This window comes from Panicum hallii, chromosome 8, assembly GCF_002211085.1.
Source record: "Panicum hallii strain FIL2 chromosome 8, PHallii_v3.1, whole genome shotgun sequence".
In the NCBI taxonomy this organism is placed as follows: Eukaryota; Viridiplantae; Streptophyta; class Magnoliopsida; order Poales; family Poaceae; genus Panicum; species Panicum hallii.
The window spans coordinates 9,878,685-9,950,773 of NC_038049.1; the positions used below are offsets into that span (position 1 = coordinate 9,878,685).

At 45.1% G+C, this 72,089-nt stretch overlaps 1 protein-coding gene across 1 annotated transcript; it reads right to left on the minus strand.

Moving 5' to 3' along the window:
• Positions 1-2,889: 2,889 nt before the first annotated feature.
• LOC112903607 (mitotic apparatus protein p62-like) lies at positions 2,890-38,844 on the minus strand. The gene is made up of 2 exons (XM_025972851.1): positions 38,742-38,844; positions 2,890-3,314 (listed from the first exon to the last, which is right to left on the minus strand). Exons 1-2 carry the CDS (start codon positions 38,842-38,844, stop codon positions 2,890-2,892), a joined length of 528 nt encoding a protein of 175 aa, XP_025828636.1.
• Between the last annotated feature and the right edge of the window lie 33,245 nt (positions 38,845-72,089).

The window sequence follows — 72,089 nt, forward strand, 5'->3', positions numbered from 1 at the left end:
CTTTATGCGAAGGAGTGGGCTAGCAACACCGGTCGGCTATGGCTGATGATCATCCACTTCGAGTATGGCCGAGTCGATGGATGAAGGGTCAAATGAGAGCAACTCCGAGAGGTTTAGAGCCTGAAAGAAGATAGAAAATTAGTACGACATAGGGAAAGGAAGATGCAAACGGCTCGGAGATATAACGCACCTTATCTGGAGAAGGATTGGTAGCGGATGAGGTGACGATCGGCTCCTGCAGATGCACCCTTTCTGGAGAAGGATTGATAGTCGATCAGGTAACGATCGGCTCCTACAGATGCACCCTTTTTGGAGAAGGATTGATAGCCGATGAGGTGACAATCGGCTCCCGCAGTTCCTGAAGGTTGACCAGAGTATCGATTGTTGTTGCAAGATTCTCTGATGTTTTCAGGATCGCATCCTAGAAGTTGACCAAGAGGTTGACTGCTGTCACAGGATTCTCTGGAGTCTCTAGGGTTGGGTCTTCTTGGCGCGCTTGCTCTTCCCCGCTGGAAATATCCACGATATCAGCCTGCAAGCAAGGAAAGAGCAATTGAGTCGAAGTATACATGTCCAGAGGACCAATTATAAAGGGACAATCCAAACCTGGTTGACGTTTGGAGCTTCTTGATCCTTAGAAGATGGTCCGACTTCCTTCTGAATCCTCCTAGCAGTCATCTTCTTCGCCTTCATCTGGGCTCGTGGGGCAGCAATGTCGGAGACTTGTTTTCGCTTGGAAGCCAATTTTGTAGAATCAGGCTGGATCCGCATTATGACCTTTGACGGGGGAGGTGCGTTCTTGCCAAAGAGGGCTATGGGAGCAACCGGTAAGAACTTGAAAGTAGAGCCATCATCATTCTTGGGCTCCGGACAAACGGAGATAGAGAAGGAGTTAAGCGGAGTTATGAAGAAGTACTAAACTGATGGTAATACCTCTTCCTCAGGGGCTTCGTACTCAGCGTTAATCTGCTGCAGCATTGGCCCCAAGGTTTTCCGAAAGACATGAGTCTTCCACATTGACCACCAGTTCTCGAAGCTGATGGCCGAAGAAGTGAATGATAAGTCGATAGGGATTGGGATGTGAAGATTAGCAAACAGGCTATAGCATCTCTGGCTGATGAGAATGTCAGGCATATCAGCTCTACTTATTGTTAGGTAGTGAAGGAAGAAGTGGGGAGGAACTTGCCCAAGACCAAATTGCCGGGCTGCTACGACCGGCTGGTAAAACTCATAACCTGGCTTGATGATTCTGTTGGAGGTGCTCATGACAACTGGAAGGAAGCAAGGGTGAATTATGATAGAGTATAAATTCCGAGTGCTATCATCATTGGCAAAGTCAGCCAATCTGAAGACGATTGGGTTCTCAAAGATTTCGGAGTCTGCATAAGGGAGGAAGATTGGGTTGTCCAGGCCTCGGTAGAATATCCTAAACCAGCTTGAGGCGTCTGTGGGATTCAATTTGCTACCAGGAAGACTGTACAAAGCTTGGCCGAAGCTGGTACACCTGATTAGTCTCCCACTCCGATCTAGAAAAGAGTTATTGGCCAGAATAGGGAAGTTTGGTATGTGGTTCTGAAAATATAGGTGAGCCCATAACTGGATGAATTACCAGGGACCACCGGTTCTGAGTTTCTTTTGGGTAAGCAGGCTCGAAGATATCAGGTGAAGATATCTATAGACCTCCCCAAGGAATAATTTACCAAGGCCAACAGTATTACATCTGGCCAGTTCATATGCTAGGGAGAGGTAGTTTTTGGTTGGGGCAAGGGAAGGACCACAAAATAGGAAGTGTTCCAACTAGAGATTCAGAAAGGCTGTATGTTCTTTCTTAGTTACAGGGCCTTTGGTTTTGACGTGCTGGTTCAGGTAGGCACCCTAGTTTGTGCATTCTATTTTGGAGGACAATATAAAGGGGACCTTAGGCAGTTTGAAAGCAGAGGGGCTGGATGATGCAATATCGAAGCCAGTAAGCATCATAACATCCATGAGGGTGGGAGTCATCAGCCCATGCCCAAATAAAAAGCAATTCAAGGCATCAGACAAAAAATAGCCGATGGTCTTCAGAAGGTTTTCATTCTTCTCAAGAGGGGACAATGACAGAGACAGAGCATCAGGTATTCCTATGGTTTCCCATGTGGATTGGTTGCTTTTTGCTACTCTGTTATACCAGGACACCCAGCCCTTAGGAGGATTTGGCCAGGCACGTAGGCTGTCGGCCCAAGAATCTAAATCTATATCTTGGCTTACAAATGGGATCCTGTTAGCCTCACAAGAAATCAAATCTACTGGAATCTCATAAGAACGAGGCCCAAGGCAAAAGGAATTGAGGGAAGAAGGATGCGGCAAAAGAATGTCTGAAACCTGAAAGATCGATAAGAGCCAAATAACAGGAAGGGATCATTTAATGCTTCAAGGGTTCGAATAATTACTTCATTAAATTAGCAAAAGGTCGGAGTTTTACCTTCAGACCAAGGACGCCCGCATCAGCATTCGAGGGTTTCACCATCTCAAACTCCAATGGTGATCGAAGATTTGGAAACTAGATCTAGGGTTTGCTTCACGAGTTTCGGGTTCGCGCTCTAAGGTTTTGGTCTGGGTTTTGCGATTGGATTTATGAGCAAGGGTTTTGGAGGCAACTTGGATTCGCGGAATCTGTGGAGATCTGTTTCGGGAAGGTTCCAGATTTAAGAAGATGGTATTACGTTAGGGATCAACTCAGATCCGGATCGGCACTTTAAGGTAAAGGACAGATGCGTTGCCATAGGCTCCCAGTAAATCAGCTTTTGACAGTTGCTGACTAAAACAAAAGTATTTGATTCATAAGGGAAAATTATTACAAAAGGGGAGCTAATTGCTCCTAGAGCGGATCTATCGGCTTGATCCTACGATCTACCACAAGTAGGTGCCTAAGACTTTGCAGCGCTTGATCGGAGGGGCCGCGCTGGCGTCGCTGTAGTCGTCGCTGCCGCCATCATCTCCGCCGTTGTTGCTGCTATAGCCGCTGCTGTCTTCATCATCATCATCATCATCGTCCTCCGACGACCCACCAAGCAGGAAGCCTCCTGCCACTGAGTCCTCCTCGGTTGATGGGGTATGGACTTCTTCCTCCTCCGAGGAGAAGTCCCCCTCCCAGGACATGTCATCCTCGTCGTCTTCATCCAGCTCCCCGCCGAGCGGGAGCTGGAGATCTTCACCGTCGGTCAGGGATTCATCATCCTCTGACCAAACCTGGAAATCCCACTCCTCTACATCCCACTCCTGTATATCCCAATGCAGAGGAGCGCAGGCCTCGTAGGCGGCAATGGGATCATACTCTGGAGTCGCCTCTCGAGTGGACTCAGACTCAATGGAAATGACGGAGGAAGCAGAGGATGAGGAAGCCAATATGGAAGAAAGAGAGGTGTACTGCGGTAGCTAATGGCTGAAGGAAGGGGATGAGTGAAAAGAAATCTACCAGGGGCAGGCTTATAAAGGCAGGAGCGGAATATGAATTGGCACCGTGACGGTTTCCAAGGAGTTAGACGCAGGGTAGTCACATCCTGTGGAAGTGGAAGCGGCACGTGTGTACAGATTTTGGAAGTCGAAGAGGCGAGGCGATGGAAAGAAAAAAATGGTTTCAGAATAATTATTGCCGAAACCAGGGGGCATGTGTTATCGCTATAATTTAGCTGGGCCAGAAGGTGGGCTGCGAGCAAGATGGGCTCACAGGATAATTCTAATGGGCTTGCGAATCAGCCCCTACGCGGGCGTTTTAAGACTAGGATTGGCCATGTATCTAGATAGGTGTGCGTGTTTAAATTAGTTTAGATAGAGATATTCAAGATTCGTATCGTAGTTCGTTAGGGTTAGTTAAGAGAGGCAAGTCTCTGGACTATAAATATGTACCCTGGACTACGAATAAAACAACAACCATTCGCAAACAAGTCTCGGTGCATCGCCACCCCTATTCTAGGGTTTCTCTCGGGTAAGTGCCGTGCAGCCATGATCACGCTTCGCATGATCGGGGCAGCATCATTCCTGCCTATTTATCTTTATGTTTCTCGTACTGAAGCGTTGTTGATGGCGAGTAACACTAGTTATCTTAACGCTTATAAGGATGCATCGGCTTTTGATACTATATTCATGCGTTGCTTGTCACCCGTAAGCGTTTAGCTGTCCTCGTGACCGATCTTGGATGTAAGGGCAGCACCTTGCTCTGCTTCAATTAGTAGATCCAATCTATTATGGTTAGTCTTTGTTCATCAAAGATTTAGCTTAATATCTGCATGATTAGGCCCTTCAAACGAGTTAAATGATCCGGCAGTAGGTTTGATGCTTTGTATTAACATAAAGAGGGATTGTTCCAAGAATCGGCTTTCTATTAGTTTTTAGGCCTCTGTTTAGGTTGCTATTCCGTTATCTTTCATATTTGTTAGGCTTAGCTAGATGTTTCGGTTATGCGGTGAAAGCTTTAACCGTCATAGATTGAATTAGCTTATTGATTACAGAGCAAGTTCTCATTATTATCGGATATATGCACCTTGTTTAAATACTTAGATCGGATCTGATACTAGAAGACAATCGGCTCTTTACAGCCGATATCGGGGATCACCCGATGAGCCGATCACGGCTCGGACTAATGTTTGAACGTGTCTGTGCATGCAGGAAACTAACTGAAATTACTTCTACACCTTACTGATCAGGTACAAGGTCAGGTGGCACGCCTAGCAACCTAGACGCCAGGTCGTGTGCCGGATTCTGGGCCGTTGACTGAGGGACCGAGGCCCACCAGCAGTCCCGGGAGCCTCCCGGCTCCTCATGTTGCCTGTCATTGCTCGCCGGTGGGTTTTGACCAACAACAGCGGCGTCTTGCCCCCAAGCTTGGAACCTGGCGGAGCTGCCGAAAGCACACAGAGTACCTTGTCATGCCCAGCCCCCGAGCGTAGAAACTAGACGAGCGTGGATAGTTGTTGTGGCAAAACTGCTTGAATTAATCCAACTTAAGTGCGCTAACCATCACCATAGAGGCAATCCAGGCTAACACACACTTAAAATGGAGTAAAATGACAATCTATTGGGTAACATCCCGATGCAACCACTGGACTTTTGATCGAAACAATGCATACATATAACCCACATGAAGGTGAGCCCAGAGATTACAACAATCCATAATTTTTCACATCACAAAGTTCAACATGAATTATTATTACAAACCAAGTTCGAATTCATTCATAAACAAGAACTTTTAGAGTTTAGTAGTGCAGTGGAAAATAAACCATAGTTCTAACAACGGTACAAGATATCATGATGAAGCCCGTACATGACATCATTCAGCGTTATCATCGTTGGCCGGGGATGCATCCCATTCCATCGATCAACTAGAAGGAAGAGTACACAGCCAAGTCAAACTAGCAACCATGTCCTCAAAGGTCTCACCTGAAAATAAAGCCACAAGCAAGGCTGAGCATACTAATACTCAGGCCCTATTTGGTTCCGATTATTTTGGATTTTGAAGGTTCAATTTTAGAAAATCCAAAAGTCGGATGACTTCTAGAATCGAGAATCGAGACTCCCAGCTGATTATGGATTCTCGATTCTCGATTCTAGGAGTCATCCGACTTTTGGATTTTCTAAAATCGAGCCTTCAAAATCCAAAATAATTGGAACCAAACATGACCTCAGCAAGGCTTACCCGACTAGTAGTATATACTTAGCTGACTCCTAGACATGCAAGGCTTTTGGCTGAGGGTTGTTTTTGCCAAAAAAGCATCTAAGAGTGAGTCCTTGCTTTTAAGTTTTTAGCATCAAGTTCTAGTTGTTTAACCATTCTAGGTAAGCAACTATCCAAATCACGCATGGTTGAAATAATTAGTTGAGCATCCAACCAGATTGATCATCATCATTGTTCCTCTTCTTACTCTATGTGGTAAAAGGGTTAAGCAATCTCAATGGCCGTGAGAAACGGACAATTCGAATTGAATTTCTTAACCTTGCAAGGGAAACCTAAACACACATCATGTGGTTATTCACAGAGTCACACGTGCAACTTTTCCCCTTTATTCCCGTTTCATGGAATAGGGCCACCGTCCTCGAGTACAGAGGTCGACGAACCACGGTACGGCGCTGGGCCGTGGCTGCTCTTGCACTCACCATGGGCCCATGGGAACAGCGTCAAGATGGTGGGAGTTACGTTCCAGTCCCGGTTCAATCAGGTACTTAAGCTTACCGATTACCATATTCTCGGCATGTGGTTAGTATGTTCAAAAACTTAACCAACACTACCACACACCGCGACCTTAGCATTTTTGCTAAACAGACGGGGCCTCAATCATCAACAGGAATATCGTAACATAGCCCCATCCATCGACCTTATGATTCCAACATAAGTAAAGCAAGCAACACTTATACCTCACAAGTGACAGGAAATCACTCGAACTTTACCGGAGTCCTATTAGCATGGCAATCTAGCGACCGACATAGGCTAGTGTTCATATCATAGATACTAGGATCATGCAACTAGGGTTTCAATCAACTCCTACAAACTTAATGCACAATAGCATATATAAATAAAAGTTGTATAAGTTTAAAAGTAGGGTTATGCTCCGGGGTTTGCCTTCGGGAGCAAAGCTAGCCTTGGGCTCTTCTGAACTTTGGTTCAGATCTTCAGCAACTATTGTTAGATTAACATAAGCTTCGCGCTGCACACTCTCGGACTCCGGCACCAGCTTGTAGGTTCCGTCAGCGAGAGTCGTCAATTCTATATGAATGCATATGCATGAGTTGTTTTAACGGTACCAGATAAATAACTATTTTACTATAAAGTTGTAATTCAACACAACTCAAGTTAAGTTGTAAAGCACTTCATTTTCTTTTTCTTGGACAGTCATTTATCGAGTAGTATCTAGATTAACTAACTTCATTAAGTAAGTGAGGGGTTTTGTCATTTCATACAGAGCATAGAAAATAAGTCAAGATACATCTACATTAATCAAGATTTATTTCTACAGGTAGTTCCACAAAGTTTCTGTGTCTCAAGCTCTTCCAACAAGATAATCTAGCCAAAGATAGTCTCTGGTTAAAACTTCTTATTTTTCTAAGCACCAGAACTAGTTACTTTGATTAATGTAGTTTTTATGCATTTATATGAGCAAGATAGAAAAAAGTAAAATGTTCCAAACTTTATCCATAGCATTTATGCATCAAGATTACTCTACTGTAAAAGTTTTAACCCTAAAATATCAGTAGAACAGCATAAGCAAATAACTCTAGCAAAATAGCACATCAAACAAGGTCCAATAAAAACTACTCGTAGAGACTTGTTCTGGCCTTGAGATTTTTATACAAGTCTTAACAAGCATAGACTAGCTTACAGTCCAAAAAATTATCTACAGTACTGTCCTCAATCAATAGATACATTTATGGGATATTTAAAACAAGATTAATTTTAGATCAAGTTATAGTTTGTAACTGGTCATCCTTGTGTGCAACAGTTGTAGGATTCATTAAGAGGGTCACAACAAATTTTACTTTGCAATTTTCTGATTTTTCTATGATTTTAGATTGATTTTACACTTGACAGCCTCTTGAAAAAAAAAGTACTCAAGTTCTTACCGGTAGATCCTAGGATCTAGCAGAAAGGACCCTAAAAAGAACTTGGCAATTGCAATGTACTCCCTAGGCGGGGCTGGATGTTTCTCAGCTGAAATCCGGTGAGAAAACTAGTCAGCGGTGAGGGGAAAGGGGTGGTGGAGCACGAGGAGATGAGAGAAACCTGTAGGTGGGCTCGGTTGGGGCTGGGGTGGCTAGAGTTGGGCTGTCGGCGGTGAGCAGGAGATCCAGCGAGGTGCCGGCAGTGGGCAGTGGTGGTCCGACAAGGGAGGGCAGCGTGGGGAAGTCGGGGAGTACCAGCAGTTTGAGGGCAACCCGTTTAGAGCCTCGGTTTGGGCGAAGGAGCAGAAAGTTTGGCTCGACGGCGAGGTCGAGTAGCAGTGCTAATGGCGCAGTTGTGGTGGTACTCGGACTCGTTGAGCCCGGGCCCAGTGCAGCCCTTTTATAGGCGCACAAAGGGATGAGGGGCAGGGCGCAGCACAACGGAGGGAGGCGCGGCCGGGACAAGGCCGCGGCAAGGGCGTGGTGTTGCCGGGGCATCGTGGCTCGGCCGTCGGGAATCAACGACCGCGTGACGCGTGCGTCGGGCATGGGTGCATTCGAGGAAGGGGAGGGCGATTTGGCCGCGGGCCGGTTGGGGCCTGTCGGAGTGCTATCCTTTGGCGCGGCTCGTCGGCAGGCATCTTGGGCCAGGTGGCCGGCGGCCGCTGCCCCTAGATGGGATAGAACAGGGGAGGGCAAAAAAGAAGGGCCGGGATTCAATTTAAATTTTTCCTAAAATGTCAAACAAAAGCTTGAGAAACTTTGAACATAAAAGTTGTAGAGAATTTGAAAATCTACGACTTTCATTTGGGATCAAAGTTTATTTGAGCTTTAGTTCAGAAGTTATTTTAAATTCAAGTCTACTAGGATTTGAATTCCTATTCATCTCATGTGTTTAAAATTTGAATTTGCAAATGGTGTTTGAAGTACACTTTGTAAGGCACTAAAATATGAGTGTGTTTTTATGCTGCATTTTTTGTGAAAGGTGGAGCATGAAAAGGTTATAAACACAAAAGGAAAGAAAAAAATCTCACATACACACATACATACACATCCATACATATGCCTATGCACACACATAATTAGATGCATTGTTTCAATGATTCTGAGTTATTATGCATGATGCTATATTTATGTTTTCTTGCTTAGGATTTTAAATACCTATGGTGTTACAGCTATCAATCTTTATCCGTGGGTGATTGCCAACGAAGCCGTATCGCTCGTCGATGGAGCCACGGTGGTTTGTTGATGAGACCCGACTAGTCGGAGTGAGTCCCGCTCCCAACTAGTTTTGTAGTCGAAGTAGTCACCGGCGAGTCGCCAAGTGCCCTCGCGAAGGCGAAGTAGTCATCAAGTTGGACATGATCCGATGCGTCTGCCTCTGTGAATGGGATTTCTTCAATGAAAACCATAAATACCTCGCTATCCGGCAAGAAGTTTTTGGCAATCCACCCCTCTTCTTCATCGGAGGAAGCAAGGGGCCTGCCTTCCTTGAATGGTTCTATGCCCAAAAGGTTGTCGGGGTTGATGGCACAGAAAAGTGGCTGAGGTTGGGTAGCTTGGAGGAATTCGTGCCCTTCCGATGCCCGAGCCTGCACGACCAAGTTGAAAGTGCAGAAAGGTGGGGTAAGTTGGGTAGCTTCAGGCTGCTTCTGGTCGGAAAATTGATTTCCGCTGAGAACGTTGGTGAGGTCGTACGGGAGCAAGACCCCTTTAGTAAACTATATGTAATACTAGTCGAAAACTAGTAAACAGAGTGTTACTGGAAGTTTGGGAGCAAGGTCCCTTCAATAACATAGAAACCTAGTAGGGAATTAGTAATCTGAGCGTTACTGGAAGTATTTGATAGATAATCACATAGGTGCTTTATTTGGCTAATTAACAGGTTACACTATGTGACACCCTAGGTGTCAAAATAGTAAAATATTAGGAAAGGATGTGAAATGTATATATTGAAATGTGTGAAATTGAGTGCATGTGTGGAAATAAGGACCTAGGTGTAATTTTTCAAAAATATGAGTCCTTTTATGCAAAATATTGAATTACAAATGTAACTTCCAATTTTGACTAGAGGTCAAAGTGTAAGAGTGTTATTCATCATTACATTGCATAAAACTTGCAATTAAGTCCAAAGTTATATGAAATTTACCCTAATAAGGACAAAAACTTTGGAAAGTTTGAAATTAGCCCAAGGTTTTAAAATAAAATTCTATCCTTTGAATTTCTGGTTTTGAGCCCTAAATAAAAGTTGTAGGGTTTGAAAAGTGCTACAGCTTTCATTTTGACCATTTTTTCATTTGAGCTTTAGAACCGTGGAGAATTTTGGTTTACAGTAAGGTCCCTGGAGTTTTTAAAGTTCACAACTTAGTCCTTGGCACCCCCCCCCTTCTTCCTCCTCTGTTCCTCCTCTGCCGCATAGCAGCGCCGCCGCAGGTCGCCGTGCCGCGCCGCCCGAGGCTACCTCCTGCTCCAGCGCCGCTCCACGCGTCGCCCCCGAGCTCGCCCACCGCCTCACCTCCCTCCTGCTGGCCCTCCCCGAGCACGCCACGACGCTCTGCCGTCCGCCCGAGCTGCCCCCTCTCTGTCGCCGTAGACAACCGCCGCTCACCGCCGCTACAGCCTCGCCGACGCCATCTCCTGCTTTTGGCAGCACCCACGCGTCGTCTCCAAGCCAGCCGCCGCTCTAGCTCCTCCCCTCTGGCCTTCTTTCACGCACTCCACGTCGCCCCGCCTCTGCCCGAGTTCCGCCCGGCCGCCACGCCCGTCGTCGGCCGCCAATAGCAGCTACTGCTCGCCGTGCCTCTTCTTAGTTCCACGGCAGGACCAGGAACTCGTTTCGACTACTTATATCGGCTCGCATGGCCGTCGTTTGTTTTCTCGACTTCTTCTCCACTGGACCACCGCCGCGCTCGCCGTCTGCCATCGTCCACCGCGCTGTCGCCAGCTCGCCCCAGCCTCTTCCGATCTATATGACAACCCCTCCAGTAGCTTCACCGTGATCCCATGAAGCTCACCAGCCCCTTCATCGCCGCCCTTGAGCACTGCATTCCCCTCGCCGATGAGCTCCTCCCCTCACCGCCGTCCCGGGTTGCCGTGGGAACCCACCCTTCCGGCCATCCTAGCTCTCGCCGAGGTGATCAATCGAACTGCCTTACTTCCCTGGAGCTTTTCCCCCGCCTCCGGTCCACCACCGGTGAGCCGCTACGTTGGAACACCACCGCCGTAGTTGAGCTCTATTGCTGCCGCCTTGGTTCACCGCCGTTCCACCCCCTCCGGTCAACCCCGACCATCACATCACCCCCAGCTAAGCCGGCGCAAGCCCCCTGGTCCTCCCAGGCCAGTTCCCCCTCGCCGCCGGCGACCACCATCACTGGAATTTGGCTGGCAATTCTCGACTTCCTACCCCGATGAGCCAAGGACCCAATTGCTTTGATCTAAATCTTTCTAAGGGTCTGGCTGCAAGATTCCAGTCCCTCCCCTCAATTCAAAATCAGTGATTTTTAGAAATTTGTAGAAATTCGTAGGAAAATTAGAAAAATGTCAAACCAGTTTTGTTTGAATCCTTGAAGTAAATTCTACAACTTTTGTTACTAAAGTTTAATGTGAAACCAAATAGTTTTTGAGCTATTTTAAAGTTTAGCAAAAGGGTATCTTATGTATAACTTTTGCATGCTAGCTCTATTGCTTGTGATTTTTGGTGTGCAGCCTATTTAGCGTATAAGTGAGCTTGTGTGCAAATTTCACTTACAGTACTAAATCTTAGCTTGAACTAATTTAAACTTATGCAAATCAAGCTTAAAATGGTTTAAATTTATTCAAGCCCATTACTAAGGTTTTCATGCTTAGATCTTTTTACCATGGGATGTTCTCTAATTGAATAGTTCATAGTAAATCTTTCAAGAATTTATAGCACTATTTTGTTTAAGGTTTGAATTTAAACTTGAAATTTGAACTTAATTCAAATACTTTAGTTTCTATTTTCAGAAAATTATGAAAAATTCATAAGTAAGCTTATCTGCTAGAAGTAAGCTTACCCACAAAAATTCAAGGCCATAGCCTTTGTGGATTTCAAAATAAAAATCAAACTTGTTAACCTAATTCAATTGATTATGATAATTGAATTAAGATACCAATAGTAGAGTTGAATTCAAATTTCTTGTCTTTTAAAGTTGTGTTTATCCATTGTTAGATTGCAACTTTATTGTGAAGTAAAATTCTTAACTCAAGAACCACCTAATTCAAATCATTGCATATCATGTAGAGTCAACGACACTCGACGACGGGGACTACAACCTAATGCCGGAACACAAGCAAAGGTTTTTTGAAGACCAAGTGAACATCACCGAGGAATTAACTGAAGCCTCGAACCAAGGTTCGCAAGTTTTTGACATCCCTGACCCCAACCCCACCAGCGAAGGCAAGCCCCGGACATAAACCGCTATTTTATTACACTGCAAATTATATATACATATATATCCACTTGTGCATTTAAGTTTCCAGGAATTGTATTGAAAACCTTAGTTGCATATTCCTAGGAACCTATGTATTGAATACTAGAACCTGAGTCCGACTAGTTGCTAAGCTAATAGGACCGGTAGAAGTCGAGTGATTTCGTGTCACTCGTAAGTTCATAGGAGTTGCAACGTTTATATTCCTGTAACCACTATAAGGATGACGGACGGGGTTGTGATCATGATTCATGACCTTGGCAGGAACCCAGATGTGTGTTGATGAAAATTTCATAAGGTCACAGTGTGTGGTAGCGGTGGTTAATCGTTTGAAAGTACTAGCCACATGCTGTGAAATATGGTAAGCGGTAAGCCTAGTAACCAATCGGCCCGAGGAGTGGACATACCCCCCACCACTCGTAATTTGGTTTTTCGCACATGCACCGACGTGCGGGAGTATGTTCTGCAGCGGATGTGAGTACGTCCTACAGTGACGCACACTGTAGGAGTACGTTTCGCACCGCGGACAGGAGTACGGTCATGTAGTTGCGCTACAGGCATACATCTTGCACAATGGTGTGCGTATGGTCCTACAGTCGCTTGTGGTGGCACTGATCCACGAGTCAGAATGAAAGGCAAATGGTTGCTTCGGAATAATCATTGGATATTCCAAGCGTGTGAGTTAGGTTTGCCCTTGCAAGGTTTTGAAATTCGATTCAGAATCGTCCGTTTCTCGCGGAGATTGAGACTGCTTGATCCCTTTGCCACATAGAGTAAAAACAGCAACCGGATGATGATCAAAGATGATGTTTGCTTTACAAGTTCTACCATGCTTGAGTAGCGATAGTTGCTTATTTAGAATGGATAATCAACTAGAACCTGAAAACTAAAAGTTGAAATTAAGGACCTACTCTTTGTTGCTTTTCAGCTGAAATTATACCCAGAAACATTACAAACCTTATAGTCTAGCTACATGGCTAAGTATACCATGAAACGGGTAAGTCTTGCTGAGTATTAGAATACTCAGTCTTGCGATTGACTTTTGTTTTAGGTAATCCCCCTGAGGACTCTGCTCTGCCTGTACCATGGCCCTATGCACTTCTCGATGGTTGGACCGTGGAGTGGGATCCGTCCCCGGCCAACATGTGGCAGAACCAACCTGAATTATACCGGCTCAAGTACGCGAGTCCACTCTAGAGGGCTCCGACGTGCTTCAAACGGTATAACCCCTTGGCCTGTCGGGTAACGTCCCGATAAACCACCGAAAGCAGGATCAAACAAGGTACCCCGCACGAAGGCGAGTCCAGAGATATAAAGGCCATCATATTTTACATCACAGGCAGTTATAATACATGAGTGTTTAAAAGTAACATAATCTTCCCAACCGGGGAATTATTACAAACTGACATAAGTCTTAGAACAAACAGCGATATTAAAGTACGGTATGATACACGTCGCCAGTATAGATGTCATGTTTGCCCTTGCATGACATCACTCGGAGGGGTCCAGGTTGGCCGGGGACGGGTCCCACTCCATGGACCAACCATCAGGCAGAGGGTAAGGCCACGGTATAGGCAGGGCTTGATCAGCAGAAGCATTACCTGAACAAAAGTTATGAAGCAAGGCTGAGTATTCTAATACCCAGCAAGGCTTACCCGGTGATGGTATACATAGCCATATATCTAGACTCATGAAATCTGGTACAGGTTAAAGGATAAGTTTTTGGCGGAAAAGCAACTAAGAGTGGGTCCTTATCTTTCTCTTTTAGCTTTAAAGATTCTAGTTGGGTATTCATTCTATGTGAGCACCTAAATCTAAGCAAGCATGGTATAAACTTTGATCATTCATTTCTTTTAAATATCATACTATGATTGCTCTTATTACTCAATGTGACAAAGGAATTAAGCAGTCTCAATCATCGTGAGAGGCGGATGATTTGAATCGAATTTAACCTTGCAAGGTAAACCTAACACACACGCTTGGAACACCACAGGGTTGTTCCGAAGCAACCGTTTGCCTTTCATTCCGACTCATGGATCAGATCCACCACAAGCGACTGTAGGTCATACGCACTTCCAAAGTGCAGGACGTACGTCTGTAGCGCGACTACAAAACCCGTACTCCTGGTTGCCCAGCAACACGTATGCCTACACGTCGAACATAAGTAACCAAAAGAAGCAAGACGAGTGGTGGGAGGTATGTCCACTACTCGGGCCGATTGGCTACTAGGCTTACCGCTTACCATATTTCGCGGCATGTGGTTAGTACTTTCAAACGCTTAACCCCGATCACCACACGCTGCGACCTTATCAGTAATTTTAACAACACAGACGGGGTATCACCTCAACCATGATACCTCACAAAACTCCCGTCCGTCATCCTTATAGTGATAACAGAATTGTAAACATTACAACTCCGATGTCGCGCGAGTGACAGGAAATCACCCGACTTCTACCGGCCCTATTAGCATAGCAGCTGGCCGGACTCAAATACTAGTATTCAATACATCGGTTCCTAGGAAAATGCAACTAGGGTTTCAAGCAATTCCTAAGAACTTAATGCAGAGATAGATATAATAGTATAGCTGGTAAAGTAAATAAAGTAGGGTTTATGTCCGGGGCTTGCCTTCTTGAGCAGGGTTGAGAGTAGAAGGATCGAGGTTTTCTGAACTTTGGTTCGGATCTTCAGTTAGATTCTCAACGGTGTCTCCGGGATTTCCAGGAATTTCCTCGGCTTGATCCGCGATCAGCTCGTAGTCACCGTCAGCGAGGGTAATCGGTTCTACATGATATGCAAGGCAATTATCATTAAGAAATGTGCATTCCTTTATTTGAGTCACATCAAAGATTATGCTTTCAAAGATTAACACTTCGAGAAAGGCCAAAACAATAAAATTTTAGCCTAAATTTATAATTGATGCTTAACTTAACCACATTAATGAATTAATTCAAGATAAGCATCAAAGCATATATTAGAGTTAAATTTAAATTTGAATTTAAACTTTTAAGTAAAGAAGGTTATAAAATTTGGAACACTTAAAAAGAAATAGATCACCTCTTAATTTATAACTAAAGGATCTAATTAGTTAAAGCTTAAAAGATATGTTTAGCTAATATTAGTTTAAAATAATTTAAAAGGATTTAAATTGTAGTATAAACTTGGTTTTGAATGTTTTGCATCATTTTAGATATCAGATATAGAAATTACATATCACAATTACAAACAATCAATACAACATATAAGAATCAAAGATATTACATTTCCTTGTTTCAAATTTAAATTAGATTCAAAAATATTTGATTTCATATCAAATCCTTTTAACAAAAGTTGTAGGGTTCATAATCTAGTTTCCAACAAAACAAGTTTTGCTAATTTTGGAATTTCCTATGATTTTTTATGTATTTTACAAGACAGCATATGCATCTCACATGAAATAACAGGCATTTAGGGGGGGGGGGGTCTTGGTAATTTTGCACTGGAACCCTTGGAACAACAGAACTAATTGCAAAAAGAGCCTTGCCCGTCCATGACAACGGCCGGCCGATCGGTCGTCGGCGTTCTCGCCGGCGGCCAGCATCCCGGCGAGGGGGAACGAGCTAGACATGGTCCACAGAACTCATGGAAGGCGCGGGAAGGAACATGCTCGGAAAAGTGGCTGTGGAATTTGGCCGTCGACACGTGGGTGCGGCGGCCGGGACAGAGCTCCGGCGTTCCCGGCAACCGGCCGTCGAATGCAGGCAGAAGAGATGCGCACGAGCACCAGCAGACCATGGGGAAGTGATTCATGTACCTGGACGGGTCGGAGGCCAAGCGAGAGAAGCTGTCGACGACAAGCTCAAATTCGGGCGGCGCCGGTGAGCACGGCTCGGGGCGGAGGCGAACCTGGCGGAGAGGAGTTGGGAGCCGAGCTGGGTTGGGTTGGGGTGCTGGAGAAGGGGGTGGAGGAGCGACTGGCCAAATGAATTGGAACAGAATGAAGTGAGCACTACGAATTTTGGCAAAAGGTGCACGGCAGCGAGCTCGGTTTCTGGTGGCCGTGGGGAAGAGCACAGAGCAAACTAATCGAAGGAAGAGGAGGGAGTGTGGTTCGGTCTGTAGCAGCACTAGCTCACAGAAGAGAGGGAGATGCTGGGAGGAAGAAAGGACCACGGCTGGGCTCTGGATTGCGGCGGCAAGGTGGCGGTCGGCGAGCTCTCGGGGCAACCGTGGCACTCGCAGGAGGGGACACCGGGGAGGGGCTACGACGGCGGCCAGAGGTAGGACGACACGTGGGGAGGGGTAGCTAGGGTTGAACGGCGGCGAGGCAGAGCAAGGACCAGGGGGGGTGCTCTGTCGCCGGCGTCAGAGGGGAAGCGGGGAAGAGCAGAGGGGGTGCAGAGCAAGAAGAAAGGGAAAAGAGATCAGGGACTGATTTGCAAAATCTGAAAAGTTCAGGGTTCTGCTTGTAAACTAAAAATTCCCATTGATCCAGGGGTTTTCTGAGAAAAAGTCCAACATAAAAGTTGTAGAGTTTTTCAAGCTCTACATTTTTGCTTTAAGACTCAAATTCAAAAACTCAAAGTTTACAACCTTATAAGTTGAATTTTAGACGAGATAAAATTTAAATTACTCCCGTCCTTACCAAACGGAAACTTGACTGAATTTTTGATAAATTTGCAATTATTCATGATAGGTCATGATGATAAGTAATTTTACAAATAAGTCCTTAAGTAAACATAAAAATTACTTTTACTTCTCAACTTTTTACACAAAAGACCCTGTAACCTGTATTTTTACACATAGGCCCTTGTCTTTACTTAAGAGCTTATTTCACCTTATGACCATACCCAAAGCACACACCTTGCACAAAAAGGCTTGTAATGCATGAAAATTTTAAATACACCCTTAACATCTATGTCTATTATATCCAGGGTTTAATTTTTATGAATCTTATTACCTGGATGTCACAACCTTCCCCCCTAAAAAGAATCTCGTCCCGAGATTCGGAAGTAGAAGATAATTATCGATTAGATTTGGGGAGTAGTTGAAAGGAAGGTCGGAAAATTCTGTTGAAGATAAGATTCCATCTCCCAAGTTGCTTCTTCTTCAGTATGATGATCCCATAAGATCTTATACATTTTAACTGTCTTCCTTCTGGTGACTCTTTCTTTGGTATCTAAGATTTTGATAGGTTGTTCAACATAAGATAGATCGGGTTCGATCTCGATGGCTGGGATTTCAATGATTTCCGAGGGTATCTTAATACACTTTTTAAGCTGAGAGACATGGAAAATATCATGAATAGCACTCATTTGAGGTGGAAGGAGAAGTTTGTAAGCCACTGGGCCATAAATTTCAAGAATTTTGAAAGGTCCGATATAACGGGGTGCTAGCTTCCCTTTTACACCGAAACGCTGAACGCCTTTGGTAGGAGATACTCGGAGATATACAAAATCTCCTATTTGGAACTGTAAGGGTTTCCTTCTCCGATCCGCATAACTCTTTTGTCTAGATTGGGCTGTTTTAAGATTGGCTTGAATAATTCTGACTCTATCCTCGGCTTCCACGACTAAATCTGGTCCAAAAATCTTGCGCTCACCGGTCTCAGACCAACTCAAGGGAGTTCGACATCTGCGACCATATAAGGCTTCAAAAGGTGACATTTGAAGACTGGTCTGGTAACTGTTGTTGTAAGAGAATTCGGCCAAGGCAAGATATTTGTCCCAACTTGTCCCATAGTGAATGATACAAGCTCGGAGCATATCTTCGAGAATTTGATTGACCCGTTCAGTTTGTCCATCCGTCTGAGGATGATATGCAGAGCTTCGAATCAGTTTGGTGCCGAGAGCGGATTGTAATTGCTCCCAGAAACGTGCAACAAATGGTGCCCCACGATCAGAGATGATGGTCTTAGGAATACCATGCAGTCGAACAATTTGATCAAGATAGACTTCAGCATACTTTTTAGCGGAATAAGTAGTATGCACGGGAATAAAGTGAGCCACTTTTGTGAGTCTATCAATAATTACCCATATGGAATCATGCTTTTGGGAAGTATTGGGAAGACCAACAATGAAATCCATACTAATGTCTTCCCATTTCCACGATGGAATGGGTAATGGTTGGAGTACACCAGAGGCTTTAAGGTGACTAGCCTTGACTCTCTGACATCTATCACACTCAGATACATATTTAGCAATTTCTCTTTTCATCCTAGTCCACCAAAAATGTTGTCGTAAGTCTTGATACATTTTGGTGCTACTGGGATGAATAGAGAATTTGGACAAATGAGCTTCATCAAGAATTTGCCTGCGAAGCTGATGATCTTTTGGTACAACAAGGCGTTTGTTGAACCATAAGACTCCCTGAGGGTCCATATGAAAACACTTGTATTTAGCTTTTCCTTGGGATAGTTCTGATTTAATGATTTTGATACCCTTATTATGTAGTTGTGACATGATAATTTTATCCCGAAGGGTATTCTCCAAGGCTAATAGATTTAGACTGCCTTGAGGAACGATCTCTAGATTGAGTTTCTTCATCTGATTGCAGAGAGTATCATTGATAGCGGTTATGGATGCACAGTGGCAATGTGTTTTGCGGCTAAGTGCATCCGCAACCACATTAGCTTTACCAGGATGGTAGTATACCTCAAGGTCATAGTCTTTGATCAACTCTAGCCATCGCCTTTGCCTCATGTTCAAATCTGCTTGGGTAAAGATGTATTTGAGGCTCTTATGATCAGTGTAAATGTTGCACTTAGCACCCATGAGATGGTGCCTCCAAATCTTAAGAGCATGGGCAACGGCTGCTAATTCCAGGTCATGAGTTGGATAATTTTGCTCATGATTCCGAAGTGCTCGGGATGCATAAGCAATGACTCGGTCGTTTTGCATTAGAACACAACCGAGACCAGTCCCGGAAGCATCACAATAAACATCAAAAGGTTGGGTATTATCCGGTTGAGCTAGTACGGGAGCAGTTGTTAGAAGCTTCCTTAAAGTATGGAATGCCTCATCACACTTATCATCCCACTGATATTTAACTCCTTTCTTAAGAAGTTCAGTCATGGGCTTAGCTATCTTAGAGAAATCCGGAATAAATCGGCGATAATACCCTGCCAACCTAAGGAAACTTCGGATTTGATGGACTGAAGTTGGGGGTTTCCAATCCAAAACCTCTTGGACTTTAGTTGGATCAACTGATATGCCTTCGCTAGAGATAGTGTGTCCCAAAAATTTCACACTATCTAGCCAAAATTCACATTTTGAGAATTTAGCATAAAGACGATGATCCCGTAATCGCTGAAGAATGATATGTAGATGATTGGCATGGTCTTCATTATTTTTGGAATAAATTAAGATATCGTCAATGAAGACCACGACGAACTTATCAAGTTCCGGCATAAAAACTGAATTCATGAGATACATGAAATATGCCGGGGCATTAGTAAGTCCAAAGGACATAACCAGATATTCATATAATCCATATCTGGTTGAGAAAGCCGTTTTTGGAATGTCGCATGGCTTGATTTTAATTTGATGATAGCCAGAGCGTAAGTCAATTTTTGAGAAGACCTTAGCTCCAGCTAATTGATCAAACAAAATATCAATGCGGGGAAGTGGGTACTTATTTTTGATAGTGACCGCATTGAGTGGACGATAGTCAACACATAGCCTTAGGCTATTGTCTTTCTTTTTGACAAAGAGAGCAGGACAACCCCAAGGCGACGCACTTGGGCGTATAAAACCTTTATCAAGAAGATCTTGAAGTTGAATTTTAAGCTCGGCCAATTCGTTTGGGGGCATACGATATGGCCTTTTAGAGATAGGAGCAGTGCCTGGTTGGAGTTCAATAATGAACTCAATATCTCTGTCAGGTGGCATCCCCGGCAAATCATCAGGGAAGACATCAGGATATTCACAAACTACCGGGATATCCTTAACTTTGAGGTCTGTGATAGCATAGGTGCATGAATAGAGATATTCCTGCCTGGGCAGATAGAGGGTAATAGCTCCACAATATGGTGAATCGATTTCAATAACTCGGGAGGAAATATCCAGCAGCACTCTGTGCTCAGTCATCCAATTCGTCCCGAGTATAACGTCAATACCCTCAAGATTTAGCAAAACCAAATCAGTTTTAATTATTTGGCTGCCAAATCGAATGGGTACACTTTTAACCATTTGGTTAGAAGTAATCTTGCCTCCCGGAGTGGAAATCATATATGATCCTTGGGTGGGACAAGGATCAAGTTTTATTCGGGTACTACAGTTGTTACTAATAAAACTATGAGTGGCTCCAGAATCAAATAATGTAACAACTGGTTGATGAAGGATATAGAACGTACCCGACATAACAGGGGCTCCGTCCGGAAGTTTCGCAAGGGTGGTGAAGTTGATTTGCCCTTGCCGGACTTGCATCAACGACCTTTTACCCTTGTTCTGATTACCTTGGTTAGAACTTTGCCCTGGGTTAGGTTTCTTAGGCCGTGGACAATCCCTGATGAAATGATCTGCACTCCCACAATTAAAGCAGCGATAGTTACTGCCTTTCGGTGGAGCTTGTCGCACATTTGGCCTTGGGCCAAATTGCTGTGGCTGCTGTGGAGGTGCAGGAGGTCTATAGCTTCCTAGTTGTTGAGGCGGCCTAAAAACCAGTCGACCAACCGGGGCATTCCTCTGGGGTGCTCTTGTTTGGGTATTAGGAACGACCCGATATCTTGGTGGTTGAGCGCTCGAGGATCCCGTAGGGGTCTTTCTTTTCTTTTCCGCACGGTGTGCCATGATACAATCCTCCTGGGTTAAGGCCATATTTACCAGCTCACTGAAACTATTAGGTCTAACAAGATTCAAGCGCTCTTTGAGCTTAGTATTAAGGCCACGACGGAAGCGGTCTTGCTTTTTGGCATCATTATCTGCATGATGACCAGCATATTGGCACAGATGATTAAACATTTGTGCATACTGCAATATCGTACTGGAGCCCTGAGTAAGTGCCAAGAACTCATTTAACTTCCGCTCCAGTAATCCTTCAGGGATATAATGTGCCCTAAAGGCGGTTCGAAATTCTTCCCAGGAGATAACGTGTCCCGCGGGCTGCATGGCGTAAAAGTTATCCCACCAAATTCGAGCAGCACCGCGCAATTGCTGGGCAGCAAAAGAAGCTTTGTTTGAGTCCGCACACGGTATAGTCAAGAGAGTGAACTTGGACTCAATAATATGAAGCCAGGCATCAGCATCCAGAGGTTCTTCGGCTTTACTGAAGAACGGAGGTTGAGTGCTAAGGAAATCTTGATAGCTGGCCGCTGGAGGGGGAAGGTCGTCACGACCTCCACGAAACGGTTGACGCTGCTGGTTTTGTTGTGCTTGCACCAGCAGATTAAGAAGCTCCGTCTGCCGAGCCATCACCTCAGCTAGGTTGGGAGGCGGTGGGGGCGTCTGTTGAGAACCACTGGCCTGATCTGCCCGGAAACCTTCCGGGGTTCCACGTGTGGCTCCAACCATCTGAAACAAGAATTCAGATGATAAAATTTATTTACCCTGCTGAAGACTTACAAGGTAATTAGGACGATATAACTAATTTTGATATAGCAAGGGCTAGAAAGCAGGAAGATACTTAAGAGACTTAACTAACACTACCACAAGAATCCCGCTAACCACACCAAGGATCAACATTCTACCACACATCCCTAAAAGAACCAAAACACACATTGTATGATGATGAATTATGCATGCACGTTCTATTCGTCCTCACAAACCAAAAACAATTGCCGAATATCTTCGGACTTACGTGGTTAGTTTCGGTGGCATAGTACATACGTCTCTCACTATTAACTAGTCGATAAACCCTATCCGTCCTAGTTTCGTATTCGTGGTTAGTGTACCTGCAGAAAACCACAATATATATCCAATGAACCTTTCATGCCAGCATGTCATGAAAGCGTTCCCAATCATTACTGTTCACTATAGAAACAGCATCTGTACAATTACCGCCGTACAGACAACGTTAACATACGTTATCGAGATAACGTATTCACGGGGGGTACCGCAAAATGCGGGGATATGAACAGCGATCGCCATATCCTGCGCCGAACCATATACTCCCAATGTAGTCAACCTAAGTTGGTACATTGGTAGCATCTCAAGTAGGCCACTGCTTGAGAAACAGCGTTCGGTTCGCATCACCGACAGGAAGGCCAAGCTCCCTCAGTTGGCTGAGGATCCTTACCTTCTTACCTCACCATCGAAGATGTCGTTACAGAATGTAAGGTTGAGTTGTGCATGAATTTAAGTTTTGACAGAAAGTAATGCTGGAAGTTAGCTTTATACACTTATACAGTACAGCCACCTCTATTATTCCCTTAAACATCTCCCTAGGGCTTTACGTACTAAGCACAACCTTAACGAATCCAACGTACCTTTTGCAAAATACTTTGTTGGTCAAATTTTATACCGAAAGTATTTTTAAGGCACTTCACATCTCTAGTGTACACTTGTTAGCTCTGATACCAGCTGTGGCAGAACCAACCTGAATTATACCGGCTCAAGTACGCGAGTCCACTCTAGAGGTCTCCGACGTGCTTCAAACGGTATAACCCCTTGGCCTGTCGGGTAACGTCCCGATAAACCACCGAAAGCAGGATCAAACAAGGTACCCCGCACGAAGGCGAGTCCAGAGATATAAAGGCCATCATATTTTACATCACAGGCAGTTATAATACATGAGTGTTTAAAAGTAACATAATCTTCCCAACCGGGGAATTATTACAAACTGACATAAGTCTTAGAACAAACAACGATATTAAAGTACGGTATGATACACGTCGCCAGTATAGATGTCATGTTTGCCCTTGCATGACATCACTCGGAGGGGTCCAGGATGGCCGGGGACGGGTCCCACTCCACGGACCAACCATCAGGCAGAGGGTAAGGCCACGGTATAGGCAGGGCTTGATCAGCAGAAGCATTACCTGAACAAAAGTTATGAAGCAAGGCTGAGTATTCTAATACCCAGCAAGGCTTACCCGGTGATGGTATACATAGCCATATATCTAGACTCATGAAATCTGGTACAGGTTAAAGGATAAGTTTTTGGCGGAAAAGCAACTAAGAGTGGGTCCTTATCTTTCTCTTTTAGCTTTAAAGATTCTAGTTGGGTATTCATTCTATGTGAGCACCTAAATCTAAGCAAGCATGGTATAAACTTTGATCATTCATTTCTTTTAAATATCATACTATGATTGCTCTTATTACTCAATGTGACAAAGGAATTAAGCAGTCTCAATCATCGTGAGAGGCGGACGATTCGAATTGAATTTAACCTTGCAAGGTAAACCTAACACACACGCTTGGAACACCACAGGGTTGTTCCGAAGCAACCGTTTGCCTTTCATTCCGACTCATGGATCAGATCCACCACAAGCGACTGTAGGTCATACGCACTTCCAAAGTGCAGGACGTACATCTGTAGCGCGACTACAAAACCCGTACTCCTGGTTGCCCAGCAACACGTATGCCTACACGTCGAACATAAGTAACCAAAAGAAGCAAGACGAGTGGTGGGAGGTATGTCCACTACTCGGGCCGATTGGCTACTAGGCTTACCGCTTACCATATTTCGCGGCATGTGGTTAGTACTTTCAAACGCTTAACCCCGATCACCACACGCTGCGACCTTATCAGTAATTTTAACAACACAGACGGGGTATCACCTCAACCATGATACCTCACAAAACTCCCGTCCGTCATCCTTATAGTGATAACAGAATTGTAAACATTACAACTCCTATGTCGCGCGAGTGACAGGAAATCACCCGACTTCTACCGGCCCTATTAGCATAGCAGCTGGCCGGACTCAAATACTAGTATTCAATACATCGGTTCCTAGGAAAATGCAACTAGGGTTTCAAGCAATTCCTAAGAACTTAATGCAGAGATAGATATAATAGTATAGCTGGTAAAGTAAATAAAGTAGGGTTTATGTCCGGGGCTTGCCTTCTTGAGCAGGGTTGAGAGTAGAAGGATCGAGGTTTTCCGAACTTTGGTTCGGATCTTCAGTTAGATTCTCAACGGTGTCTCCGGGATTTCCAGGAATTTCCTCGGCTTGATCCGCGATCAGCTCGTAGTCACCGTCAGCGAGGGTAATCGGTTCTACATGATATGCAAGGCAATTATCATTAAGAAATGTGCATTCCTTTATTTGAGTCACATCAAAGATTATGCTTTCAAAGATTAACACTTCGAGAAAGGCCAAAACAAGAAAATTTTAGCCTAAATTTATAATTGATGCTTAACTTAACCACATTAATGAATTAATTCAAGATAAGCATCAAAGCATATATTAGAGTTAAATTTAAATTTGAATTTAAACTTTTAAGTAAAGAAGGTTATAAAATTTGGAACACTTAAAAAGAAATAGATCACCTCTTAATTTATAACTAAAGGATCTAATTAGTTAAAGCTTAAAAGATATGTTTAGCTAATATTAGTTTAAAATAATTTAAAAGGATTTAAATTGTAGTATAAACTTGGTTTTGAATGTTTTGCATCATTTTAGATATCAGATATAGAAATTACATATCACAATTACAAACAATCAATACAACATATAAGAATCAAAGATATTACATTTCCTTGTTTCAAATTTAAATTAGATTCAAAAATATTTGATTTCATATCAAATCCTTTTAACAAAAGTTGTAGGGTTCATAATCTAGTTTCCAACAAAACAAGTTTTGCTAATTTTGGAATTTCCTATGATTTTTTATGTATTTTACAAGACAGCATATGCATCTCACATGAAATAACAAGCACTTAGGGGGGGGGTCTTGGTAATTTTGCACTGGAACCCTTGGAACAACAGAACTAATTGCAAAAAGAGCCTTGCCCGTCCATGACAACGGCCGGCCGATCGGTCGTCGGCGTTCTCGCCGGCGGCCAGCATCCCGGCGAGGGGGAACGAGCTAGACATGGTCCACAGAACTCATGGAAGGCGCGGGAAGGAACATGCTCGGAAAAGTGGCTGTGGAATTTGGCCGTCGACACGTGGGTGCGGCGGCCGGGACAGAGCTCCGGCGTTCCCGGCAACCAGCCGTCGAACGCAGGTAGAAGAGATGCGCACGAGCACCAGCAGACCATGGGGAAGTGATTCATGTACCTGGACGGGTCGGAGGCCAAGCGAGAGAAGCTGTTGACGACAAGCTCAAATTCGGGCGGCGCCGGTGAGCACGGCTCGGGGCGGAGGCGAACCTGGCGGAGAGGAGTTGGGAGCCGAGCTGGGTTGGGTTCGGGTGCTGGAGAAGGGGGTGGAGGAGCGACTGGCCAAATGAATTGGAACAGAATGAAGTGAGCACTACGAATTTTGGCAAAAGGTGCACGGCGGCGAGCTCGGTTTCTGGTGGCCGTGGGGAAGAGCACAGAGCAAACTAATCGAAGGAAGAGGAGGGAGTGTGGTTCGGTCTGTAGCAGCACTAGCTCACAGAAGAGAGGGAGATGCTGGGAGGAAGAAATGACCACGGCTGGGCTCTGGATTGCGGCGGCGAGGTGGCGGTCGGCGAGCTCTCGGGGCAACCGTGGCACTCGCAGGAGGGGACACCGGGGAGGGGCTACGACGGCGGCCAGAGGTAGGATGACACGTGGGGAGGGGTAGCTAGGGTTGAACGGCGGCGAGGCAGAGCAAGGACCAGGGGGGTGCTCTGTCGCCGGCGTCAGAGGGGAAGCGGGGAAGAGCAGAGGGGGTGCAGAGGAAGAAGAAAGGGAAAAGAGATCAGGGACCGATTTGCAAAATCTGAAAAGTTCAGGGTTCTGCTTGTAAACTAAAAATTCCCATTGATCCAGGGGTTTTCTGAGAAAAAGTCCAACATAAAAGTTGTAGAGTTTTTCAAGCTCTACATTTTTGCTTTAAGACTCAAATTCAAAAACTCAAAGTTTACAACCTTATAAGTTGAATTTTAGACGAGATAAAATTTAAATTACTCCCGTCCTTACCAAACGGAAACTTGACTGAATTTTTGATAAATTTGCAATTATTCATGATAGGTCATGATGATAAGTAATTTTACAAATAAGTCCTTAAGTAAACATAAAAATTACTTTTACTTCTCAACTTTTTACACAAAAGACCCTGTAACCTGTATTTTTACACATAGGCCCTTGTCTTTACTTAAGAGCTTATTTCACCTTATGACCATACCCAAAGCACACACCTTGCACAAAAAGGCTTGTAATGCATGAAAATTTTAAATACACCCTTAACATCTATGTCTATTATATCCAGGGTTTAATTTTTATGAATCTTATTACCTGGATGTCACACAACACAGGACTCTCCGATTGATATTGAGCTTTGGCTTAGCTCAATATCCATTTCGCGACGTCTAGTAGTGTTGCGTTTTAAATTCCGCTGCAGATACTCTAAGTTAAAACAAGTTTTGTATAAATTCATACTAGTTAGGTCTTACTATCGTATGTGTTTGAATAACAATGTAATATCATATCTGTGATGTAGAATTGTCGGTGATTGTATCTCTGGACTCGTCTTTATACGAGGTACCTTGTTTTGATCCTGAGTTAGGTGGTTTTATCGGGACTTTACCCGACAGACCATGGGGTTACACCGTTTGAAGTGCGATTGAGTCTTTACTGCCTTCCGAGAAAGGATCAGCGCACTTGAGCCGGTGTAATTCAGGTTGGTTCTGCCACAGCTGGTATCAGAGCTAACAAGGGTACCCCGGAGATATGATTGACCTTAAGAATGATTTTAGTATAAAATTTGACCAACAAAGTATTTTGCAAAACTACGTTGGTTTCGTTAAGGATTGTGCTCAGTACGTAAAGCCCTAGGGTGATATTTAAGGGAACTAGAGGTGGCTATAGTATATATATATATATATATATAAACTCTGATGTCCAGCATTACCTTTCCGTTAAAACTTAAAATTTATGCACAATCAACTTTACATTTTGTAACGACACCTTCGATGATGAGGTAAGAAGGTAAGCGTCCTCAGCTAACTGGGGAGTTAGCCTTCCCGTCGGTGATGCGAACCGAACGTTGTTTCTCAAGCAGTGGCCTACTTGAGATACTGCCAATATATCAACTTAGGTTGATTATATTGGGAGTATATGGTTAGGCGCAGGGTATGGTGATCGCTGTTCATACCCCCGTATTTTGCGGTACCCCCATGAATACGTTGTTTCGATAATGTATGTTAACGTTGTCTGTACGACGGTAATTGTACAGATGCTGTTCCTATAGTGAACAGTAATGATTGGGAACGCTTTCATGATATGCTGGCGTGAAAGGTTCAGTATATATATACTGTGTTTTCTGTAGGTACGCTAACCACGAATTGATAGGTTCTGTACGGTTAGGATCTGTCGACTAGATATTATAGGGAGAGACGTATCTATATGATGCCACCGTACCTAACCACTTAAGTACAAAGATATTTAGCAGTTATTTTGGTTTGTGAGGACGTTAGTGCGTGCATGCATCTTTGAATTGATTATAAATTAAAACTCGTGTTTATGTTGTGATGGGGATACTTAGGGTGTGGTTATCCACAAGTGCAGCCTAGAAATGATCACGCAGCCATAGGGTTTAGTATCTCGGTATCTTTGTTTCATCTGCCAAATCTATCATAACTATCTGATCTCTAGTTCCTGCTGTGATCAGAATCCAATATCTCATTCCATTTACCTTGTGAGTTCTCAGTTGGATGTATATCATGATGCATTCCAGCATTTCTTGAGCTTAACTCATATTTTTTCCGCAGCCTTCTTAAAACCCTAAGGAATTTATATCTAATCTAACATTTGAATCCTTTTGATTCAGATGGCAGATGTTCAGAGGATCTATTGGGATGCTGAGGGATATGCTCACACCGCTTTTCTACATTGGGAAGGGTTTCCGAAAATCTTGTGGGACACACTTCGTATATTTCACTATCGGTACTGTGGCAGAACCAACCTGAATTACACCGGCTCAAGTACACAAGTCCTCTCTCAAGGGCTCCAATCGTACTTCAAATGGTGTAACCCCTTGGCCTGTCGGGTAACGTCCTGATAAACCACCGAAAGCAGGATCAAACAAGGTACCTCGCATGAAGGCGAGTTCAGAGATACAATTGCCATCATATTTTACATCACAGGCATTTATATTACAAGAGTTTCCAAAAGTAGCATAAGTTCCAAACTGATAGAAATTATTACAAACCATTTTTAAAGTTTCGAGTTCACGGCAGCGGAATTTAAAATACGAAAACTATACACGTCGCTAGTACGGACATCATGCTAAGCCCTAGCATGACATCACTCGGTATGATCCGTGTTGGCCGGGGACGGGTCCCATTCCACGGACCAACCATCAGGAAGAGCATAGGGCCATGGCATTGCCTGAAATAAAGTCATATTGCAAGGCTGAGTACTCTAATACTCAGCAAGGCTTACCCGTCTCATGGTATACTTAGCCATGTAACTAGACTTATGAAGGTTTATAATGGTTCTGGGTTTAATTTCAACTGAAAAGCAACAAAGAGTAGATCCTTAATTCCAAATTTTAGCTTTCAGGTTCTAGTTGATTATTCATTCTAAGTAAGCAACTATAGCTACTCAAACATGGTAGAACTTTCTCATCAAACATCATCTTTCATCATCATTAAGTTGTTCTTATTACTCTATGTGGTAGAAGTATTAAGCAGTCTCAATCTCCACGAGAAACAGATAATTCTAAATCAAATTTCAACCCTTGCAAGGTAAACCTAACTCACATGCTTGGAACACCGACAGGTCATTCCGAAGCAACCGTTTGCATTTCATTCCGGGTCGTGGAACAATACCACCACAAGCGACTGCAGGACCATACGCACATCTAATGTGCAGGATATACATCTATAGCGTGACTGTATGATCGTATTCCCGTCTGCTCTGTAGAACGAATTCCCACATGTCGGTGCATGTAAATAAACAATAAAAGTCGAATGGTGGGGCACGAGTCCACTTCCCGGGCCGATTGGTTACTGGGCTTACCGCTTACCATATTTCACGGCATGTGGCTAGTACTTTCAAATGCTTAACCGCCACTACCACACACTGCAACCTTAACCAAATTCATCAACATAGATGGGGTATCATTCCTTTCCATGATACTGCACGTAACCCCGTCCATCATCCTTATAGTGATTGCAGGATTGTAAGCAACCAATTCCTATATCGCGCGAGTGACAGGAAATCACTCGACTTCTACCGGTCCTATTAGCATAGCACTAGTCGGACTTAGATTCTATTCAATACATAGGTACCTAACAATGTGCAACTAGGGTTTCATTATAACTCCTAGGAACTTAAATGCACAAGTAAATATAAGTAGATATATATATGAATTGCAGTGTTATAATGTAGTGGGTTTATGACCGGGGCTTGCCTTCACTAGCGAGGCTGGAGTCAGAGACGTTAACAAATTCTTCCGAACTCGGGTTCGGGGCTTTAGTTAAATCTTCAACGACATTCTCGGGGTCTCCAGAAATTTCCACTTCAGGCACCGGGAGGATCTGATAATCTCCATCGGCGAGAAGCGTTGAGTCTACATGTGATGTAAACGATGCAGTTTAGAAGATGCATATACTTTTATTCTATTTCACAATAAAGTTGCAATCCAACGAAAACATAGTTCACTCATCAAACATATCATTCACTCTTCTACTAGGCAGTCATTTATCGAGTATAAACTAAATTACCTAGTTACAATAAGTAACATAGTTGTTTACTCTAAACATTTAAACTAACTGTATTAAATAGCATGTTTGGTTATCTTAAACAATTAAACTAATTATATTTAACAACTTTATTTATTTGACTACCTAATTATCTTTAATAACCCCTAGGTTACTATTTAATTATGGACTTACTTTGACTAATTAAATGAACCCTAAGTTAGGAATATAGCATTATCATACCAAGTTCAATTTACTCTGGTTGTTCTACACCTGATAACAGGTTGAAAATTTGTGGACAAGTCACACTACTCAAGAGCAACACCTCAAAATATTTTCATAATTTTTCATGAACTAGAGCTATTGTTCATGAATTTTCTTTGAATCTAAGCTTAAATTCATTACTGAAGTTACACAACGATTCTGACTCTCAAACTTTTATCTTGGATTATGCATGCTGAAAAAAAGCTAAGGTAAAATTTTCAGCCATAAACATGAAGAGATGCATCTGGAATTAAATTATGTAACTTGTATCAACATCAAGCAAAGTTATTTAAACGTCATAGTTAGAGGGCAGTTCTGAGCTTCCAAATTTTACACAGTTCTACTTATGGCACATACATGTCATGTTTCAAATTTGAGCCTCTGCACTGCTATGGATCAAAATATCTAATTAAAGTTTATATTATCTACTACTTAAATTGCAGTACAAAACACACATATTCATCTCATGATCACAATACAAAAGTTGTAGTATTTAACACAAGGATTCAAACCCAACTAGTTTGACATTTTTCTGAATTTTCTACAATTTGCTACACATTTTTGAAGTTCACAGCTTTTGAATTGGGGAGGGGCTCTGTAATTTTGCAGGGATACCCTTGGAACTTTTCAAATCCTTTCAATCAGGCCCTTGGCTCGTCGGGGAAGAAGGGCAGGAACATCGCCGGCCAAATTCCGGTGAGGCAAGCGATGGGGGGTGGAGAAGGACTGGCCCACGAGCATCAGGAGCTCAAGGCGCGTCCAAGGGTGGGCTTGGGAGGAAGAGGGGGTGGCCGGAGGTGGGGTTCCCACGGCGGCCGAGGCGGCGGCGAGGAGGAGCTCGTCGGCGAGGGGCTTCCCGGTGAGGAAGGCGGCCAAGCTCTGGTCTATTAGCTGTAGCAGGAGGTGAGGGAGCTACTGGGGTGGCTGGATTGGATGGAGAAGGGGCGGAGGGAGGGGTTCGACGGTGACAGGAGCTCACCGGAGAGGAGGGGAACGACGGCGACCGGGCTCCGATGAAGGATTGGCGTTGGGGTGGGGTCGTAGAGCTTCGGCGTGGAGCGGTGAAGCTTCTTAGGTGGTCGTCCGGGACAATGGGGGTTCGTGGTGGGAGCTCCGCGGCGACCAGGGGTTCGCCGGCGAAGAAGGAGCAGCAGTGGTGTTTAGAGGCTTGGGGCGAGTGGAGAGCAAAAGAGAGAGTGGAATGGAAAGAGAGGGAGCTTGTGAAGCTCTTGAGCCAGAAAAGAGGGGGCGTGCACGGGCGTTTGCCACGGCGGCGGCCAGGTGGCGGGCGGCAGAGCCGCAGGGCAGCGTGGCATGCGCGAGAGAGGGCCAGGGAGGAGGAGCTAGGGTGGTGGCTGGCGTCCAAGTGACGCGTGGGGTCTGCCCGAGCAGAAGGTGGCGCTGGGGAGTAGCTGGAATGACGGTGAGCGGCGCTGACAACCAGCAGCAGAGGAAGCAGAGGAGCAGAGCAGGGCACCAGACGAAGAAGAAGAGGGAAGGGGGTCCGAGGGACTCGTTTGCAAAAATAGAAAAATCCAGGGACCTCACTGTAAACTAAAATTTCCCACTGATCCAAAAGCCTAATGAGAAAATGATCAAAATAGAAGTTGTAGAATTTTTCAAACCCTACAACATTGCTTTAGGGTTCAAGTTCAAAAACCTAAAGTACAATGCTTTATTTTACAACTTTGCACTCAAATCAAACTTAATAAAGTTTTATCCTTATTAAGGTAAATTTCTTATAATTTTGGATCTAATTGCAAGTTTTCCTGCAATGTCATGATTACTTGCATTCTTACACTTTAGCCCTTAGTAACTTTGAAAGTTACTTTTGTAATTCAACTACTTGCATAAAAGGACTTGTACTTTTGTAAAATTACATAAATCCACTTATTTTCATAACTTTACTCAAATTTCACACCATTCAACACATACAAAACATTCTTCCTATTGGCTTGCTATATTTAACACCTAGGGTGTCACAGGTACCCAACCCAATATAAGGGTCGTGAGTTTACTGAGGTCGGAGTCCCCCGATGCCGTGCTACTGTCACTGTTCCCCAACATCCTATCCTTGAGTGGCAATCTATTGAGATAGAAGTTGTCGGATATCGTCTCGTGGACACCTTTGAAGCAGAAGCCCTCAAGGCTATCACTACTTTTTGTGAACAACATTCGGAGGAAGTAGCAGCATATCCTACTGGACTGTTTCCAGCAGTTTTTGCACATGATGCTGAGTGAAACTACAGAACAAACCATCTTGGACATTTAGTTGGAGATCTTGCCGAATAAACCCTCAGGACAGTGATCAGGTATATGAACACTCAGTATCATTTACAGTCACTGAAGCAAAAATGTATGGACGATATGGTGAATCTGGCCTAGGATTTTCATAGGAGTCTTACCCTGAAAGATGACCAGATTCATTCGCTTGGTCAAGGAATTGCCGGGAGAGATACTACCATTGGACATTTGGAGGTGCAGATCTTGGAGGGTGATGCTCAAATTTTCCAGCGCAACACCGTAATTGACTTCTTGCAGGAAAAAGTCCATGACTTGAACCAGGAATTAGGTGATGCCCTTGGACATATTGAGATGCTCCAAGAACAGCAAATGCCTCCTCTTGTGCCAAATGAGTTAGAAGAAGAAGAGGAAGATTCAGAAGAAGAACCTGAGGAAATTGAAGGTGTGTCTGAGATAGATTCGGAACATGGAGATCCAGAACCTAATACTCAGCCCAATCATTCTTCTTCCGGCAGCCATTCTTCATCTGGCAGCCAGTCTTCTGTGGGCAACCTCGACGACTTCTAAATCATCCTTGTCATCGATATCCTAGATGTGTTTAGTGTAGAATGGTGTGACATAGGGAGTGGGTAATCTAGCTTGACCTAAGGGCTACTTTTTGTATTATATGTGGCAAGAGTAGGTATGATTGAATGGTAATCGGTAGATTACCAAGATATAATATACAGACCACCAGTTGTAATCTATAACTTAAGTTCCTATTCAGTCATCTATCGATCTGTCAATCTGTTGTGCTATCTTTTCATGTTCCTTTTGGTGCGGTATATTCTGAAAATGGAAGCAAGTATAACTTGATGTAATGGACATCTTCCATGTTTTTCAGATGGTTGGTGCTACGCGTGGAACTCCTGAAGGGTTCAGGCCAGACCAGGCTAGCAGTTCTCAACAACCGCCACCTCACCCCCCCCCCCAAATCTAGCCGAGGTTATGGCACAACAAACTGAGCTTCTCAATCTGCTAGTGCAAGCACACCAGAACCAGTATCGACAGCAATCACGAGGAAGTCATGGTGACCTCAATCCCCAAGTGGCCAGTTATCAGGATTTTCTCAGCACCAGCCCCCATTTTTCAGTAAAGCTGAAGAACCTCTAGATGCCGATGCATGGCTTCATACCATTGAATCGAAGTTTGCCCTCCTTACTATACCTTGTATAGACTCAAGTAAAGCTCACTTCGCCGCCCAGCAACTTCGTGGTGCTGCTCGCATTTGGTGGGATAATTTTTGTGCAATGCAGCCTGCTGGACATGTTATTTCTTGGGAGGAATTTCAGACTGCCTTCAGGGCACATTATATTCCTGAAGGACTGATGGAGTGGAAGTTGAATGAATTCTTGGCCCTCACCCAAGGCATCCGTACGGTACTGCAGTATGCATAGACTTTCAATCATCTGTGCCAATATGCAGGTTATCATGTGGAAAATGATGACAAGAAACAGGATCGTTTCCGTCGTGGCCTCAATACCAAGCTCAAGGAATGCCTGAATCTTGTCAAGGCTTATACTTTCAGTGAGCTGGGTAATATGGCCCTAGCCCAGGAGGATTGCATCATGGCACATCGTGCCGAGAAGAAATGGAAGACCCCTACTGGACCCTCGAGTGCTCAGTCATCGAGGTATCGTGTTGTTCCCAATACACAGCTCAGAGCACCGCAGCGGAATGCCCCATCTGGCAGATTCATTTTCCGCCCGCCCCAACTGCAAGGAGGGTATAGACCTCCAGTGCCTCTGCAACAGCCGCAACAGTTTGGCCCACGGCCAAATAATCAACAGTTTCAGCAGAGAAGCAGCACTAATCGCTGTTTCAACTGCGGGAGTACGGATCACTTCATCAAGGATTGTCCTCGACCTAGGAAGCCTCCTCAAGGGCAGTTTGAATCAGAACAATCAGGGCAAGGGCAAGAAGTGAGTAATGCAGGTCCGGCAAGGGCGAGTCAACTTCACCACCCTTGCAGAACTTCCAGAAGGAGCCCCCATAATGACGGGTACATTTTCTATCAACTATAAACCCGTTATTATCTTATTCGATTCTGGTGCAACTCATAGCTTCATAAGTGACAAATGTGTTGCCCAAGTGGGACTCGATTCTTGTCAAGCCAAAGGGTCGTATATGATCTCCACCCCTGGGGGAAAGGTTGGTTCCAATCAACTAATTAGATGTGTGCCAATACAGTTGGGTAGTAAGGAAATAAAAATTGATTTGGTTTTGCTCCCTTTAGAAGGTATGGATATCATACTTGGGATGGATTGGATGACCAAACATAAGGTATTGTTAGATACCTCTTCCCGAGTTATTGAGATTGACTCACCACATAACGGAGCCACTACCCTCTATCTGCCCCAACAAGAGTACTGCTACTCTTGTGTTTATGCAATCACAGATATCAAATTAGAACACATCCCTATAGTCTGTGAGTATCCCGATATCTTTCCAGACAATTTGCCTGGAATGCCACTAGATCAGGATATCGAGTTCATTATTGAACTCCAACCTGGCACAGCTCCTATTTCTAAAAGGCCATACCGAATGCTGCCCAATGAATTGGCCGAGCTAAAGATCCAACTTCAAGATCTTCTTGACAAGGGATTCATACGCCCAAGTGCTTCACCTTGGGGATGCCCTGCTCTCTTTGTCAAGAAAAAGGATAATAGCTTAAGGCTATGTGTCGATTATCGTCCACTCAATGCGGTTACTATCAAAAATAAGTACCCTCTTCCCCGCATTGACATCTTATTTGACCAATTAGCTGGAGCCAAAGTCTTCTCTAAGATTGATCTACGCTCTAGTTACCATCAGATCAAAATTAAGCCTAGTGATATTCCAAAAATAGCTTTCTCGACCAGATATGGACTATATGAATATCTGGTTATGTCTTTTGGACTCACTAATGCACCGGCATACTTCATGTATCTTATGAATTCAGTCTTTATGCCGGAGCTTGATAAATTCGTTGTGGTTTTCATCGATGATATTCTGATATACTCTAAGACTGAAGAAGATCATGTTGATCATTTATGTGTCGTTCTTCAACGACTACGTGATCACCACCTTTATGCTAAATTCTCTAAGTGCGAATTCTGGCTTGATAGTGTGAAATTTTTGGGGCATACTATCTCCAGTGAAGGCATATTGGTTGATCCCCCTAAAGTTCAGGAAGTTATGGATTGGAAGCCTCCAACTTCAGTTCATCAAATCCGTAGTTTCCTCAGATTGGCTGGATATTATTGTCGATTCATTCCAGACTTCTCTAAGATAGCCAACCCAATGACTGAGCTACTCAAGACAGAGGTTAAATTCCATTGGAATGATAAGTGCGAAGAAGCATTTCATACACTAAGAAAACTTCTAACCACTGCTCCAGTATTAGCTCAACCAGATAGTACCAAGCCTTTTAATGTCTATTGTGATGCTTCCGGGACTGGACTTGGTTGTGTGCTTATGCAAAACAACCGGGTTATTGCTTATGCTTCCCGAGCACTCCGGAATCATGAACAAAATTATCCAACCCATGATCTTGAGTTAGCAGCTGTTATACACGCTCTCAAGATTTGGAGATATCATCTTATGGGCGCCAAGTGTAACATTTACACTGACCATAAGAGCCTCAAATATATCTTCACTCAAGCCGACCTAAATATGAGGCAAAGGCGATGGTTAGAATTGATCAAGGACTATGATCTTGAGGTACACTACCATCCTGGCAAGGCTAATGTGGTTGCGAACGCACTTAGCCGCAAGGCACATTGTCATTGCCTATCCATAGAAATCTTCAATAAAACTCTCTGCCATCAAATGAGAAAACTCAATTTGGACATTATTCCTTAAGGCAGCCTGAATCTCATATCTATCGAATCTACTCTTCAAGATAGAATCATCATGTCGCAATGGCATGATGAAGGTATCAAAATTATCAAACAGAAACTATCTCAGGGAGAAGCAAAATATAGGTGTTTCCACACGGATCATCAAGGAGTTCTATGGTTCAACAATCATATTGTTGTACCTAAGAATCATCAGCTTCATAAGCAGATCCTTGATGAAGCACATCTGTCCAAATTTTCTATTCATCCTGGTAGTACTAAAATGTACCAAGACCTTAGGCGAAACTTTTGGTGGACCAGAATGAAAAGAGAAATTGCTAAGTATGTATCCGAATGTGATACATGCTAAAGAGTCAAAGCCAGTCATCTGAAGGTATCCGGTACACTCCAACCCTTGCCTATTCCATCATGGAAGTGGGAAGACATTAGTACGGATTTCATCGTTGGTCTTCCCAACACACCTCAAAAGCATGATTCCATCTGGGTAATCATTGATAGACTCACCAAAGTAGCACATTTTCTTCCCGTGCATACAACTTATACTGCTAAGAAGTATGCCGAAGTTTATCTTGATCAAATTATTCGACTGCATGGTGTCCCTAAGACAATCATTTCTGATCGAGGGGCACAATTCATTGCACGCTTCTGGGAACAATTGCAATCTTCTCTCAGAACCAAGCTAATTCGAAGCTCTGCATACCATCCACAAATTGATGGACAGACTGAGCGAGTTAATCAGATCCTTGAGGACATGCTCCGAGCTTGTATCATTCACTATGGTACAAACTGGGATAAATATCTAGCCTTGGCCGAATTTTCTTATAACAACAGCTATCAGTCCAGTCTTCAAATGGCTCCCTTTGAGGCGTTGTACGGTCGAAGTTGTCGAACTCCTTTAAGTTGGTCTGAGATCGGTGAACGCCAAATCTTCGGACCAGACTTAGTCACCGAAGCCGAAGATAAGGTCAAGCTTATCCAAAGCCAATCTTAAGGTCGCCCAGTCTAGACAGAAAAGTTATGCAGACCAAAGAAGAAAACCATTACAATTCCAAGTAGGAGATTATGTCTATCTTCGGGTATCTCCTAGTAAGGGTGTTCAACGTTTCGGTATAAAAGGAAAATTAGCACCTCGATATATTGGACCTTTCGAAATCATCGAAGCCTGTGGCCTAGTAGCTTACATACTTTGTCTTCCTACTCAGTTGGCTGCCATTCACGATGTTTTTCATATACCCAACTCAAGAAATGTATCAAAGTGCCTACTGAGGTCCTTGAATCTCAAGCCATCGAGATTGAGCCTGATCTATCTTATGCAGAACGACCCACTCAAAGTCTAGATACCAAGGAGAGAGTCACTCGAGGAAAGAAGCTTAAGATGTATAAGATCTTATAGAATCACCATACGGTAGAAGAAGCCACCTGGGAAACTGAAGACTATCTTCGGAAAAATTTCCCTGATTTCCTTAAGATTCCTTAGGTATCTACTTTCCAAATCTACCATTCTTGTAATCTCGTGATGAGATTCCTTTTAGCGGGAAAGGTTGTGACACCCTAGGTGTCAAAATAGTAAAATATTAGGAAAGGATGTGAAATGTATATATTGAAATGTGTGAAATTGAGTGCATGTGTGGAAATAAGGACCTAGGTGTAATTTTTCAAAAATATGAGTCCTTTTATGCAAAATATTGAATTACAAATGTAACTTCCAATTTTGACTAGGGGTCAAAGTGTAAGAGTGTTAGTCATCATTACATTGCATAAAACTTGCAATTAAGTCCAAAGTTTTAAAACTTTGAAAAGTTTGAAATAAGCCCAAGGTTTTAAAATAAAGTTCTATCCTTTGAGTTTTTGGTTTTGAGCCCTAAATAAAAAGTGCTACAACTTTCATTTTGACCACTTTTTTATTTGAGCTTTAGAACCGTGGGGAATTTTGGTTTACAGTAAGGTCCCTGGAGTTTTTAAAGTTCACAACTTAGTCCCTGGCGCCCCCGCTCCTCTTCTTCCTCCTCTGTTCCTCCTCTGCCGCGCAACAGTGCCGCCGCAGGTTGCCGTGCCGCGCCGCCCGAGGCTACCTCCTGCTCCAGCGCTGCTCCACGCGTCGCCCCCGAGCTCGCCCACCGCCTCACCTCCCTCCTGCTAGCCCTCCCCGAGCAAGCCACGACGCTCTGCCGTCCGCCCGAGCTGCCCCTCTCTACCGCCGTAGACTGCCGCCGCTCACCGCCACTACAGCCCCGCCGGCGCCATCTCCTGCTTCTGGCAGCACCCACGCTTCTGGCCTTCTTCCGCGCACTCCACGTCACCCCGCCTCTGCCCGAGCTCCGCCCGGCCGCCACGCCCGTCGTCGGCCGCCAGCAGCAGCTACTGCTCACCGTGCCTCTTCTTAGTTCCACAGCAGGACTAGGAACTCATTTCGACTACTTATATCCGCTCGCATGGCTGTCATTTGTTTTCTCGACTTCTTCTCCACTGGACCACCGCCGCGCTCGCCGTCTGCCATCGTCCACCGCGCCGTCACCAGCTCGCCCCAGCCTGTTTCGATCTACGACAGCCCCTCCAGTAGCTTCGCCGTGATCCTATGAAGCTCACCAGCCCCTTCATCGCCGCCCTTGAGCACTGCATTCCCCTCGCCGATGAGCTCCTCCCCTCGCCGCCGTCCCGGGTTGCCGTGGGAACCCACCCCTCCGGCCATCCTAGCTCTCGCCGAGGTGATCAATCGAACTGCCTTACTTCCCTGGAGCTTTTCCCCCACCTCTGGTCCACCGCCGGTGAGCCGCTACACCGAAACACCGCCGCCGTAGTTGAGCTCTATTGCCGCCGCCTCGGTTCAGCGCCGTTCCACCCCCTCCGGTCAACCCCAACCATCACATCACCCCCAGCTAAGCCCGCGCAAGCCCCCTGGTCCTCCCTGGCCAGTTCCCCCTCGCTGCCGGCGACTACCATCGCCGGAATTTGGCCAGCAATTCTTGGCTTCCTTCCCCGATGAGCCAAGGACACAATTGCTTTGATCTAAATCTTTCTAAGGGCCTGGCTGCAAGATTCCAGTCCCTCCCCTCAATTCAAAATCAGTGATCTTTAGAAATTTGTAGAAATTTGTAGGAAACATAGAAAAATGTCAAACCAGTTTTGTTTGAATCCTTGAAGTAAATTCTACAACTTTTTTTACTGAAGTTTAATGTGAAACCAAATACTTTTTGAGCTATTTTAAAGTTTAGCAAAAGGGTATCTTATGTATAACTTTTGCATGCTAGCTCTATTGCTTGTGATTTTTGGTGTGTAGCCTATTTAGGGTATAAGTGAGCTTATGTGCAAATTTCACTTATAGTACTAAATCCTAGCTTAAACTAATTTAAACTTATGCAAATCAAGCTTAGATCTTTTTACCATGGGATGTTCTGTAATTGAGCAGTTCATAGTAAATCTTTCAAGAATTTATAGCACTGTTTTGTTTAAGGTTTGAATTTAAAGTTGAAATTTGAACTTAATTCAAATACTTTAGTTTCTATTTTCAGAAAATTATGAAAAATTCATAAGTAAGCTTATCTGCTTGAAGTAAGCTTACCCACAAAAATTCAAGGCCATAGCCTTTGTGGATTTCAAAATAAAAATCAAACTTGTTAACCTAATTCAATTAATTCAATTGATTATGATAATTGAATTAAGATACCAATAGTAGAGTTGAATTCAAATTTCTTGTATTGTAAAGTTGTGTTTATCCATTGTTAAAGTAAAATTCTCAACTCAAGAACCACCTAATTCAAATCATTGCATATCATGTAGCGTCAACGACTCTCGACGACGGGGACTACGAACTAATCCCAGAACACGAGCAAAGGTTTTCTAAAGACCAAGTGAACGTTGCCGAGGAATTAACTGAAGCCCCGAACCAAGGTTCGGAAGTTTTTGACATCCCTGACCCCAACCCCACCAACGAAGGCAAGCCCCGGACATAAACTGCTATTTTATTACACTGCAAATTATATATTCATATATATCCACTTGTGCATTTAAGTTTCTAGGAATTGTATTGAAAACCTTAGTTGCATATTCCTAGGAACCTATGTATTGAATACTAGAACCTGAGTCCGACTAGTTGCTAAACTAATAGGACTGGTAGAATTCGAGTGATTTCCTGTCACTCGCGAGTTCATAGGAGTTGCAACGTTTACATTCCTGTAACCACAATAAGGATGACGGACGGGGTTGTGATCATGATTCATGACCTTGGCAGAAACCCCGTCTATGTTGATGAAAATTTGATAAGGTCGCAGTGTGTCGTAGCGGTGGTTAAGTGTTTGAAAGTACTAGCCACAAGCCGCGAAATATGGTAAGCGGTAAGCCTAGTAACCAATCGGCCCGAGGAGTGGACATACCCCCCACCACTCATAATTTGGTTTTTCGCACACGCACCGACGTGCGGGAGTACATTCCACAGCGGATGTGAGTACGTCCTACAGTCACGCACACTGTAGGAGTATGTTTCGCACCGCGGACAGGAGTACGGTCATGTAGTCGCGCTACACGCGTATGTCCTGCACATTGGTGTGCGTATGGTCCTACAGTCGCTTGTGGTGGCACTGATCCACGAGTCGGAATGAAAGGCAAACGGTTGCTTTGAAATAATCATTGGATATTCCAAGCGTGTGAGTTAGGTTTGCCCTTGCAAGGTTTTGAAATTCGATTCAGAATTGTCCATTTCTCGCGGAGATTGAGACTGCTTGATCCCTTTGACACATAGAGTAAAAAGAGCAACCGGATGATGATCAAAGATGATGTTTGCTTTATAAGTTCTACCATGCTTGAGTAGCGATAGTTGCTTATTTAGAATGGATAATCAACTAGAACCTGAAAACTAAAAGTTGAAATTAAGGACCTACTCTTTGTTGCTTTTCAGCTGAAATTATACCTAGAACCATTACAAACCTTCATAGTCTAGCTACATGGCTAAGTGTACCATAAAACGGGTAAGTCTTGCTGAGTATTAGAATACTCAGTCCTGTGATTGATTTTTGTTCCAGGTAATCCCCCTGAGGACTCTGCTCTGCCTGTACCATGGCCCTATGCACTTCCCGATGGTTGGACCGTGGAGTGGGATCCGTCCCCGGCCAACACAGGACCCTCCGAGTGATATTGAGCTTGGGCTTAGCTCAATATCTGTTTTGCGACGTCTAGTAGTGTTGTGTTTTAAATTCCGCTGCAAATACTCAAAGTTAAAACAAGTTTTATATAAATTCATACTAGTTAGGTCTTACTACCGTATGTGTTTGAATAATAATGTAATATCATGTCTGTGATGTAGAATTGTCGGTGATTGTATCTCTGGACTCGTCTTCGTATGAGGTACCTTATTTTGATCCTGAGTTAGGTGGTTTTATCGGGACTTTACCCGACAGACCACGGGGTTACACCGTTTGAAGTGCGATTGAGTCTTTACTGCCTTCCAAGAAAGGCTCAGCGCACTTGAGCCTGTGTAATTCAGGTTGGTTCTGCCACACACTAGTCATTGCCAAACGAGGCGACCACTTGTGGCAGTCGCATGGCTCGGCTGTGATAAGGTTCCCTAAGCTTAGCCTTGAAGAAATTGAATCATTTTCTTCTTTCCCGAGCCTATCCCCACTGGCCCTATCCTTAGCCCCCGAGTGTTGGTAAAAAAGGCTCTTAACTTGAGGAATAGGTGACAAGAGATCAACTAAAAAAAGGTTGCACTAATTAGGCTGGATGTTCATTGGGCACGTCTCAGAGTTGTATAGCAAGGAAGTCATGATTAATCCCAATAATAAACATAAATGGTGACTCTGTCTAAGTGGTAAAAAGGGTTGCTTTTAGGTTTATGGAACCCCTTGTTTCAAGACACAGTCCCAAAATAATGGTTTAAACAAACTAAACATCTAAAAGACCCTTAGAAAACCTCCTTGAATCGGGTTCTTAATTTATGAATAAATCATTATTCGGGTAGTCCCGTTACCTTTCTTCGTAGTCTTTGTTGAGTGGCGGAGCTCCCAGGGCCCTTCGGAGAGTTTGACATTTGAAGGTGGAATGCATGATCTTCGGGTGCCATAAGCATCGTTTGTGGAGAGCCTGCTCGAATCATTCCTTCGAACTGAGAGTCTTCTTTCTACAGGTGGATTGTTCTCCAACTTCTGGCTTGTGCTTCTGAGTTGTCTCCAGGTAGTCGAGAGGGATTTGATAGTGGGTGGGGCTGTAGGCTTCCACTTCTTCATGCTCCTGCTACTTGGCAATGATGACATTGTGAGCGTCCCGGCCAGCGTTGATGATAGTCCGGAGATCGCCCGTGGAGGAGTCATAGAGGTTGCCTTCCCCCCCCCCACTGGTTTGTCTCGACCGCGTGGTGCGTGCATTCGGCATGCTTCGCATTGATGAACTTACGGCGTTCCTTCTCGATGTCATCTACATCTTCTACCTTGATGTTGTCTAGGAATTCAATAACCATTGTTGCGTTCACGTCTTCGTCGAGTGGATCAAGGAGGTAGTCATCTAGCTGGACCTCCTATAGGTGTTCACAGTCCTCGCCGGCGTGAATCATGAATACTTCTCGATTGGGGGCGAAGCGTTTGGCACTTCGCACCACCTGGCCTTCGTCTTCGTCATCGCAAGAAAGGAGGGGTCTGCCTTCTTGAAAAGGAAGTTCGCTGGGTGTGGTAATGGATCGTGGTGGACCTGATTTGCGAAACCTGGAGGGTTTCATGCACTTTCGATGCTCAAACCTGCCTGACCAATCTGATCCCCTTACCAGACCCTGGAGGTTACTTATTATAGGTGTCATATGAGCAGCCATAACCAAGTAGTTGTCAGAAACAGTAGCCCCCTAACACGTCGTGGCTTCTCCTTCTTCGAGTGGTAGTAGATGATCCAAATCTTCTACCAATGCGGAGAGGGTTCTAGGTTGAACTGCCTTAGACCAAACTAGACATGGCTTGGAGGTTTCAAGTTTGCCGATGGAGAGAGTGTGCGTTGTGGAAAAAGTAGGTGGCGAAACATAGCTTTGATTTGTGGGCGATTATCGACAAAGCTGACCAGTCGGACCTGATTTCGACTGGTTGTTGACCGTGCGAAGCTAGACACCAAGTAGTTTAAGACTCGTCCCCGACTAGTTTCTAGTCGGGATGAGTAGTTGAAGTAGTCGTTGGCGCTGCCGATTTGTCGAAGCAGTCGTAACTGCGGCACGAGCCGAGTAGTCAAGGTCATTGCTGCAGCGCATCGATGTTGTGACATGAGCTGAAGTTGAGCGGAGTAGTCGAAATCTTCCGGCTCCCTGGGGTTGATACGCCGAAGGGTGGATTCTGCCAGAGTAATGCGATCTGCAATACCTTTGTCTTCCTGAAAAGGTAGTTCCTGCGTGAAGGCCACAAGGTCAGAGTTGTATTCGAGTAGTTCAGAGGGCTCTAAGCCCTTCCAGTATGCGAACCAACCTTGCGGCATAGACGTTATGGTCAAACCCAGGTGACTACCCGAAAAGGATTCGAGGTGGTCATCTGGTTGCGAGTGGTTGTCAAGAACAGGGGCCTCCAAACAACGGTCGCTCCCTCATCCTTGAGTCCTTCCGAGCTCCAGCTTGAAGGTATAGTACTAGTTAACGAGTACTTTTCATTTGAGTCCGAGTAGTTGTCAAAAATGGGGGCCCCCAACAGGTGGTGGCTCCCTCGTCCTCGAGCTTGAGCAGATGGTCTAAGTCCTCCTCCAAGTTGGAGAGGGACTCAAACCGTGTAGCCTCCTCAGATCAGTTTGAGTCCAACCTGACTAGTTCTGGTGTAGCACGAGTTGAAGTTGCATCGAAAATGGACATCCTCTCAACCTCCCCGGCTAGATTGGGGAGCAGCAACTCATATCGAACTCGTCGAGGTTGCTACGTCAAGCTGCTGCAAAGGCCTCCGGCTTCCTGGAGTTAGCTAGGTGGTTGTTGAAGCCACCCGAGCCATTGGCAACGCGGATCTAGGAGCCAAAAACCAATGTTGTGCCCTCATCGAGCATGGTGCTGGTGAAGTTGAAAGATGCCATCGAGTTCTCCGGTGGATGCTCGATGAACACCCCTACCTGGTGTGCTAGCTGTCCGTGTTTTACCGCCACACCCACTGAGGGATACCCCCGAGGTGGTGAGTTTGTAGGTAGGGTGTCACCGAGATCAGAAACTCGAAGGTGCAAGGAACATAAAGTTTAGACAGGTTTGGGCCACCTAGAGCGTAATATCCTAAGTCCTGTGTGTGGTTTGTATTGCCTTAGGTGTTGATCGGGGTGATCTTGTGTTATCTTCCATGAGGCAAAAGTTGTCCCTCATGGTCCTATTCAAAGAGGGTCCCTGTCCGCCCTTATATAGTATGGGGGGACAGGGGTACATGGAAATCCTAGCTGGATACAAGCTCAGGAGTCCTACCCGACTACTTTTTGGGTAGTTTTATTCTATTCCGACTAGTTCTACTATAGTATGAGTAGCTCTACTACGTTAGGAGTAGTTATAACTGGTGTAGGCCATGTCCCACCCCTTATCCTGTAAGATGTATGCCATGTCCATAGTCACGTCGGCCCGGGTCTGACATGTTTACATACACGGATAGGTGGTTCAGTGATTACGCATTATGTTTACTCCTGCTCTAAGCTTTCACTGAATCTCTAAGCCACTGGTTTTACTTCTTCGATATACTCTGAGAATTTCTTCTCAGAGCAATCAGTAAATGTACCGTCAACCAGTGGGTTCAGATTGGCCCTGGCCTTCTAGGACTTTATGAGCCCAAGGATGCGCGCTACATAAGTTTTGGTGGTCTCCGAGATGTATCCAGAAATCTTTTGTGGGGCTTCATGCAGTCGCTCCAACAGTGTCCTCTCATTGATTACACCCTCTTCTGGAGGATCTACCATGTCTACAACTACTCGCGCGCGCACCCTTGAGCTCTTCAAGTTCCTTATCTTTCAGCTCCTTCTCAGCGGCCATGTCCCTGATCTAAGTCATACACTCTGCGAGTTGCATATCTGCATCTTGGAGCGCTTTAATCAACTTCTCTACATCATCTGTTGCATGGTACAGCAGATTCTTCACGTCAGTTGCTAGATCTTCTTTATATCTTATTATTGCGTTCTGTGGACAATTGACAAAAGAAAAACTCGCACGAGTTCAGATACAAGCAACTGGATAAAATAATGCAAGGCAAAAGCTATCAGCAGATTGTTACCTTGGTGAGTCTTGGCCATAGCCTTGGAGGCGTTTCAATGTGCTCACCTGCAGGCATTTCCGGGTTTACATCCCTGACCACAGGCCCTTCCTCGACGCCTGGCTAGTCTCCCGCTCCGGTTCTATCGGCTTTGGCATCAGCAAACGCTGGGTTCTCGGGTGCCATAGTCGCCGACACCGTGTCTGTCGCGGCGGCATTTGACATTTTCTCTAGCTCGGGGGCTGGAGTTCCTGTGGTGTCGCTATGTTGCTCCAAGCCTAGAGTAGAGGATGGCCTACACACAAAGAACAACTATAAGAGTTGTCATCTACGACAATGAACCTACAATACGCAAGGAAAAAGTACTCGGATACTCATAGAGTGGATCTCTTCACTGATAATACTTTACTTCTAAGTACCCTAGGTGTTGGAGCTGCACCTAGGGTACTCGCTAGCACCATTGTGCCAACCGAGGCTGATGTCTGCCCCAGCAGGGCAATCACGATGGTTACCACTGAAACTCAGTCCAGCCGCTGGTGGTGATTGCCCTGGCGCGGCCCCAGCAGAACCTGACATCAGGTGCACTGCGACGGAGGGCATGCCCTGCTCCCTCACAGTATCATCCCCGGCAGCATTCTCGACCCTTCGCTATGAGTGCTTGGGGTTTGAGGAGCTACCAGAGCAGAGTCAAGAAAAAGGGAGATGCCAACAATACTCAGCAACTGCAAATTGAGCAAAAGTACTCGCAAGTTCATGTTAAGGTCTTACCTGGGTGTTTCTTCATCATTACCACCCAGCGAAGTGTGACACACTAGCTATCTAAAAGACTAAACAAGGATCCATAACATGAAATCAGGCATAAAAGAGCAAGAAAAGTAGAAAACAACCCATCAAGATCTACCTTTCAAGCAAATGTATATGAGTATATGTATATATGCAAAAACATTTCAAACTTTGCAAACAAACCCTTGTAACTTTGAAAGTTGATCACAAATGACTCTAAAAATTTAATGACACATCTGTGATAACGAGAGCAACAAAAGTCTAGTTGAACTCAAGAGCTAAAAGTGCAAACATTCACATGAAATGACATGTCATTCAAATACTTATTTTTGGAATTTCAAAATAACTTTTTATGCATTGCTCAAATGAACATAGTCATAAAAGAGAAAATGTATATCTTGAAAAGTTGAACAAAACTGCTTTTCAAATGTTTTTGATTTGACCTTGGGAAGAATGAGTTTTAGCTCCTTTTTCACCCAGGCCCCCTCTATTTTTGCTTGTCGCGCATAAGTCCCATCATGTTCTCCCTCCTCTCTCCTCCTACTGCCCTGTCCCATCGCCGGCAGGCCAGCTGGCCGGTGCACCTGTTGTCGGTCAAAACCCACCGACGAGTAGCGACAGGACACACGAGGAGCCAGGAGGCTCCCAGGACTGCTGGTGGGCCCCGATCCCTCGGTCAACGGCCCGAGATCCAGCACACGACCTGGCGTCTGGGTTGCTAGGCATGCCACCTGACCTTGTACCTGATCAGGAAGGTGTGGAAGCGATTTATGTTAGTTTCCTACATGCACAGACACGTATAAACATTAGTCCGAGCCATGATCGGCTCATCGGGTGATTCCCGATATCGACTGTAAAGAGCTGATTGTATTCAGTACCGGATCGGATCTATATATCTGAATAAGGCAAGCATATCCGATGGTAATGTAAAAACTTGCTCTATAATTATTAAGCTAACCCAATCTACGATAGTTAAAGCTTTCATTGCATAACCGGAATATCCTGCACATGATTGAGCCTAACAGATACGAAAGGTAACAAAATAACAACCTAAACAGACGCCTAAAAACCAACAAAGAGCCGATTCCCGGAACAATCCCTCTTTAAGCTGATATAAAGCACCAAGTGTACCGTCAAAACATTCAACCTGTTTGAAGGGTCTAATTATGCAGATATTAAACTAAATCTTTGATGAACAAAGACTAACTAGAACAGATTGGATCTACTAAACAAGAATAGAGCAAGATGCTGCCCTTACACCTGGGATCCGGCACGATGACAGCTGAACGTTTACAGGTAACAAACGATGCACAAATAAAGCATGGAAGAGCCAATGCTACTCTATAAATGCCAAGATAACTAGTGTTACTCGCCATCAACAATGCTTCAGTACGAGAAACACAAAAAAGTAGATAAGCAGGGATGATGCCGCCCCGACCATGCGAGGCGTGATCGGGGTTGCACGGCACTTACCCGCAAAAACCCTAGAACAGGGGTGGCGATGTGCCGAGAGTTGTTGGTGAATGATTGATTGTTTTATTTATAATCCAGGATACATATTTATAGTTCGGAGACTTGCCTTCCCTAACCAATCCTAACTAACCACGACACGAATCTTGGCTATCTCTATCTCAACTATTTAAACACACATGCCTTTCTAGATACATGGTCAACCCTAGCCTCAAACACCCGCACAGGGGCTGATTTGCAAGCCCACTACGATTATCTTTCCAGCCCATCTTGCTTCTCGGCCCACCTTTCTGGCCCTGCTAAATTATGGCGATAACATAGGCCCCCTGGTTTCGGCAATAATTTTTTAGATACCATTTCTCTTTTTATTGCCTCGCCTCTTCGACTTTCGAAATCCGTACAGGCGTGCCTCTTCGACTTCCAGGGGATGTGACTGCTCTATATCAAACTCCTTGGAAACCATCACAGTGCCGATTCATCTTCCACTCCATCTTTATAAACCTTCCCCCCGTGGTTTTCTTTCTCTCATCCCCTTCCTTCAGCCATTAGCAACCGCACCAAATACAACTTTCCTCCTCTCGTAATGGCTTCGTCTTCTTCCTCTACTTCCTCTGTCATTTCCTTCGAGTCCGAGTCAACTCGAGAACCCACTCCAAAGTATGACCCTACAGCCGCATACGAGGCCCGCACCTCCCTGCATTAGGATGCAGAGGAATAGGACTTCCAGACCTGGTCAGAGGATGACGAGTCCCTGACCGATGGTGAAGATCTCCACCTCCTCCTCAGAGGTGAGCTGGAGGAAGATGATAAGGATGATGCGTCCTGGGAAGAAAACTTCTTCTGCTCCTCAGAAGAAGCCGATTCCTCGTCAACTGAGGAGGATTTAGTAGCAGGAGGCTTCCTCCTTGGTGGATAGTCGGAGGATGATGATGATGACAACGATGATGAAGAAGCCGAAGACAGCGGTGGCTTCAGCGGCGATGGCGGCGGAGATGATGGCGGTGACGATGACGGCAGTGACGACAGCACGGCTCCACCGATCAAGCGCCGCAGAGTCTCCGACACCTACTGGTGGTAGACTGTAGGATTAAGCTGATAGATCGGCTTTAGGAGCAATCGGCTCCCCCTTTTGTACTCTCTCCCTATTATAAATAAAATCCTTTTACCACAATCTATTAAGAAACCGATCTCTTGGGAGCCGATGGCAACGCATCAGTTCCTTTCCTTAAAGTGCCGATCCGGATCTAAGTCAATTCTCCAATCCCTTTCATTTTCCTCTTAAATCCAGAACCTTCCCAAAACAGATCTTCGAAGATCCCCCGAATCCAAGTTATTCTCCAAAACCTTTTGCTCATAAACCCTAACCGCAAAGACCCGAACCAAAGCCTTTAGAGCACAAACTCAAACTTGCGCTGCCAACCCTAGATCCAATTCCCAAGTTCTTGATCTTTGGGATTTCTGATGGTGGGATCTTGGAATGCCGATGCGGGTGTCTTTGGTCTGAAGGTAAAACTCCGACCTTTGCTAATTCAGTGCAGCAATTACTAGATCCCTTGCACCATTAAATGATCCTTCTCTAGTTATTTAGTTTTTATGGATTCTTCAGGTTTCAGATATTCTCTTGCCGCATCCTTCTTCCCCCAATTCTTTTTGTCTTAGGCCTCATTCTTATGAGAAACCCGTAGATCTGATTTCTTGCGAGGCCAATCGAATTCCATTCGTGAGCCAAAACATAGATTTAGATTCCTGGACCGACAGCCTACGTGCGTGGCCAAATCCTCCCGAGGGTTGGGTGACCTGGTATAACAGAGTAGCAAACACCTACCAGCCCATATGGGAGACCATAGGGATAGCCGATGCTCTGTCTTTGTCTCTATCCCCTCTTGAGAAGAACGAGAACCTCCTAAAAACCATCAGCTACTTCTGGTCCATGCCTTGAACTGCTTCCTATTTGGCCATGGACAGATGACTCCAACCCTCCTAGACGTAGTGATGATCATTGGTTTGGACATCTCATCATCCTGCCCCTCTGCCTATAGACTGTCTGAAGTCCCCTTCAAGTTGTCCTCCAAAATAGAGTGCACAAACTGGGGTGCATACCTGAACCAGCACCTAAAAAACAAGGGCCCTGTGATAGAGAGGGAACACACAGCCTTCCTGAATCTTCGGTTGGAACACTTCCTTTTTTGCGGTCCTTCCCTTGCCCCAACCAAGAATTATCTCCCCCTGGCATACGAACTGGCCAAAGGTCACACTGTTGGGCTTGGTAAGTTGTTCCTTGCAGAAGTCTATAGATACCTTCATCTAATGTCCTTGAGCCTACTTTCCCAGAAGAAACTTAAGACTGGTGGTCCCTGGTGGTTCATCCAATTGTGGGCTCACCTATACTTTCAGGACTTCATCCCAAACTTCTCTGTTTTAGCCGATAACTCTTTTCCAGATCAGAATGGGAGGCGGATCAGATGTACCAGCTTCGGCAAGGCTTTGTATAGCCTTCCTAGCAGCAAGTTGAATCCCTCACAAGCTTCAAACTAGTTTAGGATTTTTTATAGGGGCCCGAACAATACTATCTTCCTTCCCTACACTAATTCTGAAATTTTTGAGAACCCGATCACCTTCAGATTGGCTGATTTTGCCGATGATGACGGCACTCGGCATCTGTATTCTATCATGATTCGCCCTTACCTCCTTCCAGTTGGCATGAGCACCTCCAACTGAATCATTAAGCCAGGGTATGCGTTCTATCAGCCGGTTGTAGCAGCCCGGCAGTTTGGCCTCGGCCAAGTTCCTCCTCACGTTTTCCTTCATTATTTGACAACCAACAGAACCGATCTACTCGACGCCGTCACCACCCAAAGATGCTACAGCCTATTTTTAGACCTTCTCATCCCAATCCCTGTTGACCTATCATTCACCTCTTCGGCCATCTACTTTGAGAACTGGTGGTCGATGTGGAAGACTCATGTCTTCCGAAAAGCCCTGGGGCCGATGCTGCAGCAGATTCACACTGAGTATGAAGCCCCTGAAGAAGAGGTATTACTTTCAATTCAATATTTTCCTTTTGACTTCGTTTAATTCCTTCTCTGATTCCATTTGCTCTTTCTACAGCAGGAAGATGGTCCGGAGCCAGGAACGATGATGGATCCACCTTTCAGTTTTCGCCGGTTGCCCTCGTGGTCCTTTTTGGCAAAAACGCACCTCCCCCGTCAAAAGGTATCATGCGGATCCAGCCTAGCACCGCGAAGTTGACCCCCAAGTGGAAATGATCCTTTGACATTGCTGCCCCCCGAGCCCAAACTAAGGTGAGGAAGATGATTGTTAGAAAAATTCAAAAATCTTCCACCAATCAAGAACCTCCGATCGCCAGCCAGGTTTAGATCGTCCCTCTTCTAATTGATCTTCTAAACATGTATATTTTGAATTGATTGCTCTTTCCTTTCTTGCAGTCCGATGTTGTGGACATTTCTAGTGGGGAAGAGCCCGCATGCCAAAAAGACCCAACTCCAGAGGCTCCAGAAGATCCTCTGACAGTGGTCAACGCCTTATTAAACCTTCAGGATCCCATCCCAAAAGCTCCAGAGAACCCCGCAATGCCAGTTGATGCTTCGGTCGTCCTTCAAGGTCTGCAGGAGCCGGTCGTCACCGCGTCGAGGGTTGGTCCCTCTTTGGAAGAGCCGATTGTCACCTCGTCGGCTATCAGTCTTCCTCCGGAAGGGGCGTGCCTGCAAGAGCCGATCGTCGCTTCATCGGTTGTCACTCCTCCAGAAAGGGTGCGTTCTCAGGAGCTGATCATCACTTCATCAGCTGTCATTGCTCCTCTTCCAGAACGGGTATGTTTATCACCGAGTCGTTTGCATCTTTTTTTTCATGTGCTGCTTTAATCTTATGTCTTCTTTCAGGGTCTGAACCTCTCGGAATTACTTTCATTCAATCCTGCATCCATCGGCTCGGCCATATTAGAAGTCAACGATCATCAACAAGATTCGACCGGCATCTCCAGCCAACTTCTCCGTGTGAAGGACCTTCTGTCAGCTCTGATTGACGCTTTGGTCCAAGATTCCGACGCAGTGAGGCGGATTCTTGAGGAGATCAAGTCTCAACTTCCAGAAGTCCTTCAGATCAAGCTCTAGCCAACCGGGCACCTCCCTTTCTTCCAGGCAAGAGTAGAACAGGCTTGGCACAGAATTGAAGCTCGTCACTCTCAAGCCCCCTTGAAGGCTGACATTGCCGAGAGGTGTCGATTGCTTAACGAGAAGAAGGCGACTATGGACGCCAAGGCTGATACATCTGTGCACTCTCAAAGGCTTCAACTTCTGGAGAAGGAATTGGAGGACCTCAAGGCTAAGGTCCGGGCAACCGAGCTGCGCATCCAAGAAGAGAAGAACCTTATTGCCAGCTCTGAACGAGAAGCAGAAGACCTGACCGCCCAACTGAAGATAGAACTTGTAGAGCTGAGCGCTTTGAGTAGGCAGGTGGTGTCAGGAGAGGACAAGGACGATGAAGCAGTGATTGCTGAAGCTGATCGCGTCCGTCTTGAGGCCATCGCTGCCATCGATGAGTTACTTCAGTAGACTTCCTCGTAGTCACCCTTTGTAAGATAAACCTGCATGTATCTATATTAAGATTCTAAAGTCGATGGTTGTACATCGGCTATTCGACCAACTCAATGCATTGCGTACAAAGTACTTCTCCTTTTTTATATGTGGGCCAACTGCACGTATCGGCCCTCTTTCCTTGTGCCCAGCCTGACGCATAACATCGGCTTTCACCTGTGCGAGTCATCAGGTTCTGTCGGCTGATATCCTCCCGCACAGCATCGGCTTTCTCTTGTACGGGCTAACTGATCGTATCGGTTCATAGCCTGATGCGTAGCATCGGCTTTATTGCTCATCATCCCACATACTTGGGAAGTACTTCTTGAGATGTTGACCGTTGACCGCCACCGGGAACTTGACGCCATCTAACTCCTCAAGCATATATGCGTTCCAAGATAGGACTTGGTCAATCCTATAAGGCCCATGCTAGTTTGGAGACCATTTGCCATGCGCCGCATCTTTAGTCCCCAATGGTAGCACCGCTTCCCAAACCAGATCTCCAACTTGAAATTCTTTTGGCTTGACTTTCTTATTGTACGCGCGGGCTACTTTGGCCTTATTTTCTTTGATCTTCTCAAGTGACCAAAGCCTAAGCTCCGTGAGGTCCTCAACATTATCATTCATCAGAATAGCATACTCTTCAGCTGTTAAGTAATTTTGGAACTCTATGCGCCTCGAGCCAGCCATAATTTCCCATGGTAATACAGCCTCCTGTCCATACACTAGGTGATAAGGAGAAGTTTTTGTTGCTCCATGGCAAGAAATACGGTATGCCCACAATGCCTTTGATAAGACCTCATGCCAACGCCTAGGATGTTCATCGATCTTTCTCTTGATCAACTTGATAAGGCTCTAATTGGACGCTTCAGCTTGTCCATTTGCTTGGGCATAATATGGAGATGACCTAATCAGCTTGATGCCCATGTCAGTGGCGAACTTCTTGAATTCCTCTGAAATGAAGATCGAACATCCATCTGTTGTAATGGTCTGAGGAATCCCGAACCTGTGAATGACATGCTCTTTAACAAAATTAATGACATCCTTGGATGCTACCGATTTTATGGGAACTGCTTCCACCCACTTGGTAAAATAATCTGTGATGGCCAAAACAAACTGGTGGCCTTTGCTAGATAGAGGATTAATTTTGCTGATCATGTCCATGCCCCAGCCTCTGAACAGCCACGGTTTGACGATAGGGTTCATTACTGACGCTGGTACCATCTGAATCTTTCCGAACATCTGACATGCCTGACATCCTTTATAATATTTGAAGCAATCTTCAAGCATGGTGGGCCAGTAATACCCCAATCGCCTAATTAGCCACTTCATCTTATGAGCCGATTGGTGAGTCCCACAGGTGCCTTCGTGGACTTCGTGTAAGAGCTGATTGGATTCAATCGGCCCCAAGCATTTGAGCAGCAAACCTTCTAAAGTCCTATAAAACATGTCATCTCCAATCAGGATGTACCTCATGGCCTTGTAGCATATCCTCTTGGGTGCCCCCCGAGCCGAATCCTTCAAATAATTGAAGATAGTGGCTCTCCAATCTCCTTGGTCCAGTGGCCTTGTAGCGTATCCTCTTGGGTGCCCCCCGAGCCGAATCCTTCAAATAATTGAAGATAGCGGCTCTGTCCGCCACAGCCTTGTATCCTGAAGCCATCTATGCCAGATCATTGGCCTCTGAATTTTGTGTCCTAGTTATTTAATAGAAATTTATGTACCTAAATTTGGCCATCAATTCTTGACATTGTACCCACAACGGAAAGAGCGACTCGCTCTCACACCTGTATTCTTCTCTGAGCTGAGAGATCACCAATTTTGAATCCCCAAAAATTTCCACTGCTTCAGCTCCGGCCTCAAGAAGCAACTCCATACCCTTACGCGCGGCTTCATATTCCGCGAGGTTATTGGTGCAAGAGGTGGGTAATCTGATTGAAAAAGAATATGTTGCCCCTCGAGGTGACACCAGCAGGATACCTATAACACATCCATCTCCACAAGCCGATCCGTCGAAGTACATAGCCCATGCGCGTACGGAAAGTGCTGCTATGTCAGTATTGATCCTTTCTGCAATGAGATCCGCCAACGCTTGCCCTTTGACCGCCTTTGTGGGTTGGTATCGGATATCGAACTCCGACAATGCAAACATCCACTTTCCAAGTCGGCCTTTCAACACAGGAGCCAATAGCATGTGCTTGATGACATCGGATTTGCAGATGACAATTGTCTCAGGTGATAGCAGGATATGACGAAACTTTGTGCATGTAAAGAACAATCAAAGATATAACTTTTCAATATCAGGGTACCTTGTCTCCGCATCTAGCATTCTTCTGCTAAGGTAGAACACAACCCTTTCTTTGTCATCATGCACTTGTATTACTACTGAAGCGACGGAGGTGTCACCTACTGATAAGTACACGTAGAGTGGTCTATCTTGTTGGGGTGGAACTAACACGGGTGGTTTTGACAAATACTCCTTGATCTCTTCAAATGCCCATTGCTGCTTTGCTCCCCAGCGAAACTCATCATTGGCTTTAATTTTCACCAACTCCATAAAAGGCTCAATCCGCCCGGAGAGATTGGAAATAAACCTTCTAACAAAGTTGATCTTACCAATGAGCTGCTAGAGCTCCCTATTCATAGTAGGTGGCACCATTGTTCTCATAGCTTCTTGACTTTTTAGGCCGATCTCGATTCCTCTTTCATGAACCAAGAAACCCAGAAATTGACAGGCCCATACGCCGAAAGCGCATTTCTTCGGAGTCATCCTAAGCTCGAACCTTCTGGTTCGTTCCAGAACTTGTCGTAGGTCCCCCCAAGTGCCCTTCAACCGATGCAGACTTCACCACGACGTCATCAATATAAATTTCCACCACCTTGCCGATCAGGTCATGGAAAATGTAGTTCATGGCACGCTGATAAGTAGCATCAGCATTCTTCAACCTGAAAGTCATAACCATATATTCGAACAGTCCCATTGCCCCAGGCACTCTGAATGTAGTCTTGTTTATATCCTCCGGAGCCATGAAGATTTGGTTATAGCCGGCGTTGCAGTCCATGAAGCTCAAAATCTTGTGACCAGCAGCTACGTTGATCAATGTTTCCGCGACAGGCATCGGGTATTCGTCCTTTGGGGTAGCCCTATTGAGGTCTCTGAAGTCCATACAAACCCACCATCGGCCATCTTTCTTTTGCACAGGTACGACACTTGAAATCCACTCGGCATACCTGCATGGCCTGATGAATCCTGCTTCTAGCATTTTCTCCACTTCTTTCTTGACCTCCACCAGGACTTCAGCCTTCATTTGCCGCGCTCGCTGCTGAAATGGCCGAAATCCCTTCTTGAGAGGGAGCTGATGCTCGACTATATTCTTGTCCAACCCAGGCATTTCCGTATAATCCCAGGCGAAGCAATCTGCGTACTCCTTTAGCAAAGCTATCATTGGCTCTCGTAGACACGGGCGTAACTTTTTGCTGACAAATGTTGGTCGTGGCTTATCCCCAGGACCAATATCCACTTCTTCGAGTTTGTCAGCTGATGTAAACCCATATCCCAATTTTCCATCATCTGTTAAGTCAACACTGCAGATAGACAGTGATAGGAGGTTGAGTCCCGATCTTCCGAGAGGTACGATAAACTTGATTGGTGGAGAACTCGACGTTGATGATGCAAGGCTCCGAACGAACAGAACCCCGCAATCACTACACCACTGCTTCATTGGTTATCACCCATGTCACATTAATGACCTCGCTATGAAGGCTTATCCCTGCAAGCGCAATCAAGAACACAAGCAAGAATAGGAGATGCAATCAAACAGACTTGATTACGAGATCGGGTCTCACAAACCGATGAACGGCGACACTGTTTGATGACAGAATGAATCTAAGCAAAACCCAACCCTAAGGTGGCAATGGCTACTAAATAAAAGCGAGTTAGGGGCATGCAAGTCATCTGGACGCAACCCTAACGGGCTTCAACACGGTACATGGGCCAACGGCCCAAAAGATGGTGACACAGCACCCTGTCAGATTCTGGACGCCCACTTGTATCGATGATTCCCGTCCACTCAGAAGGAATTTTGAGGTGGGACCAGTACCATTGGAAGCTATATGAAATTCTAGTTCCAACCATATATAGAACGTCCAAATCCGACTCCGTATGTAGCCAGGGCGTCAGTTTTAGTGAAGTAAGGTTCTGGAATCCGAAGTGGAGTCGAAGTCGAGTTGGACGTGGACTCCTCCTTGGTGTGGACGTCCTAGCTCCTCCTCCTTGAGTCCTTGGCCTTCTCCAAGTCCTTGCTGGTCCTCTCCATTCTTCCTAATCAATAACACATGCATGGAACCAAGCGTAAGTTCTGAAAAATAATTGGCAAGGTTAGAACATACCTGGAGATCCAACTGTCGCGCACGTGCTCTAGTGTTCGGTCCTTGCATTGTATGCAAAGGAGAGATGTCCTCATCATCCTCCCCCTCTTGAATTGGAGTCGTCCTCGACTCGAGCTCATCTTCCTCACCCAAGTATGGCTTCAAATATGAAATGTTAAATGTGGGACTAACCCCAAACTCGGGGGGCAACTCAAGTTTATATGCATTGTCATTTATCTTCTCAAGAACCTTAAAAGGTCCAGCGGCACGTGGCATGAGCTTGGACTTTCGCAAATCCGGAAACCTAAATTTTCGCAAATGAACCCAAACCAAATCACCGGGTTCCAATTTTACCTCCTTCCTTCCTTTACTGGCAGCAATTCGATACTTTTCATTCATTTTTTCAATTTGCAACTTAGTAGTTTCATGCAACTTAAGAATAAATTCAGTGCATTGTGTAGCATCTAAGTTCACAATTTTAGAAGGTGGTAACGGTAGCAAATTAATTGGAGCACGAGGATTAAAACCATAAACTACCATAAACGGACTTAACTTGGTTGTCGAGTGAATAGATCTGTTATAGGCAAACTCAATATGTGGCAAACACTCCTCTCACAACCGCAAATTATCTTTCAAAACAGCCCACAACATAGTAGACAAGGTACGATTAACTACCTCCGTTTGCCCATCAGTTTGTGGATGACAAGTAGTAGAAAACAGCAACTTTGTTCCCAATTTATACCATAAAGTTCTCCAAAAATGGCTTAAAAACTTAGCATCCCTATCAGAAACAATAGTATTTGGTACACCATGCAAACGCACAACCTCATTAAAGAACAAATCAGCAACATGTGAAGCATTGTCGGTCTTGTGATAGGGTATAAAATGTGCCATTTTTGAGAAACGATCAACAACCACAAAGACACTATCCCTCCCCCTCTTTCTTCTAGGCAATCCTAAAACAAAGTCCATAGAAATATCCTCCCAAGGTGCACGACGAACAGGCAGAGGAATATAAAGACCATATGGATTAAGTCGAGACTTAGCTTTGTTGCATGTGGAGCAACGCGAGACGTAGCGCTCCACATCACGCCGCATCCGTGGCCAAAAGAAGTGAGCAGCCAGCACATCCTCTATCTTTTTAACACCAAAATGTCCCATCAAACCACCGCCATGCGCCTCCTGCAACAGCAAAAGATGAACGGAGCTAGCTGGAACACACAGCTTGTTAGCACGGTAGAGAAGGCCTTCACGCAGCAAAATTTTTTGCCACGTTCTTCCCTCTCTACAATTTGCAAAAGCATCTTTGAAGTCCAAATCAGTAGTATATAATCCCTTTATGGTCTCTAAGCCAAAGATTTTATGAGAAAGTTGGGATAGCATGGTATAACGTCTAGATAAAGCATCGGCAATCACATTGTCTTTCCCTTTCTTATGTTTCATGATGTAAGGAAATGACTCTATGAACTCAATCCATTTAGCATGACGTTTGTTCAAATTAGCTTGCCCTTTAAGGTACTTCAAAGATCCATGATCTGAATGTATGACAAATTCTTTAGACCACAGATAATGTTGCCAAGTTTGTAAAACTCGCACTAAAGCATAAAGTTCTTTGTCATATATAGAATAATTCAGCGAAGGACCGTGCAATTTTTCACTAAAGAAAGCAACAGGTTTACCTCCTTGTATGAGCACTCCTCCAATGCCAATCCCGCTTGCATCACACTCAAGCTCGAAGGTCTTGTCAAAATCAGGAAGTTGCAGCAATGGTGCTTGTGTGAGCTTCGATTTGAGAGCCTCAAAAGCTTGTTGTTGTGTTGGTCCCCATTGAAACGGCACTCCATGCTTTGTCAACTCGTGGAGAGGTGCTGCAATGGTGCTGAAATCCCGCACGAAACGCTGGTAAAAACCTGCAAGGCCAAGAAAACTTCGAACCTGCGTGACCGTAGTTAGAAGTGGCCAGCTTGTGATGTCAACAATCTTTGCCTCATCCACCTCAATGCCCTGCGATGTAACAACATAACCAAGAAAAGACACACGATCGGTGCAAAAGGTGCACTTCTCAAGGTTACCAAATAAACGTGCATCGCGCAAGACATTAAAAACAGCACGCAAATATTCAAGATGTGCCTCATATGACTTGCTGTAAACAAGGATATCATCAAAATAAACCACCACAAATTTGCCAATGAAAGCACGTAAAACCTTGTTCATCAATCTCATGAAAGTGCTAGGCGCATTAGTTAAACCAAAAGGCATGACTAACCATTCATAAAGACCGAACTTGGTTTTAAAGGCAGTTTTCCATTCATCCCCTAAAGCCATACGAATCTGATGATATCCACTACGTAAATCAATCTTGGAGAAAACAACAGAACCACTCAGCTCATCAAGCATGTCATCCAAACGAGAAATAGGATAGCGATATCGAATGGTAATGTTATTGATGGCTCGACAATCAACACACATGCGCCAAGTGCCATCTTTCTTAGGAACTAAAAGAATAGGAACAGAACAAGGACTAAGGCTCTCATGAATGTACCTGCGGTCCAGAAGGGCCTGGACTTGCTGCTGAATTTCCTTAGTCTCATCGGGGTTGGTCCTGTAGGTGGCACGGTTTGGCAAGCTCACCCCTGGAATCAAATCAATCTTGTGCTCAATGCCTCGCACAGGTGGTAATCCGGGGGTAGCTCTGACGGAAAGACATCCATATACTCCTGTAAAAGGTTAGCAACAGCAGGTGGCAAAGCAATGGATGCGACCTCAATGGAATATAAAGCATGTTTGCACATTAAAGCATAGCAAGGTCCAGTAGAGGTAGATAACTCATCAAGATCAGATTTAGTTGCCAACAAAACAGGATTGTTTAACTTAATAGGCTGCTGATTTTCTGAATTGAAAACACCCTTTTGTTTAGCATTATTCTTTTTCTCAGTCTCAAATTGCCCAATTTCAGTGGGAGTCATTGGCAGCAACACAATTTTCTTGCCCTTATGCATGAGAGTATACTTATTAGATCTACCATAGTGAATAGCATCAGTATCAAACTCCCAAGGACATCCCAACAAAAGAGAGCAAGTATCCATAGGCACCACATCAAAATCAGCAAAGTCATGGTAAGACCCAATTGAAAAATGTATCCTTGCTGTTTTTGTTACCTTTACCTTACTGTTGTTGTTGAACCATTGAATGTGATAAGAATGTGGATGCTCCCGCGTGGTCAAGCCAAGCTTCTTGACCACCTCAACAGTCACCAAATTGTTGCAGCTACCTCCGTCAATGATTGTATGCACACAGCAGTCCTTGACGACAAGAAACATGTTGAAAAGGTTGTGACGTTGGTGTTGGTCATCCTCTCCCACCGTGGCGCTCAAAACTCGTTGCACAATTAAGGTCCTATAGTTGTTGGTCGCAGATGTACCAAGAACCTCCTCAGCACCATCATCGAAACCTAAAATGTTAGCTGCAATAATATGTTCATCTTCAATATCAGAAGCACTAGCATACCCACCGTCGGCAGTACCAATGATGGTCCGTTTGCTAGGGCAATCTCGCTGCATATGGCCAAATCCCTAGCAGCGGTGGCACTTGATGTCGGATGTGCAACCAGTGGAAGTGTGAGCCTTTGCTGCAACACCTGGAGGCATCTGGGACTTGCTGGTATCTTGTCCCTTTGAAGTTGGAGGTGCGGTGCCGCGTACAACACCGATGGAGGGAGGTGTGGCCGCAAAGGGCGCCGCTTTGGCTGGTGCCGGAAACTGCCATGGTGTGAAGGTGTTGTTCCGCCGCTGTTGGTGACCCTGCAGTTCCTTTTCTGCCAACATAGCAAGTTGACACAAACGTTGTATAGAATGATATTCCTTATAATCAACTATGTCCTGGATCTCACGCCGCAAGCCCCCATAAAACCTAACAATCTGGTCTTCCTGATCCTTAACTACCCCACAACGAAGCATACCCTTCTGCAACTCTTGGTAGTACTCTTGGACAGACATGTTACCCTGATCAAAGCGTTGTAATTTCTTATGAAGATCACATCTATATGATGGAGGAACAAACCTAGTGCGCATCTCTTCTTTTAACGCAGTCCATGTCTATGGGGCATTACGTGCAGTGACAAGTTCATTCCACCAAATGATAGCGAAATCTTTAAACTCACTAGTGGCTTTCTAACTCTATGATGCTCAGGAACTAGATGGGAACTAAATTTCTGTTCTACCATCATCTCCCAATCCAAGTAAGTCTCAGCATCATAAGATCCATAAAATGGTGGAATAGAAAACTTAATCTTAGCATAAGGATCATTATCTTGCTCAGGAGCATGAAGACGACGTCTACCATTACCTCCCATACCTTGGCAATTACGCAGAAGGCGACAGCGCTGCTGTGCATCAAACTCATCATCGTTGAACTCATCCTCTGTGTCGTTGTGGGCAAGGCCGCCGGCAGCAGGGACGATGGGGGGTGGATCATGGTGTGGAAAACGAGCCTCCACCGTGTCCAGCTATGCGGCAAGACCATCAACACTTGTATGAATCCTCTGAAAGGTGGCTGTTGTAGTGGTCTGGTACTTGTTGAATAGCACCAAATATCAGCTCAAACCGATGAAAGATATGATCGGTACAATTTCAGGAGCGTTTGGGAAAACTGGTGCTGGAACTTTGTAGCCCGAATCAAGTGCCTTCCTGATTTTTTTTATTTTTTTGAGAACACCGAACCCAACGTAGCAGGGAATTATATGTGCAACTTTTCGAGAGCTTTCCGAGAATAAAAAATTCACCTCAATCGGAGTTCCGAGCGAAAAGTTATGCCCGATTTAAGGAGGACTCTCCAAATTAGGATTTGTGGCAGTGGAAACTGATTTGGATACGAATAGATGGATCGGTGGTGGATGGAAAAGTTTCTGTAGATTGATTTTTTTTGTGGATGGCAGCAGATGGAATAAACAAAACTGAACTGAAACAAATCTAAACTAGCAACCAAACTCAACCTAGGATACGAACTCAGAACTACGGACTCCGAAACTAAATTGTGCAAAAGGCCGAGAGAGGGTTGTAGGTCGGAACGAGTAATAATTTTTTTGGCTTTTTGTGGACTATAGGACAAAAAAAAACAAATCTAAAGGGCACATGATAATACCTCACGGCAACCTGATAACTTATACCACTTGATAGGAGGTTGAGTCCCGATCTTCCAAGAGGTACGGCAAACTTGATTGGTGGAGAACTCGACCTTGATGATCCAAGGCTCCGGACGACCAGAACCCCGCAATCACTACACCACTACTCTGTTGGTTATCACCCATGTCACACGAATGACCTCGCCACAAAGGCTTATCCCTGCAAGCGCAATCAAGAACACAAGCAAGAACAGGAGATGCAATCAAACAGACTTGATTACGAGATGGGGTCTCACAAACTGATGAACGGCAACACTGTTTGATGACGGAATGAATCTAAGCAAAACCCAACCCTAAGATAGCGACAGCTACTGAATAAAAGGGAGTTAGGGGCGTGCAAGTCCCCTGGACGCAACCCTAACGGGCTTCAACACGGTACTCGGGCCAACGGCCCAAAAGACGGTGACACAGCACCTTGTCAGATTCTGGATGCCCAATTGTATCGACGATTCCCATCGACTTAGAAGGAATTTTGAGGTGGGACCAGTGCCATTGGAAGCTCTATGAAATTCTGGTTCCAACCATATATAGAACATCAAAATCTGACTCCGTATGTGGCCAAGGAGTCAGTTTTGGTGAAGTAAGGTTTTGGAATCCGAAGTGGAGTTGAAGTCGAGTTGGACGTGGACTCCTCCTTGGTGTGGACGTCCTAGCTCCTCCTCCTTGAGTCCTTGGCCTTCTCCAAGTCCTTTCTGGACCTCTCCATTGTTCCTAATCAATAACACATGCATGGAACCAAGCGTAAGTTCTAAAAAATAATTGACAAGGTTAGAACGTACCTGGAGATCCAACTGTCGCGCACGTGCTCTAGTGATTGGTCCTTGCATTGTATGCAAAGGAGAGATGTCCTCATCAGACAGAGAAGATAATAAAAAGATCTCAGCCGATTGTTGAGATCCGCTACTTTATAACCTTCATTAATCTTTGAAATCTTACAATTGAAGACTGGCCGGCTGCCAGAGCGGGCCTCCCTATAACTGCTATGATCATGTAAAATGCTTGCCATCAAAAGTTTACATTTTATTTTTTGGGGCCGATCGCGAGGATCGGCCTTGCCGAGTGCGTCAAAGCAGCTCGTTCTTTGTGACTTATCTACTCTGTAAGGCCAGTGGATAAGACCAGCCTCACCCTATTTTTTGCAGCTTCAATGCGGTCGTAGCCTTCCAAACTGACCCTTGAGATCGGCTCTTGATCTTCCGCGTCCCAAATGCTCATGGCAGCATGCGAGATCTCAATCGAGTCATCTGCATGAACCACCTCTACCTCATCTCCATCCCACTGAATCAGACATTAATGCATTATGGAAGGGATGCAACAGTTGGCATGGATCCAGTCCCTACCAAGTAGGACATTGTATGTGCTCTTGCTGTTGACGATGAAGAAAGAGGTTGGAATAGTCTTGTTTCCAATGGTCAGATCCACACTAAGGACACCTTGTGCCACTGATGTTTGGCTGTTGAAATCGCTCAACGTGACGTTGGTCTTGATCAGATCTCTAGTGGACCGCCCCAACCGACGCAGAACCGAGTACGGCATTATATTGACTGCCGCTCCTATGTCGACCAACATCTTATTAACAGGCTGGCTGTTTATATAACCCTTGAAGTATAAAGCCTTTAGATGCTTGTAGTTCTTTGCTCGGGGATTCTCAAATATTACTGGTCATGGCCCTAAGTCAAGCTGGGCTACCGATAACTCTTCATGGCCTTGAGCATGGAACTCCGCGGGGAGTACAAACTCCATATGTGCATCAGCCGATATCTTTGCATCGGCTCTTGTCGATTTTGGCCACCACTCCTTCTTGGGACGGCACAACTCCTTTTTCTGGGTATAATGAACTTTGTCCACCAAATCCGAGCGCGCTTTCCTCAGTGTCTCAAGATATCTGGCCTCGGCTTCCTCCAGACTGCGCAGCCGCTATATCCTGCATTTCTAGGAGCGGTTAAGTCCATCGGTGCACCAGCGCGGCCGGTGATACTTATCATCCTCTTCTTCATCAAAGTCCACCCTTCTTCACGGTGGCTAAATCTATTCGTGCTGGGAAGGCACGGGCCCCAAACATCGGAAAACCGAGACCCCCTCTGCATCACGCTTCCGGGATCCGCACTCCGGGCAATCCTTAGTAGTAGGCAATCGGCTCATGCTAGAGTCCAAGCAATACTTGAAGAACGGGCAATGCCAATGATCACGCGTGTCTTCCCACTTCTTCAAACTTTTCCCAGTATGGCGTTCATACTCTTTCTCCTCTGACTCGCACTGGAGGCATTGTTGGTACTGGTATTCATACTTTTTAAGAAGATCGGAAGAAGCTGGCCGCTGATTCTTGACATGCCTTATTTGTTCTTCCGTGATATATCCCTTTTCCCCTTTTTGGTGCCGATCGCATGGATCGGCCTCTACATTCCTAGCGTGACGGCGTGATGCAAGCCCCGCCATATTAATGCCAAGAGCAAAATCCAATTGTCTTCTCACTGATCGGTCATAACCCTCTACCTTATTCACACTTGGAAAAGGCTGGGTATCAACCTTCATGGCATTTTGACCTAAGATCAATCGGCCTTGCCCAATAGCCAATTGGATCTGCCGACAGAGCTCCTTGCAGTCACTAGTGTTGTGAGTGAAAGTCTGATGCCACTTGCAATATGATCTCGCTTGCAGCTCTTATGCTGTAGGAAGCTTGCAGCCTTCAGGTAACTTCAACTACTTCTCTTTCAATAATAGATCAAATATCTGTTCAACTTTGCTCACGTCTTTTATCGCCATAATTCAGGCGGGCTAGAAAGGTGGGCCGAGGAGCAAGATGGGCTCGAAGGATAGTCATAGTGGGCTTGCAAATCGGGCCTTATGCAGGTGTTTGAGGCCAAGGTTGGCCATGTATTTAGATAGGCATGTGTGTTTAAATAGTAAGATAGAGATAGTTAAGATTTGTGTCGTGTTTAGTTAGGATTGGTTAGGGAAGGCAAGTCTATGGACTATAAATATGTATCCTGGATAATCAATAAAGAGAATCAATCATTCACCAACAACTCTCGGCGCATCGCCACCCCTATTTTAGGGTTTCTCGGGTAAGTGCCGTGCGGCCCCGATCACGCCCTGCGTGATCGGGGCAGCATTGTCCTTGCTTATTTTTACCTTTCATGTTTCTTGTTCTGAAGCATCATTGATGATGAGTAGCACTAGTTATCTTAACGTTTATAGAGTAACATTGGCTCTTCCATGCTTAAATTGTGAATTGCTTGTTACCTGTAAACGTCCAGCTGCCCCTATACTCGATTTCGGGTATCAGGGTAGCGCTTTGCTCTGTTCTTGTTTAGTAGATCCAATCTGTTATGGTTAGTCTTCATCAATCGAGGATTAGTTTAATATCTGCATGATTAAGCCATTCAAACGGGTTGAATGTTCCGGCAGTGTGATTGGTGCTTTATAACAGCTTTAAAAGGGATTGTTCCGGGAATCGGCTTTTAGTTGGTTTTTAGGCCTTAGTTTAGTTTGTTGTTTTGTTGCCTTCCATATCTGTTAGGCTCAATTACGCGTAGGATGTTCCGATTATCCAGTGAGAGCTTTAATCGTCGTAGATTGGATTAGCTTAATGTTTACAGAGCAATATTATATTACCATTGGACATATTTGCTTTATTTATAGATCTGATCCGGTACTGAACACAATCAGCTCTTTACAGCCGATACCAGGAATCATCCGATGAACCGATTACGGCTCAGACTAATGTTTATACATGTCTATGCATGCAGGAAACTAACATATAACACCTTCCTGATCAGGTACAAGGTCAGGTGGCACGCCTAGCAACCCAGAAGCTAGGACGTGTGCTGGATCTCAGGCTGTTGACCGAGGGATCGGGGCCCACCAGCAGTCCCGGGAGCCTCCCGGCTCCTTGTGTTGCCCGTCGCTGCTCGCCGGCGGGTTTGAGCCGACAACACATTCTGGCACGCCCGGTGGGACCATCTTCATCATCTTCGTCAACTTCATCATCTTCATCAACTCCATCAACTTCTGTTGGCGAGATGATGAGGGATGAACCACTCACCTATGAGGAGCTGCTCGCCGAAAACACAAACAAAAATACGACAAGATTAAGGCCCTCTTCGAAGACGATCTCATCGGCTCTTTCGAGAAGACCCACCACCACGGCGCAGATGGAAGGGATTTTCACCCGAAGGCGCTCTTGATGGTGTGGATCTGTCCACCCCATCAAAAGATCATACCAGAGCTCTACGTCACGAAGTAAACTATGAGGTGGCCCACTCGCTGCACCGACACTCCGAGAGCTTGGTTAATGCTTTCGAGCGTGTTGCACTGCGCGTGGTCCAGGAGATCATGAAGCATCAATACTCTCCAACGGGACCTACCTTGGGGAGTTACAAGGGAGAATTGCCATTCCAGTCTAGACCACCACTGCCTTATGCGCTTGCGGTTGCAGAATCACACGGCTCTCCGGCCTATGTTGTTTACAAGGTGGGACGTGATCCTATAGATCACCAATTCTTCAGCGAGCCGCCCAAAGAGATCCCGCATGGATATATGTGTGCTTATATACTGAATAGCAATAATCCGGTACACTCAGTACAGAGGGGGGCTGGAGGAGTTTCTGGAGCGGATGCAGACAAACAAGCGTGGCTAGCTGCCTATGCCACCGGGCGGAGTCATGATAGTGCGCACTCGGCCCCAGGAGCGTAGACGATAGATCAGATCAGTGCCATCCTAAGAGATCAATTTGGCATTCTACCAAAGAGGAGGGTGATCGGCTATACTAAGCCATATCCTAGTGACTATGATTTAATGCCCCTACCACCTAAGTATCAGCTTCCTGAGTTCACCAAATTCAGTGGAGCAGAAGGATCTAGCTCTATCAAGCACATGAGCCGATACTTAGCGCAATTAGGGATGATCTCGGTGTTGGATCCCTTGCGAGTGAGGTTTTTCTTGCAATCTCTCATAGGGCCAGCTTTTGGATGGTATACATCATTAGGCCCTGATTCGATCCGCACCTGGAAGTACCTGGAGGAGCAATTTCATGTTTAGTATCACTCGGAAGCTGCAGAAGCAGGAATTGCCGACTTGGTGCAAGTGCGGCAAAAGCGTGGGGAGACCATGGCGGAATATATCCAATGCTTCAGAGAGGTGAAAAACTGATGTTACTTGACCCAGATTTCGGAGAAGGAGGCGGTCGAGTTGGCATCTTTGGGATTACTAAATCCGATCAGGGATCTGGCTTTCCAATTCGAGTTTAACTCTTTGGCGCAATTGGTACAAAAGCTAACAACGTATGAGCAGCGCCACCCAGAGCTATACCAAGATAAGTTCAAGCATCAAGTGACATTGATCGACACAGAGGAAGCTAAAGACTCTAGGATGATCAGAAAGTGGCGATCGCAGAATGGACTCGGGGGGCAAACCCCGTGCCCTGTAAGTGGGTGAAACAAAAAGGGCCTGCGAAAGGTTTCGACTTCGACGTGAGCAAAGTTTAACAGATATTCGATCTATTATTGAAAGAAAAATAGTTGAAGTTACCTGAAGGTTATAAGCCTCCTACAGCGCAGGTGCTGAAGGGGAGATCATATTGCAAGTGGCATGACTCTTTCACCCACAACACAAGCGACTGCAAGGAACTCTGTCTGCAGATCCAATCGGCAATTGAGCAAGGCCGATTGAACAGGGGCCAAACCGCCATGAAGGTTGATACCCAGCCCTTCCCGAGTGTGAACATGGTGGAAGGTTATTATCGGTATGCGAGGCGGCAATTGGATTTCGCGCTCGGCATTAACATGCCAAGGTTTGCACCATGCTGCCAAACCAAGAATGAAGAGGCTGATCCTTGCGATCGGCCCCAAAAAGGAGAAAAGGGATATATCACAGAGGAACAAGTGAGGCATGTCAGGAATCAGCGGCCAGCTTCTTCTGATCTCCTCAAGAAGTACGTGTACCAGTACCAGTAGCGTCTCCGGCGTGAGTCAGAGGAAGAGGAGTATGAGCGCCATACTGGCCGACGTGTTTACAGAAACTTAAACATTACTACAAACCATTTCAAACTTAAGGTAAACTTATACAAACATTGTTTAAAATGACAAGCTAAACCGCTTATCCAGGTTCACAACGGAAGAATCATAAAAACACGACTACGCACGTCGCGAAGGTTGACACTGCGCTTAGCCCAAAGCTTGGTGTCACTCAGGTGGGTCATTGCTAGCCGGGGACGGATCCCACTCCACGGATCAGCCATACGGAACAGAAGTTGACCATGCGGAACTATCTGTGGGGTTCTCGAAGGTTATACCTAAAAAATTTACTAGCAAGACTAAGTATGCTGATACTCAGCAAGACTTAATCGGAATTGGGTATACTTAGCCCGTAATTAGACTCATGAAGGCTTGAAATGGTTCTGGGTTTCATTTCAGCTAAAAAGCAACAAAGAATATGAACTAACTTTTCATATTTTAGCTGTCAGATTCTAATTTGATTATCCATTCTAGGTAAGCACCTACACTAGACAAGCAAGGTAGAGGTTAGCATTCATCAGGATTATCCCAACAATAGTTACAGTTCTTACTCTATGTGGTAGAAGGAATAAGCAGTCTCAATCTCCGTGAGAAACGGATGATTCTGAATCGAATTTCCAAACCTTGCAAGGCAAACCTAACTCACATGCTTGGAACATCCAACGATAGTTCCAAAGCAACCGTTTGCCTTTCATTCCGACTCGTGGAACAGGGCCACCACAAGCGACTGTAGGACCGTACGCACACCAATTGTGCAGGACATACATCTGTAGCATGACTACATGACCGTACTCTTGTCCGCTGCGCCGAATGTACTCCCACATGTTGGTGCGTGAGAAAAACCAAATTACAAGTGGTGGGAGGTATGTCCACTCCTCGGGCCGATTGGTTACTAGGCTTACCACTTTACCATATTTCGCGGCATGTGGCTAGTACTTTCAAACGCTTAGCCACCACTACCACACACGGCGACCTTATCAACTTTTATCAACACAGACGGGGTAACCTCCCGAGTCATGATATTGCACATGATTCCGTCCATGATCCTTATAGTGGTTTGCAGAATGGTAAACATTCGACTCCTATATCTCGCGAGTGATAGGAAATCACCCGACTTTTACCAGTCCTATTAGCAGAGCATTTATGCGATAAGGACTCAGTTACAATACATTGGATTCCTAGGATTTATGCATCTAGGGTTTCATTTCAACTCCTAGACGTAATGCAAGATACATAATATGTAGGTAAAATCGTAATAAATTGAAATACTGGGTTATGCATCGGGGCTTGCCTTCTTGAGTGGGGTTGGGGGAAGGAGTGTCAAAGATTTCCGAACTTGGGTTCAGAGCTTCAGTTAGAGTCTCGGCGACGTTTGTTGGGTCTTCAGAAAACCCTTGGTCGTGCTCCAGGACTAGCTCGTAGTCTCCGTTGTCGAGTGTTGCTGACTCTACATGATATGCAATAATTTAAGTGAAATGGTTCTTGAGTTAAGAATTTTACTTCACGATAAAGTTGTAATCCAACAAACAATCAAACACAAACTCATGTAACAAGGGGGTGGGGTTCCAAACTACCATCTACACTTATGTTATGTCATTTTAATGGAATTACTTTGAAGTAATTCGACAAGTTTGATTTTTATTTTGAAAACCATCAAGAGTCTAACCTTGAATTTTGTGGATAAGTTTATTTTCAATCAATAAACTTATGGTGAATTTTTCATGATTTTCTGGAAATAGAAACTAAAACATTTGAATTTGAATTCAAACTTCAAGTTTAAATTCAAATCCTGAGTAAACAGGACTATAAATTCTTGAAAATTTAATTATGAACCAATTATCATCAAATTAGGTTATGGTAAAAAGAGCTAAACAAAAAAGCCTTAGGAACATGCTTAAATAAATTCAAACTACTTCAAATTTGAATTGCAAGAATTTAAAGGAACTTAAACTACCAAATATTACTAAGCATGAAATTTTTGCACGAGCTCACACATGACCTAAAGAAGCCACATACCAAAAATCACAAGAAAATAAGCTAGTATGCAAAAGTTATGTATAAGATACCCTTTTACCTTAAGTTTAAAATAAATCAAAAACCATTTAGTTTCAAACCAAACTTTATTAACAGAAGTTGTATATTTGTAATTCTAGATTCCAACAAAACTGGTTTGGTAATTTTTGGATTTTTCTACACATTCCTATGAATTTTACAAGTTGACAGCTAACGCTAGCTAAGGGTTTTACAGAAAGGTCCTCGGTTTCCTGCACAGGGGACCCTAGAATAGAAAAGGTATTTGCAAAAGGGCCCCTGATAGCTCGCGACGGCGGCCGGTGGGTCTGGCCGACGTGTTCTCGCCGGCGGCGAGGGTTTGGCCGGGGAAGAACAGGTGCTACGTGGCCTACAGGAGCTACTGGTCACGATGGTGGGTGATGTGCTCGACGAGCAACGGCGGAGCATGGCCGGCGATGATGGATGGCGGTGGTCGTGACGGCGTGCTCGTGTTCCCGGCGAGGGGCTGGCAAACATGGATGGGTAAGGCGCGCATAAGCATCGCGAGAGTGTGGGGATGCGTTTCTCGTACCCAATTGGGCCGGAGACAGGGCGGAAAGTGGTCGTCGACGGTGAGGTGGACCTCAGGCTATCACCGGCGGCGGCGATGGTGGCCGGTGTTCTGTTGGCCGGGGTGCCTGAGGGCAGTGGAGAAGTGTCTAGGTAGCTTCTATGGGTCGGTGCGGTGCTGCTGGTGCCTTTGGCAGGAGTGAAGCGGCTCTGCAACGGCGGGGCGACGGCGAGGCCAAGCGGTGGCGGAACAGAAGCTTCGCCGGCGCCGCGGGGGAGGGTGCTACGGTGCGGAAAAACAAAATTGGATGGGTTGAGGAGTACCAGCGAGTCACGGTGATGCTCTGGTGACACTAGATTGGGGCTCGAGGGTGGCGTGGGTGGCTGACGAAGGCGAGCAGTGGTGGCGGCGGAGGTCCGGCAAGGCGCGGGGTCGGGAAAGAGGAATGGCGGTGAAATTGGGGTTGCAGGAGCAGAAGAGAGGATGTATTGGGAGCTCAAGACGTGCTTTAAGTCACTAAAGGGAACACAGCGGGCGAGAGGCAAAGTTAAGGATCGACGGCATGCGTGGCGACCGCGGCGGAGCTCGGGTAGCGGCGGGGTTAGCGTGGCGCGCGCAGAGGACGGCAGCGGGGAGAAATAAGGCGGCGGTCGACTAGGGAGCGATGCGTGGGGTCTGTAGGGAGCAGGAGGTGGCGCTGATCGGGTTGCAGCGACGGCGAGCGGCGGCAAAGAGCGGCTCGGGCAGACGGCTAGGCGGCGTGGCATGGCAGGGAGAGGCCAGCACGAGGCCCGGAAGGCGGCGGTAAAGGCAGGGGAGGACGCATGGCCTGGTGCAGAGCGGCTTGGGGGCGTCGGGAGCGCTGCACATGGCCGGCAGGAGCGGCGCAGCACGTCGGGCAGAGGAGCACAGGAGGGAGAGGGAAGGTAGACGAAGGAGGACCGGGTTGTAAATGTGAGAAAGGACAGGGACCCCACTGTAATGTCTTGGTAACTTTCAAACCAGAGCTCAAATGGAAATGGACCCAAAAGCAAAAGTGTAGGGTTTGTCTAAATCTACAACTTTGCTTTAAGGTTCATTGGCATAAGAGTTAAGGATTTGGAATTAATATAACATTTAGCAAAGTTTCTAAACTTTATATAAATCCTATTTAAAAACTACACTACATTTACATCCTAGGTGTAGTTTCACCTATATTTACGATTTAAATGCAAGTTTTTGACTTTTGCAAAACAACCCTCATACATTTAAATTCTACCTTCCATACTTACCCATTTAATACTAAAGGGCCTTTATTAATTTATAATATATAAACAACCATTTTTTCTTATCATTTAAATTTTTAAACACACTTTCACCACATTTTGCACACAATTTCATACTAAAATCTAGTATGTAACAATACTAAGTACGTGAGTGTCACAGTTTCAGTTTTCTGGCGTTTGGGACCTGTGCCGTCTCAGCAAGAGTAGATTCAACCACCACGAAGGAGGGTGGATTTCGAAGAAGAAGAGGTTAAGTATCACCGTCCGTGCTGGTGCCCTGATGGACATAACCATTCTCAGAAATGCAGGGTTCAGCGGTTGCGCAGCCTGGAAGAAGATGAGGCTAGATATCTTGAGTCACTAAGGAAGGCGCACCCGGATTTGGCAGACAAAGTCCACTATGCGCAAAAAAGGGAGTCGTGCCCTCCTAGGAAGGAGTGGTGGCCAAGATCAACAAGAGCCAATGTGAAGACATCGGCTGATACACATATGGTGTTTGTGCTTCTTGCAGAATTCCACGCTCGAGCCATGAGGAGTTATCG

What these genes read in the sequence shown, in the direction of transcription:
- LOC112903607 (XM_025972851.1), bottom strand. Translation starts at nt 38,844, where the DNA reads ATGGCCGGAGGGGTGGGTTCCCACGGCAACCCGGGACGGCGGCGAGGG. An exon ending in GGGCGGCGATGAAGGGGCTG is followed by an intron (nt 3,315 to 38,741) that starts GTGAGCTTCATA and finishes AGGCGACTCCAG; the next exon opens with AGTATGATCCCATTGCCGCC.